This window comes from Adiantum capillus-veneris, chromosome 2 (genome assembly GCF_014529385.1).
Source record: "Adiantum capillus-veneris isolate H3 chromosome 2, ASM1452938v2, whole genome shotgun sequence".
NCBI classification, from domain to species: domain Eukaryota; kingdom Viridiplantae; phylum Streptophyta; class Polypodiopsida; order Polypodiales; family Pteridaceae; genus Adiantum; species Adiantum capillus-veneris.
Window position 1 is genome coordinate 39,710,701 of NC_140932.1, and position 72,089 is coordinate 39,782,789.

Consider the following 72,089-nt stretch of genomic DNA (forward strand, 5'->3'; position numbering starts at 1 on the left):
CAGAGCAATAGATTGGTAGTGTGTGTGTGTGTGTGTGTGTGTGTGAGAGAGAGAGAGAGAGAGAGAGAGAGAGAGAGAGAGAGCCTAGCTTTGTTCTCATATATGGAACAGTTAAGTACAAAACTCATATGCTAAGCCAGTGGGCTCATGTAATTGATTAATGCAATACAATCTTTACCATCTTATTGTGTCATCTCTTTACTTGCTGTGAACTTTGTCATTGTTTTGAAGTTACTTTATGTTGTCATTCAGGCTAATTATGTGCACTTGTCCTGAAATACTATTGTTTCCCTCGTTTTTTAGGCCCCAAAAAAATTTGTGTTAAGAACCAGGTTAACCAGGAATGTTTGTAGTTGACACATTCTTGTACATAATTGGATATCAATAGTGGTTGGTGAAAGGATGATCACAAGGCACCATAAAACAAAGGAAAGCTCATTATTTGTATTTCTAAATAAAGGGCATCTAAATCTAAAATGTAAACATGAAACATATAGTTGCTAATAGTACATCGGCCTTTATAAAAATTAGGAAGAGAATGGGATATAGGAGGGCCTCTTATTTGGAGGTACTTAAAAACTTAATGAATCTTCGACCAAATGCTAGAATGGTGGGGTAAGTGGTGGACACAACATATGCACAAAAGTTCCTTGGATCAAGTTAGTGGCTTAGACCACACAGGTCATGGTAGCTTTTGATAATATGGCCATAACTTATGTATACAATATGAAATATTCATGGAAGTATAGTTTTAATATGCTAAAAACATGATAAGACTTATATTTGATTTCAAAGGATCGAAAAAAAAGGATTTAAAACAAAATAAAAGGTTATGCAATAAGTTGCAATTTATTGTTGATTTTAAATCAGTATTGAATTTCATCGATCTTTATTGAGATATCGTAGAAGCTTCACAACTATACTACATACCTAAAATTCTTGCAATTTGATTAATTATTATGTGAATATGGACATGGAAATGCATTATGAAGCTTGATTTGCTTTGCGATATGGTATCTACATACCAAGTTTCACCAATAATAGAGCATTTGGTGTGGCATAAGCATGTTCATAGAAGAATCTACCTTGTGAGGGAAGCTCTCAAGATAAACACTCTACATATAAAAACTTGCCAAGGTCCACATGGATAGCTTCAAAGCCGCATGTAAAAGATTCCATTGACTCCCACTCTGCAAAGTTAGATGGAAAAATATATGAAAGAAAAACACACCAAATTATGCACATATTGAAGCAACCTTAGAGGCAAAAGCATAAATGGTACAATCCAAAATGTTTAAATAGAAGCAGAACATGTACAATTTGCAAGAAACCTAGGTTGAGGCAAAGACATATCAAGCACTAACATAGAAGTTATATACACATATTGTACCTTTCTTAGACAATGCCATCTTGAGTTTTCTTGAAACCCATGATCTTCCTCTTCCAATGATATGTCTGAGAAGCCATATGTTTGCTTGGTACCTTCTGTAAACTGCATGAACTTAGCTGCATTTTCACCCACATAAATAATTTGTAATCATGATAGCAAGCAAATAAAAACTATTGTCTTGCACATTGCTGCAACTTATTGAATCAATAAAACTCCCATGTTGACAACCACCTAAAGAAGACATGAAAGCAATGCAACACATGATGTGACAAAAATGAAGATTAGTTCATATACACGGTTTTTATTAGTGTGGCATAACAAGAAATGCTAAGATAGACAATGACACTGCTACAAGTCTCTCATGCAAGATGAAAACAAAAACCAATATGGTGAGTGAGCAAAGATACAAGAACATTGGAAATAGGAATGAAGCTCATTATCCTTACCAACATATATGTTGAAGAAGCCTAATAATCTTACCCAACAATGCTCCTATGCCAAATCTCCAAAATGATGTGAAAGAGTGAGGGGAGATCATTTTGGATCTAGATAAGGAAGAAGGACTGAGGAAGGTGTTGATGAAGATACGCAACAAGCAAATAGTGCTTCAGATTTATCCTTTCTGTAGAGGTTTGAAGGTGAGGTTGAGTGATTAACCTAACCTTCATACTTAGATGAGGAAGAATGAGAGATACCCCTCCTCGGGGATCTATGCACAAAATATACAATTTACACCTTTATACAATTTTCAATATACACCAAAGTTGCGGAATTGTTTGCATAGTGGGAGGAGTTCTCAGTGCTTGACCAAGCATGGAGTCTAGGCCATGAGCCGGACTGCATCCAGAGGTACCTATCGACTAGTGCTACCCCTGAATGTGTGTTATGAATAAAAGCGTACTCAAGAAAAATATAACATTGTGGAGGGTGAATATATGTGTACAACACATTGCGGGAAGAGAGAGAGAGAGAGAGAGAGAGAGAGAGAGAGAGAGAGAGAGAGAGAGAGAGAGAGAGAGAGAGAGAGAGAGAGAGAATATAGTAGAGGGTGAAATAGAGTGCACAGAGACATGAGAAAATGACAACAGAGAATCTTTAAATGCCCCATCTAAATGAAACAGGCAACCATGTATTAATGCAATGAAAAAATCTAGGTATACCATAACATCAAAAAGTTTATGACAAAATGACTAGCAGAGCTCCGAACCCTGCATAGGGATCAACTGGTCCACCCTCCACATGCGCTCTACTATGGACAAAGATAATTTCACTTCGTTGAGAGAGAACACCTCCAACCTACCTGAGCCAGACATAAGATGATTTCGCTTTGCGTCCCTCCATGAATCCGAGCTCTGAAAGGATCCCAAGTACCAGTAGGTGATAGGGTATTAACACCAACCATACCAGTTTAGGCGCAATGCCTCTTTGATGCCCAACACCGAGTGTTTAGGCAAAGCCAAGGCAAAATCCCCGATGCATTAGCCGTGTAGGTCATTCAACCCCCGACGCACTAATTGTGTAGATGAGCCTAACAAAAAGAAGAAGACCTAGGCAACACACCCGATCTAGCAAAGCCCCAGGTCAATGACCCTTTAGTTTAAGGCTAAGCAATATAGGTGATTCTAGTCTTGTAGCGATGCTACCATGAGAAACATAACACATGAGTCCAATCACAATAGCAGTTCTCATATGCACAAACAATCTTTTCCAAGCAGTTAGATTGTACATGGTCTCTATCCTTACACATCTACCATTAACCATCTAAATCACTTCATGATCCAAGCCCAAAACCATAAACCATAATCCAATCACATCACACGAGTGAGCACTCTACCCAACTTGGATGAGACACGACGAATCTTGCATAACCACTTTAGAACAAAACATGGCTGTAAAAATTTTGGCAGCATAACCATATCCAAAAAAACCCATGAGCCACACCGGCTTCCACCATAAAAATCATAACCATAACCCATGAGGGAATCTCAGCTCTTAACCATAAATCATAATTACACTGAACCAGCTCCCACACTTGGAGTTTGAAATATCCTCTGCAATCAATCGAAGACCACACACATATGAGCCTTAAGATATGATTCTTTTATGCATAAAAAGAGTCCAACCAGCAACTAATCATAAAAGTATAATTTTGACAACATCCAACCATGCAACGTTGATGCATCACGTCTGCACTTCACTTCCCTAGCACATAGAGCTAGTTTTGACTTAGGAAGGTGGAAAGCAATCATAACCATGCATGTGAGGCATCCACACCAATCCTTGAGTTTCCATACATCATATGATAACATTCCATCACCATAAACATGATGCAAAACAGCTCCGACCTTTAAGTCAACCATAAACCATAACTTCACACATCTGCAAAAAACAACTTTTGACATTTTCGGAGAGTGCATAACATACAAATGAAAGTTTCTTACCTCAAACCAATTCATCAAGCTCAGATCCATAATATAGATTAGCACTCTATCACATCACTTCACCCATATGGTACTCACACAACAAACGGTAACCCAAAACGAAAGCCACTTTAATCATATCTGCCTATGCGGTTCGGGATGTCTAACCATACACTCTCACATAAGTTTATGGCCATCTAATAGCCAAAATAAACTCACCAAAACAAACCATAAATCATACATAAACGGTTCAGTCAAGTCACGACGTCATATGGTACTCCCCCTACACGTGTAGGTAAAATCGATTATGGAACGATTAATAACTCGCATTCGGCGAGGTGATAACAGAGACCTGCATTCATTTATCATCAAGATTCATCAAGTTTTTCAATTGGTTAAGTGGGTTTGCCCATCCGGTGAATCTATATAGTGGATCTCCAAGGAGCCTGGAGTCAAAACATTTGGTTGTGCAGTGGGTAGCAAGTTGTTTTTTGACCATATCTCTTAGCTCATGCATGATTTTCACATGACACTCAAGAGAGAAAATGTTTAAATGATGTGTTTTATCTCTGGTATAAAGGGTTCGGACTGATTCATAACGATTTGTGAGTTATGATCAAAACAGTGTTTCTATCGTCTCTATGATGTGAAACGAAAAGCGCTTTTTATGCACGCACGTGATCATAAACACATCATGTTCATAAATCAACGTGTTAAACATGATGAAATAATCATGGGACAACTTCATACGTACTTGGTTAATCCATACATGCACTCGTATACGAAAAAACATTCACCAAGAGGGTGACTACTCAAAAAAATGACATAGACAGAGAGATGATGATGGCTATGGAGTTTGGAGCTTCTCATCGTGCTTTAGAATCAATTAGGGGTTGTCGAAAAGATTCTTTCTTTGCCGAAAGAGAGCGGTGATAAGAGCTATGTAGAGGTATCCACCACGAGAGCTTCCGGAGAGCACGTACACAGTGAAACGAGAGAGAAGATAGTAAGCAAGTAGAGATAGAATATCCTGAGCGAGAGCGAGAGAGAGAGAGAGAGAGAGAGAGAGAGAGAGAGAGAGAGAGAGAGAGAGAGAAGAGCTTATGGAGATGGTGATGATGAGCTTGCACTCCATATAATAGATACGTATAGCCTTACGGTAGTAGACGCAACAGACGGCACTGAAAATTGAGCACTAACTAGCAATTTATAGGCACTATAGTCGGCTAGAGTGAGTCCCAAGGCAAAAACTAGCGCTAGATTTTGGGCTAGGAATAGCTCTAGCTTTTTGTGCACTTTGCTAAAAACATGCCTTTACTTTTGGTGGTCAACTTTTCCACTTACCATTCAATTTTTACAGCAAAATTGGCCAATTAAACAGTATTCGGCCAACTAATGGAACCTTAGCTAGACTATGCCACACCGTAATGTCCCGACATAATTATGACTTTCTCGTACTGCCCCGACATATTTACGGTCCAGCTTTTTATAAAAATAATTCTCGTAAAAATCCCATTTGGTCCCGTTTTTGCTCCCGGTGATCATTTTTAAATCCGACGGAGACTAAAATTAATATTTATATGTTTAGGTTATCATAAAAAGCACATTGCTTTTCAAAAACGTCGAAAAGCACAAAAAGCTAAAAATAGCGTAAAAAGAAAAGAAAAAAACAAATTTTTTAAAATATGAACCACGGGTTCTTCTCGTCCACTGGAATAAGAAAGCGGACTCGCTTTTTACTAAAAAGCACTAAAAATCATGAAAAGCAAAAAATAGCGTGAAAAACACTCAAAAAGAAGATTTTTACAAAATTGAACCATAGCTTTCTGGAACACGTAGATTAAGGATCCGACGTTGCTTTTTGCAAAAAAGCACTTAAAAGCATAAAAAACATGAAAAAGCTAAAAATAGCGGTTTTTCCAAAACTGAAGCAAACGTCAGTCTAACCTACTGAAACATGGAAACGGCCTTGCTTTTTACTTTAGAACCTTTCAATACTGTCAATCAAGCATCTTAAGTCAAAATTTGGCAAAGCATATATTGAAAGCTATTTTTCTTATTTTCAAAAGAGACCCAAAAATTGGGGATCTTACAAAGAAAGACCAAAGAAGGAATTGATGAAGATACTCCAGAAGCAATCGTGTCGCAGATCTCCAGTTTTCCATATGTGAAGGTGAGATTGAGTGATCAATGGAGAAGGGAGGTGTTGATAAAGATATCGTAGAAGTATCCAATGTTATAGATCTACAGCTTTCTGTAGAGTGACGGTTAGGTTGAGTGATCAATGGAAAAGGGAGGTTTCAAACCTTTGTTGCAAGAGGTATTTGGAGGGAAAGTGGGCTTGAAGAAGGAGATGTAGGTATTATATCAAGAGGGGAGAGAGAGTAGATGTAGTAGCCTTAGAGATAGTAAAGAGGAGAGAGAGAGAGAGAGAGAGAGAGAGAGAGAGAGAGAGAATGTCATCAAGTTTTTTGAAAGACCCCTTTTTAGGGAGGGAGGAGGGGGGAGTCAATAGCCTCTAGAAAGAGAAAAAGTGAATTTTTACCCCAACTTTATGGAAAAAGGTTCAATTTTTTTTATTTTCTCATTTCATTTAATAAAGAAAAGACCCCTCTACCTCTAGGCCTATAAGTTTGACCACTCACTTTTGGAGCCTGCCACACCCACCATTTAAGTCCACATGACTGTCCCCCATTTGCTCATTCCTTAACCTCATTTTTAATCCATGGCAAATAAAGAGGCCACGACCCTAGGAGCAAAAACTATTAGTTTCATATCAACCAGTACATTAGAGTGTCAGAGGCATCAAAAGATTATGGAAATACTATAAAATCAAATAAATAGCAAGATTTGGTACCTTCAAAATATCAAAGGGCCAAAAGTTAGGGTTTTTTGGGTAAAAAGGGCCTTAAAGTGAAACTTGAAAATGTTTGTGTGCATAAAAGTCTAATTGTAATAAAAAAGTACTTAGGAGAAGTACGATATTTGACGTCAAGGGTAGAAGGATCATTCAAAGAAAGATTGAAGTGAAACTTGAGGGACAAGTGGATATTGAGGTTTTATTCAACATCAAAGCATCAGATCAAGAAAAACTAACACATATTCACCACAAGATTGCAACAAAGAGGGCTCCAAAAACAGTTGTGGTCAAAGTCGGAAAAAAGGAGCCATAAATTGAGAAATTGGGTTAACTTGGTATATTTAGATCTAAATTTGAACACATTCCACCAGTGTGCCAGGATTAGCTATAGGAAAATACGCCCAAAGTCTTGACCCAATCTATGACCCAACATGGATTGTGATCCATGTACCTATCTCAGAATTTTGAACCAAACCCTAGCCTAATGGACACACATACCACTTGTAGTATAGCCCCAATTTTTTTAAGTCATTTGAAAACCAAAATCCTTGTGAGAATGCCAAAATTCTCTAAGTCTGCCAAAAATTTGCAAAATTTGACTTGATGGGAAAATTAAAGATCCAAATCACAAAAAATTTCTACCACAACATCCCTTGATCATGCTAAATCAGATGGTAATAAGATCACTCAAAAGTATGTTCCAATATGGATCGTGATCCATGTATCTCTAGCTCAATATTGACCTGAACCAATTTTTCTTAGTGACTATAGTTGTCTTAGACATATTGGTGAAGTTTGGTCAAATTTGGATCTCTTTTGCTTAAGTTATGCCCATTTTTCAATTTATGGTCAAGTTTGTGCTAAAGTGGATTTTTTGGCATTTTTTAAACCAACTTCGTGGCACTAAAAGGCTACATTTTGTTAGCAATATGCCTCATCAACATGCACAGAAGGAATGGGGAGCTGCTCCATATGCAACATTGGATATCTTGTCAAATGAGAAGGCCCACATCACATATGAATAATTAGAGAAAATTCCAGCAAATATTTTCATCAAAAAGTTCCAAGCAGCAGACGAAACTAAAGTGAAGACAACCATCTTTCCTAGAGAGCTGTGGACACTCCATCAGAAGTCACAGGTGATGGATTGTGAAGATGCTTATAGTTAGATAGCTTCTTTCACTTACCACCTTGTGGCACTGATTTCTAGAGAGCGCATGAGATTATGGCAAGCATTCAGTATAATGGAGATGCAACTCTCATTGACAAGGATGGGGCTATGGTGCAAGTCAAGATCACAAGCGAGATAATATGTCAAGCACTTCACCTACTAGCTGGCAGTCACAATCTATTATTGAAGACCAAATTAATTGACAATGATATGGTTTTCATCAAGCAACAGGGCCACAAGTTGACATACAAGGACCTAATCTACTCAAAGGCAGCTTCAAAAATCAACAACAAAAAATGTGGTGGAAGGAACATGGGAGACAACCTCTCCAAAGCCATCTTCTCCACCTCCTGCCAATGTACCTGAAGCAAGACAAGGATCTACATTCTCTCTCTATCTCTCTCTCTCTCTCTCTCTCTCTCTCTGTGAAGTTCTAGCCAAACAAAACAATCAAGAATCTCAAAAATGAGCAAGAGGCTCAAGGATGACTTGATGTAGAAAAATTACATCTAGAAGAGTAGCATCAATCACAAGATGAAGTTGTCAACATGTAGAGGTCTCCTCGATAAATTGAAGGATGTGCGCGAAGACATAAAAAAGACAAGAGGACCAAATAAGAAAAGATGTTCCCTTGCTATAACCAGCAGATGAGACAATGGCTACGTGGATTATATAAAATTTTGATCCCATAGAAACCTTGTAAATAATAGAGCTCCAGTTGAACTATCACAAGTGGGTGACTAGCATTTGGATCAAAGCAGTGAAAGAAGCTAAAGCTGCCAACAGAAAGAGAAAACCAAGAGAGAACATCTTAAAGAGCAAGTGAAAAATCTGAAAAAGGATAAAGAAAGCCTAAAAACAGCTCTGGAGAAGGAGAACAAACATGTTGAGAGCATTTACAAAGAGCTAGAGAGGGAGATCAAGCCAAACAGTGAATTACAAGTGGAGCAGCAAGCACTAGAAGAGGTTTGGAAATAGAGAAGAAGAGGTACTCAAAGCTTTGTGATTCCTATGATGTGGTCAAGCACACTCTCTAGATCCTCTTGGCCAACCAAGATGTTGCACCACCCAGTCTCTACCTCACAACCCTCAATAGCAACTTCAAATGAAGTAAAAGCACTCAAGGCTTGACTAGGAGCAAGAAAACTTGCAAAGGGAACTCTTGATGGCAAGTATGCTCACAACCAATGCACCAAAATATTAGCAAATCAAAGAACTACAAGAACAACTTGCCAAGTCCAAATCAAAATGCATGAAAAAGAGCTCCAAGACAAAGTTGTGGACTTGGGTGGCACTACACAAGAACATGCACATGTACCAGTCACCCAAACACAATACATTGAGTTCAAAAGTGATGTCAAACCACACTTAATATACCTACCTGGAACTCAACCACGGCAGGCTTTCATGATTCAAAAGAGGACCGACAAGAGGTGGATTCTTGAGACGACGAGCTCAAGCAATGCTAGCAGACATGCCAAAGGAGGTAACTAAAGAATATATGGCATATGAACTCAAAGTCTTGGAGTTTACAACACTGTTCATGATCAAACTAGATGAGCAAATAAATAAATTCAGCCACAAAATATTGGCATTACCTCTAATGAAGCAAGCGCCTTCTTATGGAAAAAGAAGTTGCTTCCATCTCTAGAGATCAATGCACATGGAGACTATGAAAGGGTTGTAGTTACTAAAGAGAAAGTGCTACTTATCCTAGAGATCCAACATTTATGGAAAAAGAAATGGTTCTACAAGCACTTGGGGGGTTCACAATTAAGTACGAGAGCCTATATAACGTGCATTCGTGGGGTATATAAAAAATACTCTTTTAACATGTTTGAATGAATAAAATAACCCCTTATTTTAGGAAAATTTTCCAAAATTGAATATAAAAATCCCTTATTTCATGTATCTCTGTTAAATTGCCTAAATTTTTTGCATTTTAAAACCCCTTCTTTCAAACTCACACTATATATTAACATGATTACATAGTGCACCCCCTGAGAACAAGCAGCCTCAGGATGAGACTACTTACAAAAATACTCCCCAACACCTAGGATCAACCCAATCTATTATCCTATCCCAAGAATGCAATCTTGGGACATATGCATTGTGGAAGAGCAGGACACTAGTGGTGCTAAATTACCACATTCATTCCAAACTTGCACATAACCACAAACCCACTGACGCATATATGCTACATACCCTCAAGGCTACAATAACCCTGCTGAGAGATGTGCTTGATTTGACATGCCAGATGACCTTCAAGATAGCCAAAATGATTCTAACATACATTGTAGCCTTTGATGATATTGATAGAGCATAGCACCCATGGAAAGTCTTCCTACAAGGCACAAGTGTCGCAGATAATGGGTTTGCGAGGTGAGCTGGGTCGGAATCAGGGTGCTCGCTGTGGAAAAAACAAGAGGCCCGATGCATGACACCAAGAAAACAACTAGATTAACACTTAAATTACTTAAAATTGACACCCTGAAAGCCTCAAGATGCTAATGTTTAACCGAAGTGGAATTTGATTACAATTGATTGTTAACGTCACTGCTAGTGAAGTTCTTGAGCTTGTGAGCGCTTAATCCTCCCAAAAACCTTCCTGAGAGAGCAAAAATTAACACTTAAATTACTTAAAATTGACACCCTGAAAGCCTCAAGATGCTAATGTTTAACCGAAGTGGAATTTGATTACAATTGATTGTTAACGTCACTGCTAGTGAAGTTCTTGAGCTTGTGAGCGCTTAATCCTCCCAAAAACCTTCCTGAGAGAGCAAAAATTAACCCTAATTATACCATGAAAGCTTATCCACTTTAGTATGCCAGCTATTAGAGCATAAAATTGGCACCCCTTTCGCCTTGGTCGAGAGGAAGAGAGTAAGATTCAAGCTCTGATTTTTCTCCGGCTTCACATCTCCCACTTCACATCCCCTTGGTATCTCCTCTTTCAATGCAAGGCCAAGCCATCACACCAAGGTAGATCCGAGCTCCCTTGCTGTACCTTCCTCACTATACACTTATCTCCTCCTTCATGCATCCTTGAATCTCCCATTAATGCGAAAGACAGTAGTTAAGCTTCCCTCATCGTATCCCTGCTCTGTATCCTTTACCTTTGTATCCTCCTCACGAACTTTTTTTCTCTCCTCCCCTTTGCTTGCCGAGAGAGACAGAGGGTGAGATCCTACTCTATGGGTTGCTTCCTAAAATTGAGAGAGAGAGAGAGAGAGAGAGAGAGAGAGAGAGAGAGAGAGAGAGAGAGAGAGAGAGAGAGAGAGAGAGAGAGAGAGAGAGAGAGAGAGAGAGAGAGAGAGATAATAAATGATCTTGAAGCCAAGCTCCCCCCCCCCCCTTTGCTTGCTGAGAGAGAGAGCAAGACCCTTATCCCTTTCCGAGGTTGAGAAAGAGAGAGAGTGTTTTTTCAAGCTTAGTCGAGAGAGGGAGATAGAGCGAGCTTTGCCTTCTTGTTGATTTCCCTTTGTATCCTTGCTTCTTCCTCTCCTCCCTTCTTATCTCCTCTATGTTATATCCTCCATGCTTTGAATCCCACCCTCTTTCTTTTTTCCATGCTAGCTCCCTATTCCCCTTTTTTATTGTCACTACACCATGACAAGGAGTGGGAAGCCCTATGATGCCGAATGGGAGTACCATGGCGAGCTAAGAAAACTTGCCTTTATTGACAACTGCAATTGAGCTTCATATGGCCCAGTGCGAGCTACTCTCCTCTCTCCACGCTTCTACTTTTATTGCATGTCCCATTTCCCCCCTATTAACCCCCTCATTTACACTATTAATGTCCCCCCTCCCCCCATTGGGCAGCCATACCCCCATGCTTGGGCGGCCAGCCCTTATCTCATATGGGTGGCCATTGGGATTCAACATGCAAGCACATATGATCTCTTTTGGCGATAAGCCTTCCCTTTGCATTAGTTTAAAATTTCCCGTAGCTTCCTTGCCACATCCATAATGGGCATATCCTACAATCAACAATTTAAAATTGACAACATTTTGAAGTGAAATCTTATCAAGAACTTTATGTGCTTTTGAATGGGCACCACATTTGGCATACATCTTGGCCAAAGCATTGTTGATCATCACATTAGGCTTACATATCAACCACCATAGGGCGGAGCACAACTCTACCAGCATACCCGCTATGAATGCACTGTAAGAGATGACTTTCCAGACAAGATGCTCCTCAAGTACTTATTTCCCTCTAAATTACACCAAATTTGGCATGAATACCAACTAAGGCATTGCCAAGCATAACATTTGGGGTACATATCGATCAAAGCATTTCCAAAGCACAATATTTGGCATACATATCAACTAAGGTATTGCGAGGCATAACATTTGGCTTGCATATTGATCGAATCATTGCCAAGTACCACATCTTCTTCAATGCCATGAAGCTAGTCAATGATTAGTATACATATTGATCAAGATTTTCCATTCACAACATCGACATGCATATCAACCAAAGCATCAACAATGAGGACATTTTTACTCAATAGCCTACACCCAAGTCGATAACAAATGCCATTAATTTTCCCAAGTGGTGATAATAGAAAAAACCTTGTATCCTACATGAGTTCCCCCTTTTGGATGTGGAGTTTCATGACATCCACCCCCTCTAAGCCTACACATCCTCCGACATGTGCCAATCGTCTTCTCCATTAATTTGCATCATCAAAAGCTTTATCAGACACATCATCTAATGTATACATATCATCATAATCCCTTGGTAGCGGATCTAAGATTTGATCCTCAAAATTGAACTCGCCTTCCTATTTCTTGTGCAATTTAATCCTTTTTCGTGCAATAGGCACTCTAAGCTCAGTGCCGTCAAGCTCACATAATTTATGTGCTACATTGTCATAAGTATGAAGTACAACATACAGTCCAAACCAACATTTGAACATCTTTTGTAGAGCATAGTATTGGTTTTCCAAACTACACTTTTAAGCAAGTACCCAATCACCATCTTTGATAGCATAAGGTTGTAGCCTAAGCTTCTCATCAAATGCTGCTTTAGTCTTCAATCATTCCTCCTTGAGATTTGTTGTGGTTTGCTTGATATCTTATTGATGCCTCTCAACTTGACGAATATGTGAAGCAAGCAAACCTTTTGTAGACATACCTACTTCCCATGGCACAATAGTCCAAGACATAACTGCCGCCTCTATAGGCATACTAGGTTTCTATCCATGCATCACCTCAAATGGCATAAAACCTGTACCAGAACTATGTGTAGTGCAATCAGCCCATAAAGAAAAAGGTAGCATGTCATAAAATCTAATATCTAGCTTACCCAAATGATTTTCTCATATTAAACTGATCATTTAATGTGGGAGAATAAACGAGAACAAGAGTTAGAATAGAGACATGTTCTTCTAGACCTATCTCAGCAGCAGCAGGGAACCAAACGGAGAGATGGGTGCATCTGAGTATGGATCCAAACGGAGATGGTCTACCAAAGAGAAATGTGCAATAAGTGCTTCTAGACTTATCTCAGCAGGGGACCAAGAGAAGAGATGGTTACATCTCAATACGGGTCCAAAACAAGGTAGTCTATCAAAGAGCAACGTGCATCTAATGGAGCTTAAAAGACCTTAGGGTTAGCTTCATGAAATACCTCAATACTTAGTGTTAAAAGTCCTTTTGACCTTAGGCAAGCTAGAGCTTGAGGTGAGAACCCGACCTAAGCTTGAGGTGCTTGTCGTGCTTGATGACTAAGGTGCTTGAGGTGCTTGTCGTGCTTGATGACTAAGGTGCTTGAGGTGCTTGTCATGCTTAATGAGAAAGGTTCCTGAGAAGCTTCCCATGCATGTGGGGTAAGGTGCTTGAATAAAAAAGAGACCCTACAAAGGAGGGGGAAAGCCGCAAAGTTAGGGGAATCTTTAACTTAACCTCCCACTCACCCAAAGGGCACCCCTTTTCTAAAGGAACACATGGGACACATGTCAGACTCTCCCTATGCTTAGCCACATGGTGTGCTTGAATGCTATTGGTTGGGCTAAAGAAGGGTCCAATGAGCTTCTAGTTCCATCCAATAAATATCTAGATATTTTCAAGCTCTCTCTCTCTAAGGGGTAAGGAGGACACTTGTCCAAAACTACCTATGTACTTGAAATGCATGTTGCATGTGATTGGCTAGGGGGAAAGAGGTCCAATGAGCTTGAGGCATGAGAAAAAGGTACAACTCACCCCAAGCAAGCAAGGGGTGTGTGTGTGTGTGTGTGGGGGGGGGGGGGGGGGGGGGGGGGGGGGGGGGGGGGGGGGTATACACCACACACACACTCATTTTTGTGGATTCATTCTCACTTGGTGAAAGTAGAGGAACTCCACCTCCTTCTCCAAGCTTGTGAGAAGTGACAGCCTACACTAACACTCTTGGCTATGGAATGCAAATCCAACCAAGAGCCATGCTTCAATGCTTAAGCTTGCCATTGATGGGTGCAAAGCGTGACACAGACCCCAATGACCTCAACGCCAGGAGCCGAGCCGGCCACAATGAAGCAAACAGGGGGCATCACCTAGCTTTGAGTGGCTAGGACGCGGACAATAGTGATTGGAAATAACACAAACTCTACACACACACACACACACACACACACACACACACACACACACACACACACACACACACACACACACACACACACACACACACACACAGAGAGAGAGAGAGAGAGAGAGAGAGAGAGAGAGAGAGAGAGAGAGAGAGAGAGAATGATGCAGGTGATGCAAACCCTCGGGGTGTGAACTATTTTCATGCAATATTTACAGCAACCTTATTTCCAACGAGGTGGAAACCATGGTGATAGAGCGATAGAGGGAGAGATAGTGAGACTAATAGTGCGTTCTCTAGAGGTGACTCATAGACACAGAGATTTCTACTAGCATGAGTATGTGTGTGGCGACCATTGGAGTCAAGGTGTAGACATGACTTCTTCACATAGTGCTTATTCCCAAAATGCTACACTAAATCCCCTCTCTCTTGATGCAAGTGTTGCCAATCTCTCCCACCAAAATGCTACCAAGTGCTGACCCCCGGATATTGACCTCTCAGTGCCTTTTTATAGGTGCTAGCTACTTTAGGTTAGGGTAATCTGATTAGGTTTAGGGCCCTAATCCGAGGAGACAAAGCAAGGTGGTGGCTCCTAGATGGTTGACCCTTGCTTTGTCTTGGGGAAGTTTAAAAATGAAAACTCCTAGGTGGGCCTTTGTGGCCATCACCTAGAGAGAGGTGATAATTTACAAACTGGGATTTTTACAAGATTTGGTTTGAAACTGGGAAAAAATGATGACAATCTACGGATTTCACTGAAGAGGGCATCGTGGATGCGATGCCGGTGAGAACGGTGGGCCTAGCTGGTGCGTCGATGTAGCGTGTTTGCCAATTCCGGGCCGGCCGGGGCATGCCTTCGACGCCTTTTCTTGTTTTGGTGTCGGCGACGCGCGACTTGATCTTCCTTTATTCTTTTTGTCATTGGCGTTGATTCCTTCGTTTTCCTATTTTTTGGTGTGTGCTTTATGCGTGCATGTGTTGTGAGTGTATGTAGGTGAGTGTGTATAGGCGTGTGTGTATATATGTGAGTGCATTTTATGCGTGTCAAATGTGTGTATGTGTATGGATTGGGTTGTGTGTGCCGTGTGGGTGAGTGTGTGTGAACGAGAATGTGTGTGTGGGAAAGAAAATGAATAAGATTATATATTACTATAATTTTTTATTGGAAAAATCCTTTTCCTGGGCTGGCCGGCTCGCCGACTGTACAGAATGAGGGAGAGGGTGAGAGAACGTGAGTGCGCAGGGGGGATAGTGAGATGCTGAGGGGATTGAGATGTGTGTGTGTGTTTTTTTACCCCGCTACGCCTTCGTGCTTGCTCATACAGAGAGAGAGAGAGAGAGAGAGAGAGAGAGAGAGAGAGAGAGAGAGAGAGAGAGAGAGAGAGAGAGAGAGAGAGAGAGAGAGAGAGAGAGAGAGAGAGACTGCACCCGAGCGGGGGAGGACGGGGTGAGGGGGAATGAGGGTTGGGTGGGGTGTGTGTGTGTGTGTGTGTGTGTGTGAGAGAGAGAGAGAGAGAGAGAGAGAGAGAGAGAGAGAGAGAGAGAGAGAGAGAGAGAGAGAGAGAGAGAGAGAGAGAGAGAGAGAGAGAGAGAGAGAGAGAGAGAGAGAGAGAGAGAGAGAGATAGAGAGAGAGAGATGAAACGTATTGCGCCTGAGTGGGCTACCTGTCCGACAGGGAACGCGAGAGAGGGGATTAGAGTCAAGAGGGTGGGGAATAGGGTGAGGGAGTAGCGGGCCAGGGGAGGGAGAAGGTGATGCCGAGGGAAGGAATGAGGGGTGTGTGGGTGCGAGAGAGATTATCCTTTGCGCCCTATGGGCTTGCTTGGCGTCTCAAGAAACGAGAGGAAGGGAGAGAGTTAATGAGTGGGGGAGAGGGGCCAGGGGAGGGAGAAGGTGAGGCTGAGTGTGTGTGTGTGTGTGTATAGAGTGAGTGTAGGTGGGTGTATGTAGGCAACAAGGGAGAGAGAGAAAGAGAACGGCTGAGGCCTGCACCATGTGGGCTGCCGACAAGAGCTAGAGAGAGAGAGAGAGAGAGAGAGAGAGAGAGTTGTCAATGAGAGATGAGAGAGAGAGAAGGAGTGGATGAGGGAGAGAGACTGCGTGCTGAGAATGAGAGAGGGAGAAGGTGGGGCTGGGGCTGAACGACGGAGAGACAGAGGTTTTGGACTAGAGAGAGAGAGAGAAAGAGAAAGAGAGATGAAAGTGTGTGTGCTTAGAGAGAGAGAGAGATATACTCCCTTGCGCCCTATGGGCTCGATCGAAAAGAGAGCGAGAGGGGGGGGGAGTGAGACTGAGTGGGAGAGGGATGCTGAGAGAGCGGGTGATGGGATATAGGGCAAGAGTGAGTTGGCGGGGTGTATGTGTGTGAAGCTTTTGCAGAATGGGGTTGACGAGCCAAGCCATGAGGATGATAAGGCAGGCCAAGTGAGGGGGCCATGTGACGAGGCCATGCCAGTAAAAGCTAGGGCCGTGAGGTCGATCAGGGCATTGCCGAGCATTTCGACGGTGTCGCCGAGGATTCGGGCAGAGGAAAGATAATATTTTTTTCTTTTTTTCTCGATTTCCGAAAATCGGCTATCATTAGCCCTCCCCTTTTGGCTAGAGGCAAACATGTCTCTAGACCTGACTTTGATTCTTCTTCAGTTGATTCGTAGGAGCCGATATCGAGTTGCCTTCTGAACTAGCCATTCCATTTGGCCATTGGTGAGATTTCTGGGATATTCATGAATCTGCGATAGGTCTAGGTAATAGCATGTTCCTTGGAATAGTGTGGGTTGATTAAATGGGAAGCCCATGGATTCCAGAACTTTTTGCCAGTGTCCTCCTGGATACCAAGTGAAGAATAGGATCATTATTTTGCACTGTCTCAACAATAGAATTTGCATGCCAAATGGGACCAAATTTGTAACCACTAGTAGCGAGAGGAAAAATGAGCATCTTGGCTCTTGCAAAGGCAGAACTGAAAATTATGATTCCCAAGAGTGCGCCAAGAATCCACCATATATGGACGCCTTGTTGGTGTGGTGAGCTCCAGTTGTCTTCAAAATATTTCTTATTGCCGCGACTGGAAAAGCCAGCAAGTATATCATGCTCCTCTTGGGTGTGCTCAAACATGTCAGCTGTCTTTTCTGATGTTGATGGTAAGACACATACCTTGCGGCTTAAATACAAGCGTAATCCACTTATCTCTCTCCATAGAGAGGATGCATATTTAAAAAAACATTGCACCAAATTGGGAATGAGGCCTTCATTCTTGCATTCTATCAGCCTTTTGTCTATCCATGGCTCCCTAACTTTTATCTCCATGCTGACCTTACCTCTATATGTTCTAGTGGTTAACCATAACCATAGGTCTGATGCATCCCATGCAAACACAATGCTGCATGGTGGAGGAGTTTGGAACATCCTTAAAAGGTTGGCAACATGTTGATCATCAAACTTACTCTGAACACCCTCACATAAACTGGAGGCATTACCCATCTCCAAGTTTATAACACCTTTCAGTAGACTAGAGCCATTACCCATCTCTAAGTCTATGCCACTACACAATAAAGTCTTGCTCGGTTCCCAAGCCTCTGGAACAATATCCAGCTCCAAAACTTCATTCATACTTACCTCTTTGTTATGGTGCTTTGGTGAAACTTCCTTGATCCAGGATGCCTTTAGCTTGCTACACTATTAGTGGTCCATGCTGGTGCATAGGATTTTGTTTACAAAGCCCTCCCCTTTGCTTGATATGTTGTCCATCTTCTTCAAAACCTTGCTAGCAGGCTGGTCTTCCTCTTCTCTTGTATCTTCCATGCTCTTTGCATTCCTCTTACTCTGACAAGGCTTGATAAACACTTTACACCTTCTTACCCTTACTGCCCGATGCTGTTGATTGATTGCTTTGGTGTCCATTTCATCCAAGGTTAGAGATGTATTGACATTTGTAACATGATTTTCTCCACTTACCTCCCTTGCTCGGGTAGCATCTTTTGATTCTTAACTTCTTGTTCCACTGCTTCAATCCTTTGAACAAACTTCTCGCTTGATCCATCTTATGTTATCTTCATCTTGACCTCTTTTGCAAGACCAATGACACTTGGGGTGCGAGTACCAAATGGTTGTGGCCGTAGGATGAGTGTAAGTGGTGATTGTGGCGGTGGTTGCATCAGTGGCTGTAGGACTTGAACTGGTGGGACTGGCTGTGGTAGCACGACTGGTGGTGGGATTTGAATAGGTGGGATTGGTTGCTTGGGTGGTGGTGGTCTCGCTCTTGGTGGAGAAATCTGATTCTACCTTCCTCCTCTATTGAAGTTCTGCCTTCTCGGATGTGGGCAGTAATACATGCCATGGTCGTCTTCCCCGCAATTGTAGCAGTGGTAGTCTTGGTTTTTCCTTCATTGTCCTCTCCCTTGCTCTGGATTTTTGACAAGTGCATGCGCTTGTTGCACTAGATGGACGGATAAACTTTCAAGCTGAGTAGTGATGCGACTCAACAGGTCTTGCTGCTCTTCTGATGCCTCCTGTGGTTGGGTTCTATGAACGGCTGTTGCAGTCACTGGGGTTGATTCTTCTGACTCGTTGACTCTTGCTTGCATGCACAACTTCTTGTGTTTAAGGTGGGCTACTTCCACTGCCAACTCATACATTGCAGGGAACCTCCCCTTCACCTTCTCTTTAAGCGACGACCACAAGCCAGCAATGAAACGGTCCTTCTTTAGGACATTAGGTGCTCCTTCACCTTCCTCCAGTGAGGCAACCCATCGCTCCCACAGATCCACAAACTTGGATTTGTAAGTGGCATACTCTTGCTAACCTCCCTCCTTTAACTCCATCAGAAGCTGCCATAACTTTTTTGAGGTTGTGCCTCCACCAAACCTCTTCACAAAGGCAACACGTAGTACATCCCATGCATTTTTGGTAGCTTGGGGAAAAGCATTGTACCAAGACTTGGCCTCTACTTTCATCAGTAAAGGAAAAATTCATAGCCGTGAGGCGTCGTCATCCTTGTTGGAAACCACACAAGCAATGTCGAAGTCATCCAGAAAATTGGTGGTGATGTCTTGTCCCTTCTTTCCACTGAATGTGGGAAAAGAGACACTTGCCATGGTAGTAACTGAGGAGATAACAAACCCTTTTTTTTAAATAAGATTAATGACATTAGCGACTCATAGCGGCTGTTTACAGGGTTGGGTGGATGGATTTAAAACGTGATAAAAATGGATCACAAAGCTAGAACAGAATAAAGATGCTTACCTCAAGAGAGTGGTAGTAATCAAGAAGGGGTAAGATGATGGGACGTAGAGATCTCAGGATTTCATCAAGCATTTCTGCTCCAAATAGGAAAATAATCTTTTGTTGGTAAAATATCTTCCTATCAATATACACGTTTACATGCATGTGTTGCAAGAAACGGAAAGGAAATACTTCTAGCCTATTGTTATTATCCATGTTGGGTGTAGGGAATTGATTACTAGAGTTGCATACCTTAAGTATTGACAAGGTGACACCTTCACCACATGCCTCTACCTCTTGTTGAAGTTCGTACAATCCTCCACATTTGGTTCAAAACAGACTGGGCAAGAAGAGTCTACCTCAATCGGCTTTCCATTCTGCATGCGGCGACGATGCTTGGATAGTTGCACTTCACTTGAACTCTCTAGGCCTAGAGAGAGTGTAGGCCCACTTGCATCCACCAAATGCTCTAGGCTTTGTGGCTTGGACTTTGTGGTTGATGTAGTTGACGACTCTTCTCGGACCATTAGAGAGAAAACACTTGGTGCTACACAAAATCTGATTGTTGTGAGAGTGCTGCGATTCTCAAAAGCAAAACTCATCGTTCTTTCTTCACCTCCTCTGTTGGCACTCATTGATAGAATGAATGCTTTGGTTGACAGCAGTGATAACATTTTGTAGCCCTCCCACTGGATGCTCTTAATTTGTGGTTAGTACGAGAAACACAACATGGGGAGCTTACCTCTTGAATACTGACGACACTACAACTGGCAATAGTACTTCAATGAAGGCGGTCAGTGCCTCTTCAGTCTCCTTTTCCTCCGTTCTCCAATTAGAGAATTCTTTCAGCCATTCGTCCATGGTTGATGATGTGTGTTATCTTCAGCATTGTAAACTGAAGGTTTTTCGAGAAGCCCTCCTCCGTGGGGGCACCAAATGACGGGTGCAATGGGCGACACGGACCCCGGCGGCCTCAACTCCAGGAACCGATGCACGCCGAGCTCGCCACAATGAAACGAACAGGGGGCACCACCTAACTTTGAGAGGCTAGGATGCGGACAATGGTGATTGGAAAAAACACAAAGTTTGCGCACACACACACACACACACACATAGAGAGAGAGAGAGAGAGAGAGAGAGAGAGAGAGAGAGAGAGAGAGAGAGAGAGAGAGAGAGAGAGAATGATGCAGGTGATGCAAAACCTCGGGGTGTGAACTATTTTCATGCAATATTTACAGCAACCTTATTTCCAACGAGGTGGCAACCATGGTGATAGAGCGATAGAGGGAGAGATAGTGAGACTAATAGTGCGTTCTCTAGAGGTGACTCATAGACACAGAGATTTCTGCTAGCATGAGTATGTGTGTGGCGACCATTGGAGTCAAGGTGTAGACATGACTTCTTCACATAGTGCTTATTCCCAAAATGCTACACTAAATCCCCTCTCTCTTCATGCAAGTGTTGCCAATCCCTCCCACCAAAATGCTACCAAGTGCTGACCCCCCGGATAGTGACCTCTTAGTGCCTTTTTATAGGTGCTGGCTGCTTTAGGTTAGGGTAATCTGATTAGGTTTAGGGCCCTAATCCGAGGAGACAAAGCAAGGCGGTGGCTCCTAGATGGTTGACCCTTGCTTTGTCTTGGGAAATTTTAGAAATGAAAACTCCTAGGTGGGTCTTTGTGGCCATCACCTAGAGAGAGGTGATAATTTACAAATTGGGATTTTACAAGATTTAGTTTGAAACTGGGGAAAAATGATGACAATCTACGCATTTCACTGAAGAGGGCATCGTGGATGCGATGCCGGTGAACGGCAGGCCTAGCTGGTGAGTCGATGTAGCATGTTTGCCAATTTTGCGGCCGGCCGGGGCATGCCTTCGACGCCTTTTCTTGTTTTGGTGTCGACGACGCGCGACGTGATCTTCCTTTATTCTTTTTGTCATTGGCGTTGATTCCTTTGTTTTTTCTATTTTCCAGTGTGTGCGTATATGCGGTCATGTGTTGTGAGTGTATGTAGGTGAGTGTGTGTATATATGTGAGTGAGTTTTATGCGTGTCGAATGTGTGTGTGTGTATGGCTTGGGTTGTGTGTGCCGTGTGGGTGAGTGTGTGTGAACGAGAATGTGTGTGTGGGAACGAGACTGTAATAAGATTATATATTACTATATTTTTTTGTAAAGAAATACTTTTCTTGGCTCGCCGACCATACAGAACGAGGTAGAGGGTGAGAGAACGTGAGTGCGAGGGGGGGATAGCGAGATGCTGAGGGGATTGAGGTGTGTGTGTGTGTGTGTTTTTAACCGTGCTACGCCTTCGAGCCTGCTCACACACACACACACACACACACACACACACACACACACACACACACACACACACACACAGAGAGAGAGAGAGAGAGAGAGAGAGAGAGAGAGAGAGAGAGAGAGAGAGAGAGAGAGAGAGAGAGAGAGAGAGAGAGAGATGAAACGTACTGTGCCCGATCGTGCTGCCTGTCCGACAGGGAACAAGAGAGAGGGGATTAGAGTCAACGGGGTGGGGAATAGGGCGAGGGTGTAGCGGGCCTGGGGAGGGAGAAGGTGAGGCTGAGGGAAGGGATGAGGGGTGTGTGGGTGCGAGAGAGATTATCCTCTGTGCCCTATGGGCTTGCTTGGCATGTCAAGAAACAAGAGGAGGGGAGAGAGTCATTGGGTGGGGGAGAGGGAGAGGGAGTAGCAGGCCAGGGGAGGGAGAAGGTGAGGCTGAGTGTGTGTGTGTGTGTAGATTGAGTGTAGGTGGGTGTATGTAGGCAACGAGGGAGAGAGAGAAAGAGAATGGCTGAGCCTTGCGCCCTGTGGGCCGCCGACAAGAGCTAGAGAGAGAAGAGAGTGAGTTGTCGAGAGATGAGAGAGAATGAGTGGATGAGGGAGAGAGAGTGTGTGCTGGGAAATAGAGAGAGGAGAAGTTGGGGCTGGGGCTGAATGAGGGAGAGAGAGAGGTTTTGGACTAGAGAGAGAGAGAGAGAGAGAGAGAGAGAGAGAGAGAGAGAGAGAGAGAGAGAGAGAGAGAGAGAGAGAGAGAGAGAGAGAGAGAGAGAGAGAGAGAGAGAGAGAGATACTCCCTTGCACCCTATGGGCTCGGCCAAAAAGGGAGCGAGAGAGGGGGGGAGTGAGACCAAGTAAGTGGGAGAGGGTTGCTGAGAGAGCGGGTGATGGGAGATAGGGTGAGAGTGAATTGACGGGGTGTATGTGTTTGAAGCTTTTGCAGAATGGGGTTGACGAGCCAAGCCATGAGGATGATAAGGCAGGCCAAGTGAGGGGGCCATGTGACGAGTGTTAAGTATGGAGCCTGATTTACCTTGTAATCTTCTGTGGTAAAAGCGCACATTTATAAGGCCCCCATTATGAGGAGAAGCCATCGTGCGTGAAGGAAAATCACTCGCCGGAAACCAAAATTTTCACGGAAAAAAATCAAAGACCTTTTTTTTTTCCTTTGCTGGAATATCCCTTTTTGCCGGAATATTATGGCCGGACGGCGGCCGAAAAGTGGTCAGAAAACAACCGGTCGGTTGGCCGGTGGTCGGTAGTCAATGGCCGGTGGCCGATGGCCGAATTCAAAAGCGGACTTGTCTTCTCAAGGGCAGCCACACATGGGCGGATTGAAGGGTCCGATTTGGACTTATCTACACAAGGGCGTCTACACATGGCTGCCTCTCATGAGAGAGGGTAGCCCTTTTGGCCTATAAAAGGAGGCCATTTCTACACACATTTCATAGTGTGAAGTTGATGCAACAAGGTGAGTGTGAGTGAAGCAAGGTGGGAGCTCCATTAAGGGTATAATCCCTTTGTAAACTACTTCTTGTTTTGAAGTACTAAAGCCATTGAGTGGCTGCTTTCCCGTGGACGTAGCCCACATTGGGTGAACCACGTATATCGTGTGTACTCTCTCTCTCTCTCTCTACTCTATAATCTCTTGTGTGTGAAATATATCTCTCTCCATTAAGTAATCTACTCAAATATCTATTTAGCTATGTCATATTTGATAACAACGAGGCCATGCCACTAAAAGCTAGGGCCGAGAGGTCGACGAGGGCATTGCCGAGCCCTCCGACGGTGTCGCCGAGGCTTCGGGTAGAGGAAAGATATATATATATATATATATATATATATATTCCAAAAAGTGGCTATCACCATCTTCTCCATCTTCATTACTATGCTATTATGTATGCTAGCAAGAAGAGTGATGATAAGTGAGGAACTATTTCTTTCTCCTATGGAATGTTTCTTCTTCCTCTTCCCTACCCTCATTCCCCGCTAGCTCTCTCCACCTTCGAAGGTGTTTGAGGTCTTGGGACTAAGGCTTGGGATAATTAATGCTTTCTAAAAAGTTTATGTTATGTTTGTGATGCATGAAGCTTTCCATCTTCATTGCATCACCTAGGTCACAAGGAACACAAAGATTGTATTGTACCAAGTCTCTCTTGATGGGAGAAACTATAATACAAATGCCTATTGGAGGGGGGACCGGCTCCGTATGAATCCAGTCCTCAACTACTGTCATGTTCTCTAAACTCTCTCTCTTCCAAAAGTATTGTTCATGCGAGGTTAACTAAGTACCATGTTTATGTTGCTACCATCAATTAAGTTCACCCGCTATGCTTAGAAAGTAATCTCACAAAAGTGCTTTATCTAGTTTCCTAATTCTGCTACTCTCAAAGTTCATAGGCCATTTCCATTACATTGGTATCATAGCATTTGGTTTCCCTTTTCTTGCTTAAGAAGCGAGGTCGTTAAGTAGCCTATTAATTGTTGATTTGGTTAATTTTATTAGGGTAAGTGGGACTGGGATCTATTTTCGGTTTTGTTGAGCCCACTATGTGGGATATGGTGCACATCTCGAGAGATTTGGTCTTAATAATGGAGTCTTCTTAGACTTGCCTACGGCTTTACCATTATTGAGCCATAAGAAGTTTGAAAGGAGCTATCCTTCGACAACTTTGCTATGTTAGACCCACTCCACTACTCTCTAAAACTAACCAATTTGAGCCGTGGGTGTAGATACTTAAGTGCTGATTTTCAAAGGCTAAGAGGAGTAGTAACTAAGGTTTTGAATTGCCAAAGCATACACTAAGTAAACACATAAGTTTAATTAACATGGCTGATAATAACCAAGAGAGTAGAATGAACATTGATAACTTTGATTTTGCACATAAAGGTGCTAATGATGATGCCCCCATGTTTGTTAATTATCTTGTTACTAGGTTGCAACAAGCTATGGGCAACCCCGCTTTGCAAGCCGAAGTTACTCAACAACTTTGTGCTTATGGGATTTCCTTTCCTCTCCAAGGAGAGAGAGCTTAGGAGACCTCTTGATGAGACCCCCAAAAGAAGACTCTCTCCCATACAAGAGGAGGAATCCAAAGAACAAGAAAGTAATGAATCCCTAAGTTCCTCCGAAGATGTGGCTCCACAAAGACGGTGGACTAAACGATCGCCAACTCCTCCCAAGAGGAAACGGTCAACCCACAATCCTTCTCCTCATCACTCTAAAAGGGAATATAGGAAACAAAGGAAGAAATAAAGAAAAGGGTAAGAAATAGGTCACCCTCTTTTCCCTCTTCTTCACCTTTCTCCTCTTTCGATGAAAGCAATAGCTATTCTCCTAGAGAATACAAGAGGGGAGGACATCACAAATCTTACCCTACATGGCAAAGGTCCCAAAAGCTCAAGAAGGTCAAAGAGGGAGGAAAGAGTATCTCTTTCCTTACCTATGATGACACCTTTGGTGCTACCAACAAAGTATTAGCTTTCATCCAACAATTTGATGCGGCCTTTGGAGACGAGGGCTTCACGGAGTTCTCTAAGCTGCACCATGTAGCTATGCACTTCCAAAAATTGGTTCGTCAATGGTGGGCTAGCCTTCATGGCAACGGCGAACCCCAAAGACATGGAAAACTCTCCCAGTTTCCATCATGAAGCAATTCCTTGCGATGCAAAGGACAAAGTGCTCACCAAATGGTGGAGTTTGAAGCTTCTCCCTCATGAGTCTATCCACAAACATGTGGACAAGTATGGGATTTATATCTCAAGGCTATTGTCTTTCAAAAGATACACTTCACCGAGCAAAAATAACAATTCTGTGTGGGATTACTCAAAGAGATGGCCGAGTATGTCAAATCTCAATGGCCTGGTTCTATCACCGAAGTAATCCACCACACCATGGTTGCTTTGTGCATCAATTTCCAACAAGGGGCTAGATGGAATGTCAAGCCCATCGAAAATAAAGACAAAAGTGATTTCAAGATTAAAAACAATGGCCAAAATTCTTACCAAGGCTATTCCAACAAGAATGCCAATCAGTCCAAGGATTAGGGAGTTTACAAAGGTAAATATAAGCTCTCTCCTAAAGAGCTAGAATATTTTTGTAAGGACCACAAATGTTTTAAGTGTGGGGAGAAAGGCCATGGGTATCATCCTTGTCCCAAGAGAATTGCCCGCAATGAGACTCCTAGAGCCTCTATGTTTGAAGCTCCAAAAGAAGATGCTCATTGCCAAGGATTTCTCCTTTACTATGCTTGGGGAAAGATGGAAGAGCATAATGCCTTTCTTTTCTTTGACCCTGGTTCAACTCACAACTTCATATCCACGGAGTTGACCACTAAGCTAGGCATAGAAGCCCACGAGATGGGAGATGCATTAGCCAATGGAGCTATCAAGGGACAAGACATCTCAGTTACTTCCTTAATTGGAAAATTAAGGCTTCATGTCCAAAGCTATGTGGACAAAAATGATTTCTTATCTCCCCTCTCAAACATGAGAATGTTATCGTTGGGGCACCATGGTTTAACCGCATGGCTTCCAACATGAAGTTCCCTGAAAGGAGAATCTACTTCATCTACAGGGAAGAGAGCATGTACATAGAAGCTAATGAGTTGGGGAACACCATATCCTTGCAATAAAGGGAATCGAGAGGAATTAGAGTTGTCTAATTTCCTAAATGGAACCCAAGATGTTTTCATTGATGACATCCCTAGTGAGCTACCTCTAAAATGAGGGATGATGACCATGCAATTGAGCTCCTACCAAGAAGCTCACTGCCTAACAATCCTCCTTATTGAGTTTCACAAGCTCAACAAGAGGAGATCATGAGGCAAGTGCGTGAATTGGTGGAAAAAGGGATGGTGAGGTCTAGGTCCTCTCCATTTTGTTCACCATTGCTTTTAGTGCAAAAGAAAGACAACACATATCACATGTGTGTCGACTATAGAGCACTAAATAAGATTACTATAAAAAATAGATGTCTCGTGCGGCGGGTAGAAGATTTATTTGTTGATAATTTACAAGTTTTGGCCTGACAAATGCTTCAGACTCATTTAAACTCATGATGGACAAAAATCTTCAGGCCATTCAAATTCTCTTGAAGAGTACAAGCGACACCTCCAAGTAATCTTTCAAGTTGTGAGAGAGAATAAGCTTTTCATTAATCAAAGGAAAAGTGAATTTTTCCTACAAGAGATTCGATATTTAGGTCACATTATCTCTAAAGATGGCACCCGTATAAATCCAACAAAGTTAGAGATAATAAAAGGATGGCCTAATCCAAGGAATCTACAGGAGGTACGAAGCTTCATAGGTATGTGTGCATACTATAGATGCTTCATTAAAAAGTTTATCGCTAATAGCAAGCCCATTACATGACTAAACAAAAAAGAACATTAAATATTCATGGACTGCAAAAGTGCAAGAAGCTTTTGAAGAAGCTTAAGGAGAATATTATCTCTCAACATGTGCTCACACTACTAGATCTCTCAAAGCCATTGGAGGCCCAATGTGATGCTTGTGGTAATTGCTTTGGAGCTATTTTGCTTCAAGAAGGGCATGCCATAGCATATGAGAGTCAAAGACTCAACTTTGATAAGTGAGTATTGGGAAAATACAAAAAAGAGCTACTAGCTATTCTATATGCCCTAAACACGTGAAAACACTATCTCCTGGGGACTCCATTCATCCTACGAATGGATCACAAAGCCTCAAGAACTTCATGATGCAAACCAAGCTCTCCAACAAACAAATGAGGTGAAAAATTTTCTTTTGCAATTTAAATTTCATATTTCTCACATTGTTGGCAAGAACAATGAAGTGGTCGATGCACTTTCACAACAACCAAGGGTAAATGTGGTGTCTATAGCAACTCACAATGATCTATCTTTTATGATAGATGAGTATGCTACTGACCCAAACTTTAAGTATGTAATTACAACCTTTTCATTAGAGAAGAAAAAGTAACCATTCACCTTGAAGGATGGTTATCTTCCAAATGGTAATAGGCTATGTGTTACTCACCCATATAATAAGAAAGTCTTGTATAAATCCCATACTTCTCCTTATCCATACTTCTCCTTATGCGAGGAAAAAAGGGAATCCATAATCTACTCTTCAAGGAGTAGAAATGTATTTCTATTTGTCTACCATGAACAGTAAACATACAAGAGTATGTTTCAAAATGCGTGGTATACCAAAAGTTAGAAATTTGATCGAGGGAAGTAACTTGGATTGTTTCAGTCGACGGGCTTAACAAAAGGAAACACACTCTATGCCTGTCAAAAATACTATTAAGGAAACTTGGATTGTTTCAGTCTCGACAGGCTTAACAAGAAAACACACTCTATGCCTTTTAAAAAGATTATTGACGCACATCAAATGGCAACCCTCTTCTGATCTCAAATTTTCAAGCATCATGGCTTTACAACATCCATAGTGTCAGACAAAGATCCTAGAATGACCAATAACTTCTAGAAGGGTCTCTTTGAGAATCTAGGAAGTACATTTAATTTCTCTTTTGGCTTATCATCCACAAATGGATGACCAAAGTGAAATAACTAAATTAACAATTCTTGATCTACTGAAAGCCTATGTCATGGAATTAGATCAATGTTATCAATGAGAGAAAACCTACCTCTTATAGAGTATGCGTACAATGACATTGTACATACTTCTATGGGAAAAGCACGTTTTGAAGTTGAAGAGGGAGGATCCAAAAGTCCTTTACTACTTAAAGTACATGGGAAGATCTTCTCTACTAATGAATATAGCCGAGACTCACAAGAATCTTTTCCAAAGATTAAAGAGGTTATATCCATCTCAAAGCAAAGGCAAAAAGGGCTGCTGCTAATAAGCACAGAAGAGCCTTAGCCTTTATGTAAAATGATTGGGTCTTGCTAAAGTTTCTCAAGGCTCGTCTAAGGCATACTACGGGCAAGAATCCTATGGACCACCAAGAGTATTATGCTAAACTAGCAAAAAGATACTATGTTCTTTTTTAAATTCTTAAGCCAATCAATGAGATGGCCTATCAATTAAAGTTGATCCAACCATTGGCTCATGCACCATGTTTTCCATGAGAGCCTACATAAGCCTTACAAAGGAGCGCCATCAAAAGAAGCAATAGTTGCAGACCCTCCAAAAATCGGAGATCAAGTACTTCAATCTGATTCCATCCTATGACATGAAGACAAGGTATTAAGAAACGCTAAGATTATCTGATGATATCTTATTAAGTTTAAGAATTATTCTTTTAAAGATGCTCGATGGATGCAACAAACCTAGCTCAAGAATAATATGAACCTTGTTAATGCTTACAATGATGTCTTAAAGTAAGCATATGAAATTGCATTTTAAATGAACAATGTTCTTGTCTTATAAGACTAGTTCTCTTTTTATTGTGCACAAATTTAAATAGTATGCATGCTTAGGATCATGCTTGTTGTGAAGAAATCTCACAAACACCAAGTAGAACTTGTCACTCTACTTGGAAGTACAATATGGACTAAAGAGCAGACATGCTTGTGGCAGCTACGTCTCCTAAGCACCAAATGGATTAGTCATCCATCTTGGAATGATGTCGAAGGGTAAAAAGGGATCCTCTACCCGCTAAGAAACATGGACTAATGACTAGGCTTTACCTTCTTTACCTCATAGTCCAGGACGACTATGATTTCAAGAGAGAGGTAATGTCATAAAATCTAATATCTAGCTTACCTAAATGATTTTATCATATTAAATTGATCATTTAATGTGGGAGAATAAATGGGAACAAGAGTTAGAATAGAGACATGTGCTTCTAGAGCTATCTCAACAGGGGACCAAACAGAGACATGGGTGCATCTGAGTACGTAGTTAAAAGGAGATGGTCTACCAAAGAGAAATGTGCGATAAGTGCCTCTAGACTTATCTCAACACAGTAGGCGGATGTCCTCTTTCACTTTTCATTGCCTTTTGGATTTCACACTGTATTAAGAGCCAATTTGGTGCCAAGAAAATAAAGAATTCACGAGCTTCATCTTCATCTAGCTCTCCTCTATCAATAGTGATCTTACAAACACAACCATACCTCAAAATTACATCTTCAAGAAAAAAATTCACATAGGACTTGTATCTTTTGTACGCAAATCTCTCCCTTCAACTTGGATAGTGAGATCCTATCTAGCAAGAACAATATACCTCATCTATCAAACCCCCATTGGCATTGTAATCAAACCTACTACCCACTTTTTAAGCATAGCTACTGGATAAGTAGGATGTAACCCATGTCAATGCCGTACATTAGAATATTTCTAGCATATTAAACAATTCTCCACAAACTAAGCAACATCTTTGTACATTCCCTTCCACCAGTAGCGGTCCTTAATTTTGAAAAAAAAATCCCATACCCCTTTGTGTCCATCCCATAGAATTTCATGAAACCCTTTAATCACCTATTGTTGAGTTGCCTTATCACAATAACCCGTTACGGTACCCATCTTGAATGCTTTGGCTACTTCCATGAATGGACATCTCTTAAAAAGTAGCCATAAGTCTTTTTCCTGATCCTCTTATAAACTTGAACACTCCATCCCTCTTGTCTGGTAAGAGTGTTGAGGTAGCGGCCTATCAGGATACATTCTCCATTGTACATCTCTTCATAAAAGACTTCAAAAACACAAACAAGAATACCACAACTTGCATGTAAGTGAGAAGAGGTGTAGAACTTTAAGCCCACATCATCACTGGTGGTAAGCATCTCCTCTTCATCTTTGTACATGGCCCTTGACAACATATCTGCAACATGCTTATCTCTGCCTACAATATGAAAAAACTCGGGGTTAAGGAACTTAATAAATGTTATCCATCACAACATTGCAATGTTCAAAATAGAGCAATTTTCTATCATCCCTATCAATGGAAAACAATATGTCGTCTCTACCACAACTGAGGCACCTATGAAATATTCTTTGTCAAACCTTAGGGCAATAGCAACACCCAAAGTTCTCTCTTAACCTGTGGGTAACCCCTTTGACAAGCATTAAGCACCTTTGCCCCATATTGAACTGCATAGATGTGGACTTCTTCATCATCTTGAACTATAGCCCACACAATACGTGTCGGGCTAGCGTCAACAGTTAAGATCACTAGCCTTCCACACTTATAGTCAACCTTTCTCAAGGTAGGAGCCGCAAGAAGCATCATATTCAATTTTTTGATGGACTTCATATGGAATTCTTCCCCTACAAACCTTTTTTCCTTCCTTAGAAATTGATAAATCACCTCTGCAACATGAGTAAAGTGCGGCAACCAACAAATAAGATAACATAAACATGCACCCAAAAACCTTCGAACCTCAACAATTGATGTTGGGCCAAATGTATGCCCCACAATTAAAACCTCTTTAGCACCAAAAATTGTTTTTTTCCCTGAAAGTGTCAAGTTAACTTCTTCAAGCCTGAATAAGATGGCATCACATTTAGCAATATGTTGTGCAACAAATTGTTGGCACCCCCTCTTAACTTTTACCTCATCTTTGAACTCTTCTTCACATCCCTTGATCGGAAGATCACCAATGAAAGGCATAGTAACATGAGGAAAAAAATCCCTCAATACCGTATTCATGACATTCATCATGTGAGCTACAACGTTTGTAGCACCCTGTGGTAGAGTGCACATCTTTACCAAATTGAGAGGTGCACGCATTGTAGTAAGATCCCTGCTCTCCAAAGCAAGTTGAAACCAATCATATCGTGAGTAAAGATCACCCATAGACTAGATGGATCTACTTGCAAAGGCTTCATCAAACCCATCCACAATCAGACATGTGCCTACATCGTGGATCGTTACCTTATTGACCAGTTTCATGTCGTGTGAATGAACGTTAGGGTACCATTCTTCTTTGAAACACTGAACCGGCGATTGGAGTATGGTGTGCATGATGGTTCCAAAATACCCATTTGTATCTTCTCATTGAGAAAATCAATGAGATTTGGCAAGTGAGCTTTAGGTACCGGGATAGGACATAAACTCCATGGCATGTGAGGAACAATAAATATAACCATAGGAGAAACAACATTTGGATCTACACACACAATCTCACCTAGCTCAAAAGCAAGGCTCTACCATGATTTTCAAGCATCTCTTGAAAGCACTTGATCTCCTCTTAGTAAGGAAATCCTCCTCCCCAATCTTCAACTGCTTCAATGTCTCGTCAATGACTTTATGCCCAATGTAATATGGATAAGCTATTGAAAAGCTTTATCGATCACTCCATCACTTTCTTCTGTAAAAGGTGTAGCCATCGGCCTCACCTTCTTTGCAATAGATTTATATTTTGTATCTACCTAGACTTCAAATGTTTCACCTAAATCCTCCTTTATATGAGTAAGTGTCTCATATATTTCCAGCTCTTCATACACGCCCATTGAGTGCACTTTAACAATTTGAGTTCCACTTTGTAACCTGTATTGCTTGATCTCCTCTAGCTCTCACATAGCATCCACATAAGAAACCTCTTCAAAGATTCTTGAATACCATCATTTGGCTCAAGCACATCACATCCCTGCAATTCACTTTGAATACTTGACACATATTGCTTTTCCCATTTAGGTAGCTCATTAAACTTCCCGTATGACATTGAACCCTCAGATGTTAGTCCCAAAACCCCCAAAGAGAAAGTCTCTCTTTGCAAGAACCTCCCCTCCTCCATACCACCATAGTCATGCTCTAGAGTGGCACCTCGAGGAAATCATGTGATTTTTTTTTTCATTTGTTTGGCAATGGATAATCACGTGGGCTATCTTTGTTTTTGGCATAATAAACACACACAATCAAAAGTTGAACAACCCTTTTACTATCCTTGCTCTGGATCCTTGCACAGGTTAAGACATCATCTAAATCTTTGTTTCCATGTGCACAATCATAATGTATGGTTGTCCCAATATGAGTGGGTAGGAGTAATACTCTTACACTCACTAAAAAGTTTTTTGCATCACAAACATACCCAATAGTTACTTTAACGTTTGCACATGCACCATATAGATCACCTAGATGCATGTTGGCAACTCAAATCTGCCAATCGTGGTCCACATCAATAGGCCATTTCCCCTTCTAATGTTAGATATTCTCCATAAAATTAATTTCTAGCCCATGTTCCACAAGTGCTAAGACCGGTTCTTCAATGTCCCAAGCTTCAGAATGGTTTTTGTCATTGCTCTAGCCCAATGAGTCCTCGAAAGCGACTCTTAAGCACAATTTCCTCATCTCCATCTTCATTAAAATGAGCATGCCTTACCTCAGGAATAATTGGATTTCAAACCAGCACATTCTTTGACTTCTCATTTTCAAATGCCTTTTTATAAGCATCCAAAATTGACTCAATGTGATGAATCAAGGGATTTTGTGCTAACCCCTTCAAATTTAATTGATTTTAAATTCAAGTTTAATTCTTGTATACCTTTTATCAGCTCATCAAGGACTGGTTCCTCTAATTTTTTTTCCTAGAGGCTCACTTTTCCTTAATTTCTTTATTTGTTGTCTCCACAGGATCAACCACAATCAGCTTATCCACCCACATTCGCTACTTAAGAATCATGTTGACTACTTTAGAAACCAGCTTCCAATCGGATGTTAAGCCCAATTCATCTGTTGAATCTTCAAGTAGCTACATCCATTGATTAGTAGCTTGGACAAATAGCTCTACCCCTTTTGGTTTCAATGACCGCTACTCTCCTATAGATAACTACTCAAATTTCTTTTTAAATTCTCGTAATAGTTCTTGTGCAAATAAGTCCTTATTTTTTTGCTAGTTCCATTTCATAAATCTTTGTATATTTACCCTCTGAGAATCTTTAAGGAAATACTCTTCCTATAATGCCTCTCTAAAACCCTGCCAATTTTCTCCTTGTGCATTCTGTATCTCCCAACCAATTTGATCCCTAATCTCAAGCACAACAATCAAATGTAACCCTTCAACTACTTCAATATCATCAATCCCATCATTTGGAAAATTTTTGAAACACCTCAACCTTCAAACCGCTGCAATTTTTTTGTAACTTCCTCTCTAGATTTTTGAATCTGCACATTTTTGAATTTGTTGCACTGTTGCCTCTTGCGGTGTAGTCATCTTTCTCTTCAAAATTTTTCCACCCGCGCTTAGTTTCAACTCGAGTTCACCAAATATGTCAGAGATAATGAGTTTGTGAGGTAAGTCGGGTCAGCAACAAACGGGTTGCTCGCTATGGGAAAAATAAGAGACCAGATGCATGACACCAAACAAACAACTCAAATATCACTTAGATTACTTCAAATTGACACCCTAAAAGCCTCAACATGCTAATGGTTAACCAAAGTGGAATTGGATTACAATTGGTTGTTAACGGCACTGCTAAAGCAATTCTCAAGCTTGTGAGAGCTTAATCCCTCCAAAAACCTACCCAAGAGAGCAAAAGATTAACCCTGGTTACAGCCTGAAAGCTCATCTAATTTAGTATGCCAGTTATTAGAGCCTAGAACTCGTGCCCCTTTGCTTTGGTCAAGAGGAAAAGAGTGAGATTCAAGTTGTGCTTTTTCTCATGCTTTGCATCTCCCACTTTGCATCCCTTTCTTGGTATGTCCTCTTTCAATGCAAGGACAAGACGTCAGGCCAAGATCGATCCAAGCTCCCTTGCTCTGTACCTTCCTCACCACACACTTATATCCTCCTTCATGCCATACTTGAAGCTCCCATTAATGCAAAAGAGAGTAGCCAAGCTTCCCTCATCGTATCCCTGCCTCGTACCCTTCACCTTCGTATCCTCCTCACACACTTCGTTTCTCTCCTCCACTTTGCTTTCCGAGAGAGAGGGTGAGACCCAATTCTATCGTTTGCTTCCCAAAATAGAGAGAGAGAGAGAGAGAGAGAGAGAGAGAGAGTCTTTTTGAGCTTAGTCAAAAGAGGGAGAGAGATAAGTTTTGTATTCTTGTTGATTTCCCTTCATATCCTTGATTCTTCCTCTCCTCCCTTCTTATCTCCTCTACACTATAACCTCCATTCTTTGAATCCCACCTCTTTCTTTTTTCCATGCTAACTCCCTATTCCCCTTTTTGATTGTCACAATGTTGTGATAAGGGGTGGGAAGTCCTATGATGATGTGGTAGACCTCTTGATAGACCTCCACCAAATTTATTTCTACTAACATTGAATGGGAGCGACATGACGAGCTGAGAAAACTTGCCTTCATTGGTGAGTGCAGTCGAGCTTCATACAATGTCGCACTATCACACGTACATAGTGGGAACAAATGCTACAAGATCTATCTTGAAAATTTTTAGTTACATAATTATATTTCATATAATGTACATATTCATATTTAAGTATAATAATAAGCTTCTATCTCATCCTATTATTTATCTCAAGGGTAACATATTCTTATGTTATTGTTAGAAAGTACTATGGGGAAAAAGCGTCAATAGCTCCGCCTCTTTAACTTGGCGCAAAAAGCATTGGTTCTTTCTTTCTATTATCTCATTATCATCTCACACCCTAGCTAGATCCTATATCTAGGAGGGTAACTTCCAATATATATATATTCTATGGATTTTTTATATAATTCTTATATTTCTTTTTAATAGCTACTAGGAAAGAATCAAATCCTAGTGGAACACTAGCTTGCATGATTTTCAAAGATGCACTCAATTTAATGCATTAGTAACAGGATGCTTAAAAACCTTTGTCAAGGAGCAATGTCATGCTTTCATATTGCATGAGATGTCCATTGGAATCAAGTGGAAGTCTAAGCTAAGGGGACCACAAGAAGACTTTTGTTGCCAGAAAGATACCCTAATTTGGTGAATTTTTTACATAAGGTTCCAATCCAAATTGGAAAAAGTATATAAAATGGGATCATAGCTCATGAGCTGAGTTTGTTGTTCCTATTTTAATTTCTTTATTTGAATCTAGGGTTGAGAAGATATGATCAAAATAGTGGACCTCAATCAGCCCGCATCATGCAGGGACAACTCATTTCAAACTTTGCCGATTCCTGTTCACACTTGCTCTTCTCTTTCTTGTGTAACCCTTGGGGGTTCCCTTCACCTATAAAAGGGGATCTCTTCTTCCTTGAAAAACATTCAAGAGGGAGTGAGAGAATTCATGCCATATTAGCTTTTAGCCCTACACTTGCCTTTGAGGAAGGCTAGCTAAACTTGAAAGCATCCTTATAAACATCAACTCTAGTCAATCAAGGCCGAAGTCTTCTATCTCTTTCCATCTTCATCAAATTGGAAACTTTCTTGAAGGGGTTGATAAGTAAGGTGTTTCTTGCATTTTTACTTTTCTAATTTTTGTTTTTCATCTCCAAACCCAACCTATAGCTCCATGTCTTCTTCTATTTCTACCTCTACTCCTATATCCATTTCTCTTGTGTCCTAATTGTTTCTCTTAAAGGCATTCAAGCAACAACGCTCCATCAACAAACTTCTTGTGAATAAATACTAGTGCACAAGGTACAACCCTCCCCTCTACAGGTACATCTCTCCCCGAAGTATCCTTATTGCCTATAGGCAAGAATAGGGCCTAGGAGGGAAACTTCTCTTCTCTTAACTTCTGTCATATCTTGATTTTTCACATACTAGAGTTATCCTAGATCAATAATCCATATGATGTGAATTTATATTGCTTCCACTCTATGAGATTTATTGAAATTAATGTATGGATTTGTTGTAAAATACACTTTCAACAATGTATAGTGTTTCTCTTTGGCCTAGAAAGGCTCAATGAAATACATTACATTGGATCCCATCATACTACCCCTTATAGACTATAACTTTTTTTTGACATGAGTGTAGTTATCTTGCTATGAACCAAGAGTATTTGTTCATACAATTAATCCCAATCACTAGAAAAAACATATGTATTATGGTAAGCACAAAATTACAATTCCAATTGGTCGGTAAATATTGAACTCCATTAACTCATCTATTAACCCTTTCATATTACCCATGATACAATACGACCATAGCCTTGATGTTTTCATCTTTGTGTTGTTTTGATATGCTCTTTTGTGTTCTTTCTTTGTGTGTGTGCGTGCAAGAGAGAAAGAGTGGGGCTTCTTTGATTACACTTTCTTCCAAACCCTAGAATTCATGGCATCTATGGTATAACTCCTCCATATAGTTTTTGGAGTTCTCTCACAAAATCTCACAGCAAAAAGCCGAGTGCTTTCTTGGCAAGACTGCAAATTTCTTGACATATTTTTAGTGAATCCCACGCAAAACTGCAAGGGTGAGAGTTTTTGGGAGTAGTGGGTGATCACACAGGGCAACATGGTGTGCAATTTGATCTAGTTACAATGCAAATGTTTCAAGCATTTGCCTCATTCATGCAACATCTACCGAAAGATGAGAGGTTTTAACAACCAAAGCTATTCAAGCCATTGTCAACAAAATGGATCAATTTGATGGGAAAGATGTGACAAAGTACCTTCACGGATATGTGAAGAAAATGGAACTGCATTGAGTACCAGAAGGTGAGATTATTCAAAGCTTTGATTTGGTTGTGACTCCTGAATTTAGGGGGCATGTAAGAGCAATGAGGAAAGGGCATGGGGCAAGTTGGAAAACATTAGATTCGCCTTAAAGGGGGAGTATTTCATGGAAATTTCAAAGGGAGACACAAAAAGAACATTTGGGGAATGGATAGTCAAGCCAAAGGAGGGACTCTCTCCAACAGAGTTACTCAGGGAATTTGAGCGATGCTATTCTCAACTAACAAGAACAGAAAAGGACACACTAGAATCAGAGAGGACAGAGCAACAAGAAAAGAACTTCAAGAAAACTTGGAGCTTCTTCTTGAAGACAAAGATGCTGAGCAAGGGCTAAAGACTAATTGGAATGATGTTGAAGATGCAATCTCACTACTTGCAAAGAGACAAAGAACAAGAGACAAGATGGTAATCAATACTTCTACATCAACCTACCTGGCTCTTGAAAAGATGGTAAAACCTTCTACTGTAGCTCCAAAGTTTGATGAGTCTATGATAGAGATAAGATTGTAAAAGGCATACGTGAACTAAATCTAAAACTTGCAAAGCTTGAAGAAATGGGACAACCATCAGAACCACCTTCAAGGCAAAGACAAAAAACCAAAGAAGGGTTTGTCAATAGATGTATATGGTGTGATAGCATAGATCATGCAAGAAGAGATTGTGATAGTTTTAATGATGCTTTACGAAATAATGTTGTGTTCTTTAAGGAAGGTAAGATCCACTCAAGGGAGACAGGTCTACCCTTGAGAAATAACTTTGGGAAGGGAGGACTGCAGAATATAGTAAAGGATATGGCTTCTAACCATGCTTTATCTGTAGTTGAGGCTGCTACTTATGGAGCAAAGATTGAGAAATGCAAGGGTTATATGAATAACGAAGATGGTAAGTTGTGGCCAAATGTTGTGGAACTTTGTAGGAAAGGAAATCTTACAAAGGAGATCCTACATGAGGCAGGGGATTGCATATGCCTAGAAACAGGATGGAATGATTAAGTGGACTCATTGTTTGTGCATGCCTACATTACAAAATGCCAACAAAATGAATCTATTTTAGAAGAGAAGAGCAAACGCAAGAATGTTGATGAAGACCATCAAAAGGAGCTTCTAGAAGTGGGGGAAGAAGCAACTCAATGCCTTCTCAAACACCCTCTGAAATACTCATGGAGGAATCTACAACATGAAAGAAGAGAGAGACAACAAAAGGTAAGACCAAGGTAGAAGAGGTAGACACCATGTGATTTAATCACTCTAAACATGAGGAAGCTTTAGAAAGGGAAGACAAGATGAAGACCAAAAGGGATTCAATCACGAGGAACTCTAAGCCACAACTAAAAACTAGCATTTTAGATTTCACAATTGGTGAATCTGTAGAAACTTGTGATCTTGTGAGTGATGTTTCTATGGAGGGCTCAAATATCCCTAAGGGGGAGGGCTACCCAATTATCTTAGGGAGACCATGGCTCAAGACCATGAGAGCCAAGCAAGATATGGACACAGGAATTCTCAAGATGCAAGGTAGAAAGGGCAAGGACATTCCGTACAACACAAAGACTGGTAAGCAGCAAGGGATGGACCTAGAGATAATTGCATATGAGCTCTTTAACATTTCTACTACATCATTGGAGGAAGAATCTACAACAATGAATGACAGTCACAACTCTCTTGAAATCATGGGTTTCATTCTCGTTGATCACAACAAGGTGGATCCACCAGATATATAGGTGCAAGAAGGAAGATGAATACTTTGGTACTACACCAATCAGAGGAAGCAATTGCATGCCAAATTGGGATGGTTGTTACTAAGGAATGGGACTGTGAAGTTTACCCTAAGGAGATTCATAAGAAAGTGGATGTAGTGGCAACTTATTGGAGATCTAGGTTTGGAAACCTAGAGATATTGTGTTTGATCGTATTTAAGAAAATCTTTAAAGAACCCTTAGCACAAGGGATGTTCATAAGAGTCACGGAGAATGAATCCCAGCGTGAGAAAGATTGGAGTACAATCTTGCATGCATATAGTCGAGATGAAGTGTTTTTCAACCAGTGGATTGCAGCCTATCTTTTGTATATGCTATGTGCTTTGCTACAACATTATCAAGCTTGTCTTTGAGCTATAGAGATTGTGGATTATTACCAACATTAGAAATGCAATGTTCGGTTTTGATAGCATTCAAAAGGATAGTGACTCTTTTGCTCGCTTCAATAAAGCGGTAATCTAGGTTCTAAAGAAAACTAGGACTTCCCACATCAACAATGAAGCCGTAGATGGAGAACTCTTGGTACAATCTTGGGGATAATGATTCTAAGTATTTTCTTGGAAGGAGCTAAAGTAATCGATTATCCTTTCACTTATGGTGATTACAAATCCTATACTTTTTGGCATGAAGCAAGAAGTCTTATTGTTAAGAGATTGCAGGTGACTATCCTATTCTTTACACCTAGGATCCTGGAGGATATTGGCACAAAAGTTTGAAAGTTGTAAGCTTCCCATTTACTCAAAGGCAGGTTGATTTTTTAATCATTGATGCTCTAGCTAGGGACCCTTGTCAAGACGCATTGCTTTCTTTGAAAATAGGTGAATGTCCCAGAGATCTCACAAATGGCCAAATGAATTGGCTAGTTCAAAATACCACCTTATCAATGACGACCTCTACTGCAAGGGTAAGGATCAAGTTCTTAGGCGTGTAATTCTCTCTAGAGAGATCACCGAAATCATTTCAAGTTGCCATGATAGTGTTTGTGGAGGGCACTTTGCACTTGAAATCACCAGTAAGAACGTTCTACAATCCAGGTTTGTGTGGCCTAGTTTACAAAGAGATGTGCATCACTGGTGTAAAACATGCAAGGAATGTCAGAAGGTAGGGGATAGGAAGCTCACATATAAGCCACAGACTCCTAATCTCTTATGGACCATTTGAGGAAGGGGAAGAGCAAGACACAAGTGAAGATGAAGCATTGGAACCTATCAATGAAGATGAGATCCTGGAAGATCTACAAGGGGATTGAACCTGCAAAAGATCAAATGTGGCACATACCAGAGGATATGCAGGTTTAGAGGGGGTAAATGTCGTGCTATGACACGTACATAGCGAAAACAAATGCTACAAGATCTATCTTGAAACTTTTTAGATACATAAGTATATTTCATATAATATACATATGCATATTTAAGTATAATAATAAGCTTTCTATCTCATCCTATTATTTATCTCAAGGGTAACATATTCTTACTTTACCGTTAGAAAGTACTATGGAAAAAAGCGTCAATAGCTCCGTCTCTTTAACTTGGGGCAAAAAGCATTGGTTCTTTCTTTCTACTATCTCATTATCATCTCACACCCTAGCTAGATCCTATATCTAGGGTAATTTCAATATACATATATTCTATGGATTTTTCATATGTTTCTTATATTTGTTTTTAATAGCTACTAAGAAGGAATCAAATCCTAGTGGAACTCTGGCTTGCATAATTTTGAAAGATGGACTCAATTTAATGTATTATTATGAGGATGCTTACAAAACTTTGTCAAGAAGCAATGTCATGCTTTCATATTGCATAATGTATTATTAAGAGGATGCTTACAAAACTTTGTTAAGAAGCAATGTCAGCGGCTTTCATATTGCATGAGATGTCCATTGAAATCAAGTGGAAGTCTAAGCTAAGGGGACCACAAGAAGACTTTTGCTGCCAAAAAGATACCCTATTTTGGTGATTTTTTAACACAAAGTTTCAATCCAAATTGGAAAAAGTATATAACATGGGATCACAGCTCATGAGCTGAATTTGTTGTCCTTATATTAATTTATTTATTTGAAGCTAGGGTTGAGAAGATATGATCAAAATGGTGGACCTCAATCAGCCCGCATCATGCAGGGACAACTCATTTCAAACTTTGCAGGTTCCTGTTCACACTTGCTCTTCTCTTTCTTGTGTAACCCTTGGGGGTTCCCTTCACCTATAAAAGGGAATCTCTTCTTCCTTGAAAACCACTCAAGAGGGAGTGAGAGAATTCATGCCATATTAGCTTTTAGCCCTACACTTGCCTTTGAGGAAGGCTAGCTAGACTTGAAAGAATCCTTGTAAACATCAACTCTAGTCAATCAAGGCCGAAGTCTTCTATCTCTTTCCATCTTCATCAAATTGGCAATTTTTTTTGAAGGGGTTGATAAGTAAGATGTTTCTTGCCTTGTTATTTTTTTAATTTTTATTTTTCGTCTCCAAACCCAACCTATAGCTCCATGTCTTCTTCTATTTCTACCTCTACTCCTATCTCCATCTCTCTTGTGTCCTAATTGTTTCACTTGAAGAAATTCAAGCAACAATGCTCCATCAACAACCTTCTCATGAAGAAATACTAGTGCACAAGGTACATCTCTCCCTGTTAAGGTACATCTCTCCCCGACTTGTATCCTTATTGCCTACATGCAAGAATAGGGTTTGGGAGGGAAACTTCTCTTCTCTTCACTTCTCTCATATCTACATTTTGCACATACTAGAGTTATCCTAGATAAATAATCCACATGATGTGAACTTCTATCGCTTCCACTCTGTGAGATCTATTAAAATTACCATATGGACTAGCCATAAAATACAATTTCAACAACGTATAGTATTTCTATTTGGACCGGAAAGGCTCACTAAAATACTCTTTTCACCGGATCCCATCATACTACCCCTTATAGACTATAATTTTTTTTTGACATAAGTGTAGTTATCTTGTTATGAACCAAGAGGATTTGTACACACAATTAATCCCAATCACTGGACAAAACATATATATTATGGTAGGCACAATATTACAATTCCAAAGAACAATTTGTAGCTTGTTTGGTTGGCAGAGATTGAATGCCATTAACTCATCTATTAAACCTTTCATATTACCCATGATATGATACGACCATAGCCTTGATGTTTTCATCTTTGTGTTGTTTTGATATGCTCTTTTGTGTTCTTTCTTTGTTTGTGTGATGCAAGAGAGAAAGAATGGGGCTTCTTTGATTACACTTCCTTCCAAACCCTAGACTCATGGCATCTATGGTATAACTCCTTCATATAATTTTTGGGGTTGTCTTACAAACTCTCATAGCAAAAATCCCGGTGATTTCCTGGCCAGACCACAAATTTCTCAACAACGGCCTAGGGCGAGCTACTCTTCCCTCTCCAGGTTGGTGCTTTTTCTACTTGCACCATTTTTTTTCCTATTGACCCCCTCATTCACACTATTAAACCCCCCCATTGGGAGGCCATAGTCCCTTGGTTGGGTGGCCACCCCTTGACTCATATAGGCAGCCATTGGGCTTCAAGGTGCAAGCACTGGTGTTTGCTTTTGGTGGTAGGCCTTCCCTTCACATTCTGTTAAAATTGCATGTTGTAGCTTCCTTGCCACATCCATAATGGGCATATCCTACAATCAACATTGGAGAGGGGGAATGCGAACACACTCAAAAACAAATTAGAATGCCTCTCTAGAGTCCTGGGTACTCACAACACCCCCACCCACTAGAATTCACCTTCATAACTTCACACTTTTGCTAGCAAGCCACGGCTTGCATACATACCAATGCATGCACACTTTGCACAAATAGTAGACAACAATCATCCCAATTTTTCCCACTTCCAACACTTCCACAACACAACACCTCTCTCTCTCTCTCTCTCTCTCTCTCTCTCTCTCTCTCTCTCTCTCACCCACACAAAGATGATTTGGGGGGTGCACATCGCTCGGAGTACGTCAATCATGCGAGCATAATTTCATGAGCAACACGAGCAAGGGAATTACTCAAGCAACATATAAAAGTGAACAATTTATGTATATTTCTATATGAAAATATATATCTATGTGTGAGTGTAAGTGTGTTTGTGTGTGTGTGTGCACGCATATATGTGGATGTGTGCATGCGTATGTCTTAACTTGTAATGAGCTTAAACAATGTTTTTTTTAAAAAGTTCTACATAATTTAGAGTTCTATATCTTGCAAGGATCACTAGCATCAAATGCTCAAATGATCAAATCATCAAGGGATCACCGCTCCACCTTGATGTGGATAATTATTTAGATACGCATAATTAGACATCTTTAGAAGTGGACTGACTAACTCATGGAGGGAATTGTAGAGTGAAATGATGAAAAATCAACAATTTCTAGCAAACCTCATAGACATCACATGTACAACTAATCGAATATATATGCATGTGTATATGTCAGAACAAACTTTCAGGCGTTCATATACTTACTAATCACTCGGATCAAGGGGTCACCACTCCACCTTGCATATGTGTGTGTAACCCTATCTAAGCACTATTTCAAGTTCATGTATTTTCCTTTAAAAAATCGGCAAGATTCTTGTTTGTATAACGGACTATTTCACAAAAAACATTCTCTCCTTATGAGAGATCTCACATGAAAAGTTTCCAACTGTCACGAAAATTTAACTAGATATGTCTTTTCAAATTGACATCTAGTGTTACAAGCCCATGAGTTCACGAAGCCCATGCTATACCCACACATTACGAATGAATTTTACACGACTATCAAGCATGATATTATAAAAAGAGGCCGAGAATGGAAGGGGGCATTTTTGAGGGGAAATATGCACCCGTGCACACACAGACAATACTTCTAATTTATTTGAAGTAGACCCTAATGTCATCCCAATTTTGAGCACTCAATAATGAGTGACAGGAAAAAGTACATTTTACAATAAACAATTATAGTGTCATCTTAATATTGAGCAATCATCAATGAATGACAAGAAGATTGACAATAACGATATTGTCCACTAGTCTCGGCATTGTTATGTCCATATATGTAACATGTTTATGAGGCTTCAAAGAAAACATCACTCTACACCAAATGACAATAGCATATTGCAAGCCCATAATCAAGTGTTTGCATAGACAAAACAAGCTTAATCTAGTCCAAAATTTTAGGAAATGTTTTGCCCAAATACATATTTCTCAAAGTTTAGAAGTCAATAAAACGAAAAGACAATAGTAGTTGCATGGCTAGAATCAAGTTTTTACACACCCAAAAAGAAGCTAAGTGATCATGCAAAATAAGATCCACTCTAAAGAAGACTACAAATCTGCGTGGTCATCAATGAAGATACAGCTTCGCCTTCGCCTCTCGCGCACGAGTGATTGGTCATATGAATAGGTGGTCGCCATGTGCCTTGCCATTGCCTCTACATAGCAAGGTAGCTAACTATCAATCACAATGAGATAATAATGCCATAAAAAATAAAAATTAGGTGCTATAAAATAATGAATAAAGAAAACTCACTAGTCTGAAGGTGTTAGAAAATAAGACGTAGCCAAATAGATTTTTGAGTAGATTACTTAATGGAGAGAGATAGATTTCACACACAAGAGATTATAGAGTAGAGAGAGAGAGAGAGAGAGAGAGAGTACACACGATATACGTGGTTCACCCAATGTGGGCTACGTCCATGGGAAAGTAGCCACTCAATGGCTTTAGCACTTCAAAAGAAGAAGTAGTTTACAAAGGGATTAAACCCTTGATAGAGCTCCCGCCTTGCTTCACTCTCACCACCTCACACTCACCTTGTTGCATCAACTTCACACTATCAAATGTGTATAGAAATGGCCTCCTTTTATAGGCCAAAAGAGCTACCCTCTCTTATGAGAGACAGCCATGTGTAGCCGCCCTTGTGCGAATAAGTCCAAATCGGACCCTCCAATCCGCCCATGTGTGGCCGCCCTTGAGAAGACAAGTCCGCTTTTGAATTCAGCCACCGGCCATTGAATTCGGCCACCGGCCACCGGCCATTGACTTCCGACCACCGGCCATCGGCCATTGACTACCGGCCACCGGCCAACCGACCGATTGTTTTCCGACCACTTTCCGGCCGCCGACCGCCATCCGACCATAATATTCCGGCGAAAAAAAAGTCTGAGGCCTCTAAAGTTGCCCCTGATTCTTGTCCGTGAAAATTTTGGTTTCCGGTGAGTGATTTTCCTTCACGCATGATGGCTTCTCCTCATAATGGGGGCCTTACGAATGTGCGCTTTTACCACAGAAAATTACAAGGGTAAATCAGGATCCATACTTAACAATCTCCCACTTGGAGACTGATCTCCAAACCAAACCTGTGACTGCTTTCCATTCTGGCTTCTTATCCTTGAATGCCGATTGAAGATGAGCAAAAGCTCAACTTCTCCTTGTTGACCACCTTTGTAAACATGTCTGCAGGATTTTCATTTGTATGCACCTTTCCTAGCTTTAGCTGTCCCTCTTCCAAAAGAGTGCGTATGAAGTGATATCTCACCTCAATGTGCTTTGTCCTTGAATGAAAGGCTGAGTTCTTCGCAAGATGGATAGCGCTTTGGCTATCACTGTACAAGACACAATTGTCTTGTTTGAATCCAAGCTCTTCTAAGAATCTGTGAAGGCACATAATTTCTTTGCTTGCCTCCGTCATTGCTACATACTCTGTTTCCGTGGTAGAAAGTGAAACCACTTTCTGCATCTTTGAAGCCCAGCTTACTGCTGTGCCTCCAGCCGTGAACACATAGCCAGTAGTGCTCCTTCGAGTATCTTTGTCATATGCCATATCTGCATCAGCATACCCTTCTAGAAAAATACCAGTTCCTCCAAAATACAAAGCATTTGTTGTTGTCCCTTTTAGATACCTAAGTATCCACTTCACAGCTTGCCAATGCTCTTTACCTGGGTTGTCCATGAACCTACTCACAACTCCCACTGCATGTGCAATGTCTGGCCTTGTCCAGACCATAGCATACATTAGAGAACCTACCGCTGCAGCATATGGAACTTTAGACATATAGGATATCTCCTCTTGTGTCTTTGGACACATATCCTTTGTTAGTTTAAAATGACCAGCCAAAGGTGTAGAAACTGGTTTTGCATTTTGCATTACAAACCTTTCTAGTACCTTCTTGATGTAATCTTCTTGAGATAGCTTTATTGTCTTCTTCGTCCTGTCCCTTGATATTTTCATACCAAGTATCCTCTTTGCAGCACCTAAATCTTTCATTGAAAAAGATTTGGACAGCTCCTCTTTTAGGTCTTTGATGTCTTGCATGTTAGCACTTGCAATCAACATGTCATCAACATACAACATTAGGATGATGAATTTTCCATCTCCCAAATTCTTCGTGTAGACGCAGTGATCCGAGTTGCATCTTGTGAATCCATGATCCAACATCCATCGATCAAACTTCAAGTACCATTGTCTTGATGCTTGCTTTAAACCATGCAAGCTCTTCTTTAATCTGCAAACCATTTTCTCCTTACCTTTTACTTTATACCCCTTTGGTTGCAGCATGTAGATTTCCTCCTCTAAGTCACCGTGAGGGAATGCCGTATTTACACCCATTTGCTCGAGATTTAGATCATGAGCAGCCACAAGGCTTAAGACAAGCCTAATTGAGTTCGTTTTTATTCCGGCTCTCTAGAATCTGAGATCAAGAGATGGTTGAAGGAAGGAACAAACCTTTCTGGAGGTCTACTTGCTCTTGTAGATCTTCGGAGAATAGGTTGAGGCTCCTCATTTGGTTGCCGTTGTTGCACATTGTCACCGTTTGCAGTCCTTGAGTCTTCACCATCCTCAAGCTCCATGTACTCATCACCTGTTTCTTTTGTTTGTTTTCTTTCCAAGTAATCTTTGTACATATTTTGTTCGTTAAAAATTACATCCCTACTCCTTAAGATTTTACCATCTTCAGGATTCCATAGGCGATACCCAAAGTCTCCTTCTCCATAGCCAATGAAGAAACACTTTTTGGACTTTGCATCTAGCTTTGATCTTAGGCTTCTATCTATGTGCATGAAAGCCTCACACCCAAACACTTTGAGAAATGTATAATTCACCGGTTTACCTGTCCATGCCTCTTCTGGAACTCCCCCATCCAATGCCGTTGAGGGTGACCGATTGATTAAGTACACAGACGTACTTACAGCTTCCGCCCAAAGCTCAAGCGGTAGGCCTGCATGTAGCCGCATGCTTCGTGCTCGTTCCATGATTGTCCTGTTCATCCTTTTCCGAAATCCCATTTTGTTGAGGTGTCCTTGGGGTTGTCCTTTGCCTCCAAATGCCATTGCTAGCACAAAAGCTTTCAAAAGCTTGGCTGCAATATTCGCCTCCATTGTCGGATCTGGGGCATTTAACCTTGGTACCTGTTTCATTCTCCACAAAGGCTTTCCACCTTTGAAATATGGAAAATACATCGGATTTATTCTTCATGACATAAACCCATGTTTTTCTAGTCGCATCGTCTATGAATGTTACATAGTACAATGAGCCACCAAGTGATGGTGTACTTGCAGGACCCCAAACATCAGAATAAACCAACTCAAGTTTTTTATTTTTTCTTTCATTTCCTGATTTTTGAAATTTTACCCTCTTTTGTTTACCATAAACACAATCTTCACAGAACTCTAAGTCCACTTCTTTCAAACCTGGTAGAAGCTTCTTTGTTTGAAGGATTTGCATTCCTTTGGCACTCATATGCCCAAGTCGGTAGTGCCACACCGCACTGTCAACTTCTGTAGTTGCTGCACAAGCTGAAGGTTGCGTGCTAACAGTACACAAGTAAAGTGTACCGACTTTTTCTCCCTTGGAAACCACCAAAGATCCCTTTGAGATCTTCCACCGTTTGTTTCCGAATGCAATGTTGTGACCTTCATCGTCCAATTGTCCTGTAGAGATCAAATTTTTGCGAAGAGAAGGAACATGCCTAATATTTATAAGCTTCCATTCATTTCCGTTAGCAGTTTTGACAGAAACTGTACCTTTGCCGACAATCTCACAAGCTTCATCATCTCCCAAGTATACATACCCAAAATTACCTTTGGTGTAGTTTTGGAAATGTTGCTTGTGTGGTGTCGCATGGAATGAAGCCCCGAAATCTACTATCCAGGAATTAGACACATTGTCTAATGAGAGAATTAGAGCATCTTGCTCTACTTTACTTGCCACATTGGCCTCCGATGTTGGCTTGTTTTCTTGAGACTTCGTGTCATTCTTCTTCTTGGACCAGAAATCCTTCTTGACGTGGCCCTTCTTGCCGCAGTTCCAACATTCAAGAACTGACTTTGTGCGTGACTTGCTCCGCCTTGAGCGATCACGACCCTTTTGGTTTTTGAACCTCTCCTTAGGCCTTCCTCTTGTTTCCACTGATAGTGCAGCACTTGATGATTCTCCTGTGCTTCTCCTTCGCATTTACTCGCTTAGGAGAGCACCCACAACATCATCAAACTTAAGAGTATTTGTGCCAGAGATAGAATTACTTACAGCCATCACAAGGCTGTCCCAACTATCTGGTAGAGATGATAGTATAAGGAGAGCTTGCACTTCATCATTGAAATTGATTTTCACTGATCGAAGTTGACTTATGTTTGTGTTAAAGTCATTTAGGTGTTCTGCAACTGAACCATTCTCTGCCATTTTTAGATTGAACAAGCGCTTCATAAGAAATACCTTATTGGATGCCGATGGTTTCTCGTAGAAGTCGTCAAGTGACTTCATCAAGTCCTCCGTGGTCTTCATCTCCGAAACATTGAAGGCCACCGTTGACGCCAAGCTTAACCGGATTGTTCCCAGTGCCTTTCGATCAAGGACAATCCATGCTTCATCTGCCATTCTTGCGGGCTTCTTCGCAAGACCGCCTAGTGGCAAATAGAGGTCCTTCTGGTAGAGATAGTCTTCAATCTGCATCTTCCAATGTTGGTAGTTTTTGCCGTTGAACTTTTCAATCTTGAGCTTCCCTTCCTCCGCCATAACTCCCACTCAATTCAAGGAATCCTTTCCTTGAGATAATTTAGCTACGAGCAAACCTTGCTCTGATACCAGTTGTTAGAAAATAAGACGTAGCTAAATAGATTTTTGAGTAGATTACTTAATGGAGAGAGATAGATTTCACACACAAGAGATTATAGAGTAGAGAGAGAGAGAGAGTACGCACGATATATGTGGTTCACCCAATGTGGGCTACGTCCACGGGAAAGCAGCCACTCAATGGCTTTAGCAGTTCAAAAGAAGAAGCAGTTTACAAAGTGATTAAACCCTTGATAGAGCTCCCGCCTTGCTTCACTCTCACCACCTCACACTCACCTTGTTGCATCAACTTCACACTATCAAATGTGTGTAGAAATGGCCTCCTTTTATAGGCCAAAAGGGCTGCCCTCTCTTATGAGAGACAGCCATGTGTAGCCGCGCTTGTGCGAATAAGTCCAAATCGGACCCTCCAATTCGCCCATGTGTGGCCGCCCTTGAGAAGACAAGTCCGCTTTTGAATTCGGCCACTGGCCATTGACTTCCGACCACCGGCCATCGGCCATTGACTACCGATCACCGACCAACCGACCGATTGTTTTCCGACCACTTTCCGGCCACTGTCCGCCGGCCATAATATTTCGGCGAAAAGGAATATTCCGGCAAAAAAAAAGTATCGGGGGCCTCCGCCCCTGAGGCCTCTAAAGTTGCCCCTAATTATTGTCCGTGAAAATTTTGGTTTTCGGTGAGTGATTTTCCTTCACGCACGATGGCTTCTCCTCATAATGGGGGCCTTACAAATGTGCGCTTTTACCACAGAAAATTACAAGGGTAAATCAGGCTCCATACTTAACAGAAGGCACATCATTAACAACCAAATCATTCCCCACATCATCCATGCTATCATCACTATCTCCAAGCTCGGCAACCTGCGGAGCACCATAGTACCCTTGTACCAAAGGAGACAAGTATCCCTCACATATCTCTAGATCACTCTCCATGACCAAGCAACCACGAGAAGTGTGCATAGCCACCTTTAATAAAGGCCCTGTACCACCACCAAGCTCCAAACATGTACCTATTTTAGGACACAAGGCCTCTAAAAACAATAGCATATGGGCAACACTCCTCTCTAACATGCCTCTCCACCCACCACTCTTTCCATTACGTGTTGTGCGAGCAGACGTTGGCAAGTAGTGACTGATAATCTCCATTGAGAGATCTTGTTGCAAGACTCTCCCCACCTACCATACAAGAAAATGAGGCAGCTATGCATGAACATTTAAGAATTTTAGTGCAAAAACAATCACATTGAATAATAAACAATGACACACAAACCTTTTGAGCACTCTGATGATCAAATGAAGGATTACTTCCTGCCTTGTGAAATGCCAAAGCATAGAATACATTCATCTATCATAGCCATGGAAACAACACATAAAAAAGTCAATTTTGCATGTATCAAATTTCTTTTAAAGAATTGTTCATGTTTTTTGAAGGATGCTTTATTACCTTTTGTGTATGCCCATCCTTTGTTTGTGATGAAAATGGCTCAGAGCTCTCCATGATCCACCTAAAACTCAACTCTAGACCTGTGCGTGTGGCCAAGCGCTCCACAAGACTAAGAGCGGTGCTAGGACAAAGAACAAGCACCCAACCCATGTCATCCATCAATGAAAACTTGACATGGTCATCTGTTAGCTCATTCCATGCAGGAATGCCATCAAAACCTTGAACAAGCCCACCTACAAGCAAAATTATTGTATTTGAGTGTTAAGAATTTGAGCTAAGTATATGCATGGTGTATACAAGATAGCATTGAAAACTCTCTTACCAGTAGGAAGATCAATAAAAGTAAGATCAACACTCCATGCACTAGGTTTTCCATTTCATATCTTCTCACGTTCACCCAAGCCAACAAAAAACTCTCGCATCACCACAAAACCATCCTTGAAGTTTCTTGCAGTGAAATCCTTGCCAAGCTCAATGTAATCATAAATCCAAACCTTTGACTGTTTTATGTCTCCTTTCTTTTGAATTGAATGGAAACTAGCCAAAGGTGCATGAATCAAAGCTCCCTTTCCAACATTCTTTTGGGTATGAGAACTTCCTAAGTTTCTTGTATCTAATAATAGCCAAAAAAATAACACATTTTTCTTCAAATCAATCCATGCCATAATGATTAGCATAAGACATAACAAAAGAAAGAATAGCAAGAACATATTGTTCCCACCAACAATTTAACTTACTTACCCTTGATTGACATTCCACCCTTGCTTGATGGTGGACGGCCTCCACGATTCTTGCCTTGCTCTTGTCTTTCTTGATCTTATTTTTCTTTGAGAGCTTTCAACTCTTCCTCCATCTTCATCCTTTGCTCAACAATCATCTCTCCTGATGACCCTGAGTCGGACTTACATTCACCCTTTAAATGACGAAGATAATTCTCCTTCTCCTCTTCTAGACACTCACCTTTCTTCATATCAATCCACCAAGGGCAGTGCTTACGCTCCCAATCCGTGAGAAGAAAGGCTCCACCAGAATCATTGTTCTCTCTGAAGATAGTGGAGGTGTACATACTATATGTAGGAGGACACATAATTGTCCATGCTTTACATATGTCAGGCATGCAAGTGATCTTCTTACTTCTTATGAGATACATTAAGAACCTACAACAATATGATTACATAAACCTTAAATGAAACGAACTTATATAATACAACAATAGTCACTTAGCAAAATGCATAACATAGGAATTACCTATAGACCAATCGACGGGAATAATTTTTTAAGTCCACATGCTTTGATGGTGGAGTAGCCACATTCATCTCCTTTTGAAATTCGTGAAAAAGTACTCCTCTATATCTACTAGCAATGTCTTCAAAATATGACTCCATGTGAACATCTAAAGGGAAAACCACCTTGTGAACTCCATGTGTGGAATCTATAACCTGTTGTAAAAGCCTTCTTGCATCCTCCAAGACTTGATCCATCCATACTTCCTTGGCTAACCAAGGGATATAGAAATGATCTCCCAAAGGCATTCCAAAACTTTGGCGAAAGTTCTCATATGCTCCCAAAAGCTTTAGCATTTTTATCTTTAGCTCTTGAGAACATGTAGCACAAGATATAGAGTAGAGTTTCTCTATTGTAATCTTGATTTTTTCATCCTCAAAAGGAAGAATCCATAAAATTAGAAACCATTCTTCTCCATTAGCAGGATTCACCACGGATAGATTCTACAATAACCAAACAAAATAAACAAAAAATATTTTTATTATACTTTTAATAGAGTGTAGTACTCACCCGAGTCATGCGTCTATTGTAAACTTTAACAACATTCCTCTTTGCTTGAATCTCAGCCCTCACTCGTTCATCTTGTGACAAAGTAAGAGGTATCTTATTCAATGCTACCTGTAAATCAGACTTCCATTTATTCTGCATACACCATTTCAATAAAATGTATCAAGAACCAAAAAGATTATTAGAATCTTACCAAATATTAAAAAATTTAAGTACATACCCCATAAACCATGGGACCAAGGATAGACTGAGTAAGAGGATACCAAACCCTCTTTCCTGATTGTGCTTCTTGAGCCCTTGCTTTCTCCATTGACACTCGTTCAGCCTCAATAAAATTTTCAATGATTTGAGACCCATCTAAAGAACAAATGGTACTTGTATGATACAAGTAGTCTTTGAGGTTGGTCTTAATGATTTCTTCTTCATTCATTCTACATAAACAATAAACCATAAAAAATTTACCTCAAGACGTACATGTTCAATCTTTGAAGAGCAGCAATTAATCTCAACTCCTCTTGTTGGGTAGGAACAATAAATTGTGCCAAAACCCTCACATGTTTCTTCTTGTCATTACGTGAGACCTCGCTTATGCTCTCCATCCAAGAGGCCGCTCGATGATTCCCTTCCCAGACAAAGAACATCTTTCCCTTCAACATGGACCATTGATCGTTTTTTTCAAGCTCATCCTCAAACTCTTTGTTAACCATATGCCAATACTTGTCCCAAATTTTTGTAATGTTCTCATTAACATCTCTACTTGAACCATCAGGAAGATTTATGGATAAGATGAACGTACCTTTCATCTTAAGGTACCCTTCTTCTTCAAAAACCTTCTTAAGTAGAGAAAGGTACCTTCTAAGCTCTCGTACTCTCTCATTTATCAAACACCTACAAAGATAAATCATAGGGGGTATACATCCTTTATTCAGGGTTAAACTGTCTATAAACTCGGAGCCTTGAGGCCTGATAATAGCTTGTGGGATGACCTCCTCAACCTCCTTGTCATTTGTCACCTTCTCATTGTCCTTCATACCCCCATCTACATCCTTATCATTGGTGGCCTCTTGATCATCATGAATGTCTTCTACTTGTTGATTAGCCTGAGCATTTTCAGCTTTATCAACTAATTTTTCGCTATCCTCGCTACTAGCAACAGATTTCCTCTTCTTGCGTATGACTTTGGGTGAAACTTTTGTCCTGTTTACAAAGCTAGAAGCCTTTCATAAAGAACAAATAAACATATCAACAAAAATATAAACTTACATACATTTAAAATTTCTTCAAAACAAGATGCTTATTTATGGGCCAAATTTAAAATTCAAAACTTAAGAACATGCATTTCAGTCAAAATCCAACATCACATGCATTGTGTGTGTGTGTGTGTGTGTGTGTTTGCGGAGGTCTTAGCATTGGCCTTCTATGCTTAAAACCTGCCCCATTCCTATGTATATGCATCATACACATCTCAACCAATCACGAATCCATACTGGGTACCTCCTGCAATCAACGTATTGGCAAGAGATGCCAATTGAAGTACAATCAAACAATAGCCATCGGTTAAGGGAGATATCGATGTCCTTCTGAATCCGAGTTGTCCTCCCAAATAAAAAATCTTTATTCTAGCAAAGCCTAGGTCATAACCTAGTAATTATTTGAGCAGAACCTATAAAAAAACATTTTTTTGAAAAAAATCCGAAAATCTACTCGTGAGAAATTGTAGTAAATTGATTGTATTTAATAGTTTTTATATACCCATCATTTCCTCAGAATTTTCACGTTTGCTCACCATAGAATTTAAAATTTAGAGGTAATTCTCAGCATTTGTAGGGATTTGTAACCTTTTTTTAAAGAGCACTGATGCGTAAAGACCCGAGTAAGACCCGAGTTGGATAACAAGCAGCCTCTTCCAAATCTCAGCCGGATGAAAAAAGGGGGGAAGAGCCTCGGCCTTAATGCACTTACACAAACACTCGGAATACTACTGGTTTGAAATACTCCAGATAGTTTTTGACATTTTAAGTGCAATGGCATGTTAGAGGCAGTTTATAGCCAATGGGCTTCATGGCCAAAGCAAATGGGAAAAGAAGTCCAACCAAAAAATTTAACCTCCACCATTAACACATCCACAGTAAGATATGTGAAGGACGAACGGTCGGTATCTCCCTTAACCAATGGCTACTGTTTGATTGTACTTCAATTGGCATCGCATTTAGCCTACCACCATCTGTGGCTCCTGGCCACCAATCCCTGTCAAATAATTTCTGTTTACAACCGTATAATATCACAGAATGGTGTTTATTGTTGATGTTATGGTGGAGTTAGAGATGAAGTAATGACTTCGAGAACTCGCAAGAAATGCGGAGTGTAACACCATAGAGGAGTTATGCCCCAACTCTTGTGATGATGCCATATGTGGTATACTTTGAAAGAATTTCGATGGGGTCTCGACGCAGACCTTTGTGTCACGCATTGGGAAGCTCATAACACAATTGAAGGTCAAAGGGGTAATAAGTGTGGCATCTATAGCCCCTTTTGATGGTGTGGAAAGCCAATACACAGCTAGCTAGTCCCATACATATGATTACAAATCCTTCATGTTGGTCTAGAATCTACGTCTTCACAGGTATTTCACCGACGAAACCCAATCTTGCTCATTCAACATCCCAAGAGCCCCCAGCCACCTGCTCAGTCATTGCCATGGCATCATCCCAATAGCTCTCAGCCACCTGCTCATTTCAAGAGCGCAGGCAATTCATTCTCTCTTGAAATGAGCTTGATTGTTTCATTTTAAGCTTGAAGTTCTAATTGTTTATCTTGAAGCCTCGGCTGCAACAACTGAATGAAATTCCTAATTCGACTTCTTGAGCTGTGGAAAGCAAAGGGCACATGCACACTTACTGCCTGGTCATGCGTTTTTGCAACAGATTTGCAACAGACTTTGCAACAGATCACGCGTTCTTGGCTATCAACAGATTTGCAACAGAACCCAATTGCTCTTTTTCCCCTTTTGGGGGCTTGTATCCTTTCGCAAGGAAAAATCAACAAAGGTTGAATAAGCTGTGGAAAGCAAAGGGCACCTGCACACTTAAGAGTTTTGCTGCCGAAACTACCTGGTCATGCGTTGTTGGATACGCCGCGACGGACGTCGACACAACAAGAACTCACCTGACATATAATGTCATCTAAGGACGAAGCTCAACCCGTAGGCGCGTGGACGCAAGAATAAGGTGTCAACCTACACTCGACTGAATCCTAACTAATTCCTACAGAGGTCTCTACCAATTGTCTAAGTCACAGCCTTCAAGAGTGCATAAGAGGAAACTTCCTACAACGCTTTCTAGAGCCGAACACCCATCAAACAATCTCGAAACACCATAGAACTTGAAGGAGACCCTACTAATACCACTAGGTCGCTCTCCCTAAGGTCTATGAACCAAAACCCCAACCCAAAACACCCGGTGCAAAATCACGTAGGATGTTTGGCCGAAATTTGCCAGTCTTCGTTTCCGAAATCTAAAGTTCCTAATGTGTAGTTCTACTCAATGTGAACGCGTGGATATGCTGCAATGAAAAATCGGACAACGTATGCTCACCAAAAAACCAGATGAAGCTCGTAGAAGGAGCTCGCAAAATTGGACCGTACGCGCGCAATGTAGGTATCGGCGCGTAGCTCTCGTCGGGGGCAACACGCTGCACTTCTCCGCACTCGATTCCGACCACCGATGCACACGTAGCATCAAGATGAAGCTCACACTCTCTCTCGTACACAGTACGCTCACTCACAGACTTCAAAAATTGTTTTTAAAATGACAAAAGGTTTTTTCATTAAGGTCAAAAAGTGGTATATATACCTTACAATTCTCAAACCCTAAAGTTCCAAAATCAACCATCTACTCAATCTAGCTATCAAAACTGGGATACAATCTGGAAACTTCTGTAAGCCCCAATATTTACAAGGTGAAAACTCAGGTTTCCTCAATAAATGAATAATTACAAAAAATGATAATCTTTCGAGTAGTTAGTTTTTCGTGGGGTGTGTCCAGCTTCTAACACTCCCCCTCTCCTTGCTCATGTCGTCCCCGACATGGCCGCGCTGATTTGCTTCTTCATCGTATGGTTTCATGCATCTTGATCAGTGATTCATATCTTGCATGTAGATTCATCATTGTTGGGCCGAAAATATCAGTGTTTATTGTGAAGAAGCCAGTGTAGAACGCTTCTTCAAAGGCTTGGAGGTGATAGGATGGTAAAAACATTATCCTTTGATACAACGCATGTATCACCTCCTTGGAAGGCTGACCAGACAGATCATAAGCGCATCTGTAAGTATCTTGGAAGAAGAAGATACTGTCTGTCACCTGGCCTGGCTTGAATGTCTCAAATACTGCTAAAAGGGTTTTGCAGATTTTCTTCATCATGATGCACGTAAGGTCAGGTGAGTCAGTGAACAATTTGATGGCGCCCGTTAGGGTTTTCACCATGTATTGGACACTTATTCTCTCACCTGCCTTCAAGCCCGGCAGCTTAGGGTAATTCAGCCAAGTGGGTTGGCTCCTTTGTAAGATCTCTTGGGCTTTCCACGTCCTGATTCTTGGTAGAGGACAAAAGATGAGGTTGTCTTTGATGTTTTTCGGTTCCTTTACCAAGTGGATTAGGTATCGTGGGTACTTTGTGAGCCAAGCCTTCCTCCATTTGGGTTGAGAGTCAACTATTAGCCTGGCCCCTTCTGGTTGGGAGATGTCTGCGTTGTAGAGTGGCATGGTCGGCTCTTCTCTAATCCTCTTATTGATGGTGGCTGCTTCATATTTCAACAAAGGATATGGGAGAGAGGGTTGAAGCCATTCGCACCTGAGGTTGATGGTGTCGATCTTCTGGATAGTCATGGATTTGAAAACCCTCTGCTCCCACTCCAAGGCTTCCTTTGTTGTCTCTCTGATTTCCACCTCTATTGCCTTACACAGCTTCTCTTTCTCCTCCTGTGCTAGATGTTGTGGCTCTTGAGAGGATCCTTCTAGGATTTCCTCTTGCATAGGTGTGTCCACCGGATCTGCCACATTTTCTAAATCTATGCCTTCATTGGCTACTGGCCCTGTGCCCTCGTGTTCTCCGGTTTGTTGTCCTCTCAGCTCCTCAATCTCCTTTAGGAGTTTTTTTTTTCTGTTTCAGCTTCTTCGCCCATATTTACGAGGAGGTCATTCAATACGGCGTTTATCTTCTCCGCCTCCTCGAGCTTTCTTTTGATACTTTCTAATTCCTCTTGCAGGGTTTTTTTTTTTCTTCCATTCATGTTTGCATGACAATAGACCCTTCTACCATCATCAATATTTGCTTTTTCTCTAGAGTCAGCTCCTTCTGAAGTTCTTGCATTTGTTCTTCATAAAGTTGACTTTCTGTAGTGATGTGAGTCGAGCTAGTAGCTCTGATTCTGGCAGGAGATGCCCGCAGCCTCTGGATGGTCTGATCTTTCACTTTGAGCTGGTCCCTTAGCTCAAGGACCTCATCCTGGCTGGCTTCTTGATCTATCTCCACCTTTTCTTTGGCGTTTTGCATGGCTTCGACTTCTTTAGATTCCTCAGCCAGTTGTAGGGTCAGGTTATCCCTTTCCCTCTCGGCATCTATCAGTGATTTGCTGAGTTGCTGACATTCCTCTTCAACTCCTTGTATTCTTTGGGCTGCTGCCTGATTTTCCTTTTCCATTTCCTGGCATCTTTGCAATGCCCTTGCTAAACTGGCCTGTAGCTCCGCTTCTCTCTCTTTCTGCCTTTGACTTTGTCCTTGGAAAGAGTCTACTTCCATATTTATCTTCACTTCAGTGGTCTTGAGAGCTGCCATCTCACTTTCTGAAGCCATAGACTGCGCTCTTAACTCGGTAAGCTTTGTCATCACCACATCCCAGTCGTTGGAGGGCGGGTGCACATCCACTGTATCTGTGACCATTTCTTTTAGTTCTACTAGCCTGATGCTTTGCATTTGTTCCTTAGGCCCTGTGCTTGCCAAGTCGAATGTGACTGTGGTAGCTTCTTCTTTTGTGTATCCTGCCGCTAGCAGGTCCAAAAATGTGTTATATGAATCATTTGGCTCTTGTTGCCACTTCGAGGCCTAGCCTCTTCCTTTGGTTCCAGCCCCTGGCTCTGCTCTTGCTTGGCCTCTTCTCGTTATTCTGGTCTTTCTTCAGCCTCTGTATCTTCTTGTGGAGGGCTGCTAGGAGGTGCTGAGGGTGGTGGTGAGTGCTGTGGACTGGCCGATAGAGATGTAGGTGTAAGGTCTCTGACCCCGATCAAAAGAGCACCATTGTACCATGAAATGAACATAATGGAAAAAGTTACTATTTCATTAGGAAAAAAATGGACTCTCCATGGGCCTTGTAAGAATCCCTAATTTAAAGGAAGCCTGCCAAGATTAAGGGGGACAAAGGCTTTGAATGGGGCTATTTTGGTAGGGTCTCCTCCACCTTTGACCCCTAAAAATGTAGGGGGAAGGGGCGGGGGGGGGGGGGCACCATTTAAAAAGTAGGGAAGGGGGGGGTAAACCATTTGAAAAGTAGGGGGGTAGGGGGTCTTCTCTCTCTAACTTTTTGGCCAACTTGTAAGTGGCCTCTTAACTCTCCCATGCCACCTAAGCAAATCCATGGGTCAAAGAGATTAAAAAAATGACTTTTTTCAAAAACTTTCAAAAAAACTCTATTCCCCCCTAAAAAGTACCCCCAACATATACACATAATAAAAAAAAGATTTTTAAGTTAAATTACTCAAAATTCAACATTTTTTGACTCCCTCCAAACTTTTAGGAAATTCTCCCCAAAATTGAAAACTTTCCCTCCTAATCTAAGCTCCTCTCCTACACCCATCCCCCTTGCACCTGCACCTGCTGCTGCACCTACACACCCATCTCTCCATCCTTCAAGCTCCATCTCTCCATCCTACAAGCTCTATCTCTCCATCCTTCAAGCTCCATCTCTCCATCCTACAATGCCTCTTGACGACGTGACCAATGTCCCAGCAAGCTCTTCACGCGGTAGGTCTCCAGGGCTTTCCTACGCCTACCTCAAGAGTATGTTTCGACAAAGAAAACATGCTTGGGTACATTACCTTCAGCCAATGAATGCCGCGCTCAAGGGGAGAAGAATGTGGATCTCTGGACAGACGGATGCTTGTATCCAAAGGATCCTTCTCTCAATGTTCATCCGTCTTTTACAAACATTCCATCACTGTTGCAATACGTTGGAAATGGAGAGCAAGGTTTGTTGGGCTACTGCAAGAGACTCAACAAACACGAGATTACGCGGTCCGAGATCTACTTGCGTCATTGGCAGTTGCTCAATGGGAGTTTCCACAATCTTCAAGATCAGATGCAAACAGCTACTAGTGCGCTTGAGGAGGCAAAGAGCACCATCACAACCAAGGAAAATGTAATTAAAAAGCTTGAGGATACTCTTTCACACATGAAGAGTACTGCCATGGGAGGTAGGGTGAGGAAACGAGAGTTGTCCGAAATTCAGACTCTTGCACCACGTGGAGGTGCAAGAAAACGAAGGGTGATAGCTATGAGGTAACATGTTTTGTCCCTCATGTTGTTTAAGTCTAATACGGCTCATCATTGTTGTTTTGGGCAATAGGAACTTCGTCCAAGAAACGTGCGGCGGCGAGAATGCGGAAGCTAGGGCTACTTTACTTCGTTCTTAATTCAACAAAGAGGATTTTATTGGGATGCTTGATGCTCCAGAGGCAAAACACTTGAAAGATGCAATCACTAAGAGAGTTCTTAGTGATTTTTCTAATATTGTTAGTGATCTAGATGTTCAGGATATTTGTGATGCTGTTTGGGTTAGTACCAAGGGCTATCAAGCAATACATCAAGTGTTAAAAGATGCATTAAGAAGTCGAGGAGTCACGAAAAACCTATTCCCACTTCCTCACAGAGTGCAGATTGCCAAGAAGGTGTCAAATGAAGATGTTGTTCACCGATTAGGGGACTACTTGTATATTGAAGACACGATGCCTCTTCAGCCGCTCCGTAGCAAATCACAAGGAAGGAAGGGCCGCGGGAATGGAAGCGGTGCTGTTTCTAACAGTGTGTTGCGGACCGAAGGGTTTGTTTACACCAAATTCAACAATATCTTTATGGACTTGATACAATTGCAGCAGTCCATGGCTGTTTTCTACAATTTGAGTGATGCAGGTTAGTTTAGAGTTACATACATGCTCTATGATGTGTCATAACAAGCATTCTGAGGCTTTATGTTGTTGGCAGTTCTTGAAGGCAAGCTTGTGTTCGTGCTGAAGTTGGATGAGTGTGTAATTGTTAAAGGGAGAAAGTTGGAGAGAATGAGAATCACGCTTATGAATGAAGCCCTAGCTTATGCCAAGAAATCTTGCAGTTCAAGTGAAGCGAAAAAGCCCTCTTTTAGTGTGCAATCAGAGAAGGATATATGGTGGCTTGGTGCAATTGAAGTTCCGAAAGAGACACATGAAGTCCTTGCATGGATTTTCAGTAGAATCCCATGGGTCACAGAGGTCATTAAAGCTCAAATAAACGGTGAGAAGCTCATGGTTCCAGGGCGTGGGGAGTTTGATGTTGAATGGCATTTAGGTGGTGATCTAAAGACCATAAAGTGCATGCTTGGATGCAAACAAGGTGCAAATTCTTTACTTCCCTGTCCATTCTGTACGAAAGGGAACAAGACAAGTCGAGCAACTCAAGTGGAAGGTCAGGACGAAGATAATGATGACCATATAAATAGGGAGTGGCAAACTTTGGTTCTTTCATGTGATATGTTGCAGGTGCCCAATAGGGATAGCAAAGATCCTGGGTGGAACCCCATAATTCCGTTCTCCCTCAACAATGTTCACTTTTGTACATTGCATGCATTTTTGCGAATATTTGATAGGATCCTAAAGCATCACATTGATTATGCTTTCACAATGAAGCCCCTTCAACGGTCAAAAGACTCCTTGCAGGGGGTGGAGACGCTCCTTAATGAGATTGGATGTCATCGATCAAGGGTGAACATTGTAGCAGAGACTTGTAGGGAGAAGACATATGAGGTGGCACAAAAGGTTTCCATGAATGGAGCCAAGGCACGTCGATTTTTCAAGAAGATGTCAAAGTCTCCAATGCAGGTATCCAAGGCAAGTGTCGATCTAGCAAGTGAGAAACGGTGGGAGTTGTGGAAAGATTTGTGTTCATGCACGACGGACAAAGATCCCAATGTGGAGGTTGCTAACCAACGCAAGCTAGTATGGTCATCCTTTCAAAAGGTTGTGCAATTGATGAATCTTTCAAGCACCACCGTTGAGCAGCGAGAGGAGTTCAAGAAGGTGCTTTATGAATTCACAAAGGCCGCTAAGGAAGGATGGTCTGAAAGCAATATTACACACTACATGGTGTGTTTTAACGGACTTAATACATATGCAATGTTTGAAAATGAAACTTTTCTATTCGCTTATCTCCTTTTTGGTTGTTTTAGCACATTCTCTATGCGCATGGTGCATACTTCATGGACCGCTATGGTTCGCTTGATATATGGAGTACACAAGGCATCGAGAAGTCCCACTATCGAGCAAAAGGAGTCTACTTCAAGAATACTCGGCATGGTGGTGGTAGTTCACACTCCAACTACCTCCAAGAGATGTTTAACTGGTTTTTTAGGCACACCTTTGGGAGAACTGGTACTATTGAGAAAGCAAGAGAATCGATGTTAGCAAAGCAGTTACGCAACGCTTCCCGTACTGCAGCATCCGAGAAGTGGAAACGCTCGCGAGCGTCCCTGGGCCATGAAGCTTGGCGTGCAACTAAATATCAAAAAGGCAGCGTTTGGGCATCGCGTCAGCCGTCCGCATGATCCAGGTTTAGTTGTTATATTCAATTGCTTTATTTGAGTTTCACTCAATTGGCCGCATAGTGCGAAAGGGCCCAAATCTCAAAAAAACCTATTTAAAGGTTGAAGGGGCTCATTTTGTCATTTTCCCTACTAGGTGCTACCATGGCAAGAACAAAACAAACGGCTAGGACTGCATATCCAGAGGGGCCGGATGGCCAACGACTCAAAGGTACAGCAACAGAAGCTGGAACTTCACAAGCTCAAGGTGAAGTCCACACAGAAGAAGCTGGAGCTTCAAATCAGCATGGCCAGTCCTCTACAGCAGCAAAAGAGAGACAAAATCATCGCCTTGTTGTCTATTCATCGGACTCCAACGATTCTGATGGCAACAGGGAGGATGAGAGCGACCACTGCAAAGAAACAAACAACCAAAAGCAACCATCAGAAGGCTCGAAGAGACGCAAATGGATGAAGATGCCCCATGGGTTGGCGTCCAAATACAAACTTATCAGGCTCACATGTCTATTGGGGGTAAGACACTTCCTAAAGGGAGTGGACCTACACCATCACATCCGGTCAATAGTGAAGAGCACGAATCAGATGGAGAGTGGGTGGAATCAGATTATGAGGTGTTGGAAGTGCCTGTGCAGAAAAAAAAGAGAAAGAGCATTGTCTACAAGAAGTGGGAGCAAGCTGCCCCGACTCGTGCCAAAAATGCACCTCCACGTCGACCTCAGAAGGTACGAAAGCGCAGCCGTGCTTTTGCAGAGATTCGAAACTATCAAAAGAGCACCGAGCTCTTGATTCAGAGGGCCCCTTTTGCAAGGCTATGCAGGGAGGTTTTGCAATTGTACAACACTCAGTTTCGGATGGGCGCCGTGGCCATAGAGGCAGTCCAAGAGGCAGCAGAGCAATATTTAACTGGCATATTCGAGGATTCTAACCTCTGTGCCATCCATGCAAAGCGTGTAACCATTATGCCCAAGGATATGCAGCTTGCTCGTCGTTTGCGCCATGAGGAGTAGCTTGTAATTAGGCATCAACCTTTTTGTATTTACGGAACTCCAAGATTGGGAAGAATTTGAATACAAGCGTCTTTTGATTGTATATCCCACTTTGTGCATTGTATTGGGAAGAATTTGAATATAAGCGTCTTTTATTGTATACCCCACTGCACATTGTATTGTTTTAATTCTGTACCATGCAATGTAGCACTGGTTCAAGTTTTGTCTACCTTTTATTGTATGTATGTAGCCATTAGCTTGTTATTGTGAAAAATTGCCTACGTTTAGCACCTTGGCTAAGTGGGGCATGCACTTCCTGATGTATCCATGCTATGTGACTTACTATTGCATGGCAAAAACATCTACAAAGTGTTGAAAATGTCTTGGAATGCCCCCAAATTGGCTGCCACAAGGGCGCACATTTGGGGCTTCCAGAGGCCTATGGATGGACACAATGCGCGCCCTTGTGGCAGCCTTTCCTAGTGCTTTCCAAACACTTTCCAGTGGTTTCCAGACAATTTTGACAAGTAATAAGTATGTATTGTTTGCTTCAATGCTTCAATTAGCATAGATGCTGCTGACAATCATCCCCCCTTAGTCCATGTCAGTCCTATACTCCAAAAAGGGCTTAGATATTGCCACAAAGTTTACTCTTGTGGTTTGTTAATACAACTTTAGGTATCTGGGGCAAGATGGGCTTAAGGTTACCTGGTCACTCTGTTTTGTAACTGGGTATGCTCCTATACTCCAAAAAGGGCTTAGATATTGCCACAGTTTACTCTTGTGGTTTGTTGATACAACTGTAGGTATATGGGGCAAGATGGGCTTAAGGTTACCTGGGTATCCATGTCTTTCTCTTTTGCAACTGGGTATTAATGTCTTGTCACTCTGTTTTGTACCTGGGTATGCTCTTAGATGTGTCCAATTTCATCTGCCACAAGGGCGTACATTTGCACAGTTCATCAGCTGATAGAAAGCCCCAATGCGCGCCCTTGTGGCAGCATATTTTAGGGACTTTCAAGCTCTTTACTAGGCACATACATAACTTTGGAAGCCTAGATATATCAAAGTATGCATTTTTAAAATTTTAATGCCTGCCAGACCCTTTAGTAGTCATAGGAGAAATTATGGTACTTCTCATACACAATGGAAGCCCAACATATAAGAAATTCAAAACCTTGCAAGAAAGAGAGTCATAGACAACAAAAAGTAGTTTCATTAAAGAAATCAATGCTTTACATGATATCCGGCTTTTGCTTTAGGATCTTTCTAATTACAATTTTTTGGCGCTTGGCCTTTTGGGGTGGCTCCCTGTTAAGTAAAGTGGTTGTGATTTCTTGGGTGTCATTAACCCCTACAGCTTGGTTCATGTCGACATGGGCAATAAGGCGCCCGTGAAAGTTTACACCGAAAGTGGATATTGCAAAATCTTTCTTTACAAGCACTACAAGGTTGGCCGTTTGGGCAAGTGTTGTTAAACACAACGCCTTGGAGAGTGAACAGAGAGCAAAAATGTTGTAGCGACCATTGGGAGAGTAGTCGGCATGGACAAACACCACGACACCGGTGGGAAGTGTGCCGAGGTAGTGAGCAAGTGCCGCTTGAGGTCCGAACGGCGTCCTCCTCCCCCCTGACCGTTGCGCCCAGGCGTCAACCTCCAGAACATCCTGCAGAACATAGGTTTTCTGAGATATGGCACAGAATTATCATATAACATTAACAAAATCATTTGTAACAATCAAATGTAAGTGAGCATCTATACCTCTTGTCTACGATCCTCCTCATCGGCATCCGGGTGCAAGTAAAGATCCACGCTTGACTTTCCGTTTGGATCAAGCAAAACAGGTGTTGCAGCAGGTGGTGGTGAATCCACTCTTGCGCGTTTAGCCAAACACATGGCTTGCACGGCCACAAACTCCTCCTCAGAGACCTTGGCCTGCTCAGCCGCTGCCACCTCGGCTTGTGCGATCGCCACTGTGTCCGCCAAAGTATTCCCCATGGGCAGTAGGAGATCATCGTCATGGGAGGTGGTGGTATCAAGATCAAACTTGCCATGGGCATCGAGGATGGCGAAACACTCATCCATGCGAAGCTCAAAGGATTTCTCCAGATCGTGCATAAACACAAACTCCTCCCCACCCACCACAATGGAGGAGAAGCGGGTAATCTCTACCTCAGGGATGGCATCCCGAGTGGTGGTTCCTTCTGGCGGTCCGGAGGATGAACCGACTGATGGAGAGGCCTCCAAGAGGCCTTGAATCCCTACAAGGTAGGTCAAGGCAAGCGTCCTCTCCTCTGCGGATGAGTCAATGGCCGCGGGCTTGGGGTCCTTCACATCAGCCAATACCCCGCCGATCTGCAAGTGAGGTAGCACTACGTCAGGGCCTACTGGGTACTCGTGAAGGAGGAAGATCATTATGGCCTGAATAGAGAAAAAAGTGTTTCCGATCCTTCCCTTACGCATTGCTCGCACATCCACAGCTTCAAGTCGAACATATTGTCCGACGGGTTGTGCTATGGTGGCAAAGCGTGCAAGCCGTTGATGAAATGGCCTGTCCCCTTGGTAGATGTGGTGGAGAAGGCCTTCAGGGACCCATTGCCCTGGCCGGTTTGGTAACTCAACAATGAATCTCCCCATGCATGTGGAAATGTATGAAGTAATGTGCTCAAGAGATTGAGAGTGGAGGGTCAAGGTGGTTTCCAAATCGGGTTGGGTTGTGAAAAATGCTTGAAGCTCAGGGCGATTTGCATGCCCAACCTCAGTAAGGAATGCATCTAAAGCACTAGTAGCATCCATTTCTTCTCTTTGCGTGATTGGGTATGCTAGGTCTCTCTGCAATGCTGGGATGAAAATGGTGAAATGAGGAGGTGGTCCTCCTTATATAGACATATTCCATCTCGAAAAAAATAAAAAATATGCATTTAAAAAATAAATTTACACCACCTTAAAACTCAAGTACAAAATCAAGTACAACACCTTAAAACTTTTCAAAATCTTTAATAAAATATCCAATATATAAACGATTAAAGTTACAAGCCAATTCACTTAGACAAGATGATTTCGTCTGTAGCCCAATCTTTGTAAACAAGCATAGTGGCCTCCATCCGCCTTCCAATCTATACAACCAGAAATGGCCAATCAAAATACAAAAACCCACAAAAAATAAGAAAAGGTAGCTAAGCAAGCACAAAGCAGACCTTGAGTTGTTCTAGTTTGAAACTTGCATTACCGACATCCTCGAATCCCATTATGACAAAGTGTTCCCGAAGATTGGTAAGAGTCCAATGCAGATTCACTGCAACCACCTCCACCTCGTTATTGGGCATGCGGACACGAATTTCAAAGGATTGAATCTCTTCGGCTGTCAGCTGCAAGGGTATCCATTTTCCACGTTTGTGCATCCACCTCTCATAGCTAAACCGTGCATACAAGGTGCACCTTGCTTTCAAATACCGAAGGCAAAGTTGTGTGGGGGACACATTGCACTTATAACGGTCACCAGAATGGTGTCCATTGCATCTATGTCAACTTCTTTGCAAACAAACATTGTTGGTGTTTCTACAATCGGCAGAGAGCGGAATGCATGCACAAACAAATGAATGGGACAATGCCAACTGAGACCCACCGATCTGGTTGCCTTACCAAAATTTAGGGACCCTTGGAAATATTGCAGCACCTTGCGCTTGAAAGAAAGCAAAGCCCAATGGTCTGGAGTTGGCCATTCTGCACTCTGCAATGAGGGTGTCTCCACGACTTCTAACCTACCATAGCTTTGGCTTGACTTCGGCACCACGTACTTGTGGGAGTACATGAATATTCGCTGCTCGGTAAGTTTTTTCGATGAAACATTAGGAAACATAAGCTCCCCAATGTGAGCATGCACAACCATGAACGTGCCTGAGAGGCACTCAAGCGGCTGCTCCTCAACTAAGCTGGATGGAAAAACATCTTTACAAATGCCCTTAGTTAAACATAATGATCACATAAACGTAAACATGACATATGCATGGGATAGCTAAACCATGAAAACTTACAATGAGGTGTAAATTGAGTTGAAGCTCTCTTGAGGTGGAGCTCAGCTGCACTGTAGACGTGTTGCACGATGGCCACCATTCCGGACTTTGTTTCTTTGAATGCCAATAGCCGGCCCTTCCAATGACATTCCAATACGCCTCGACACCGTACGCGATGAGGTCCAACACGTGACGGTTGCATGTAGATCCATGCACCCTTCTTGAATACTTGTGGGATCCATACCCCCTCTGAGTATTTTGTGTTGTGCAACACAATCTCCTCTATCTCTGGTTTGGGCCGTCTATGCGTGGACATGCTTGGGAAGTTGGGCTTAGGAAGGGATTTGAAAGAGTTGAGTATTGAGGGGAGGGTGAGGTGAGCTGCCTATGGTGGCTATGGTGGCTTTGACAGTGGAGATAGAGAAAGAGGGGAGGAGTGAGAGGTAGAGAGGTAGAGAGGATAGTGGAGCTGTGGGCTATGGAGTGTGGGACTGTAGAGGGTTGATGGAGGTGTGAGAGAAGGGGGAGCTATGGAGAGAGAGGAAGAGAGTGGTGGAAAGATTTTGGCTATGGCTGCCTTGACTGTAGAGAGAGAATGGGAGGAGGGAGAAGAGGGAGAGTGTGGGAGAGAAAAGTAATGAGGGAGAGAGAGAAAAGTGGATTTTGGGGGAAAAAATTGACTTTTTTTAATTAGTTTATGTTTTGGGGCAGTTTTGGAGGCAAATGGGTCAACTTTGGAACTTTTAAAAAAATTTCAATTTTTAGGATTTTTAAGCATGCGCGTTTTTTTTTGGGGGGTCCCTCCCTCTTTTATGACACCTCTCTCCTCCTATTTACCCCCCCCCCCCCCCCCCCCAGCCTACCTCCCATCTCTCTCTAAGAACCAAGCATTGAAGAGGGAGACAATTAGGCTGCACCCCTACCATTCCTCCCCCTCTAGGTGATATCCCAAGAGCCTTCTCATTGGTTCTCCCTTAAGCCTTCACTAATCAAAAAGGCCCAAGGAGAGTCCATATTTTTCCTAATGTTTAGCATTTTTCCAAATTCTGTCAGTGCCATGATGTTTAGAATGTTTTAAAGCTTCGAAATGTGAATTAAAATAATTTTTGTAAAAAAATTTCAAATATAGCAAGTTTTTGGTCACCCGACCCGTCCAGTTTTGATCGTCTCGAAAACTGCACCCGTACCCCAAATATCAAAAAAATGTATTTTCGGACCTCAGGGGCTGCTAAATATGGCAGGTACTCGGTCCAGTGCGTCTTAGTTAGAGATCCGTATAGCAATTTACGACATCAAAATCCTACTCGTATGACCCGTTTCAGTCAAAAATCAATTTTTCCAAAAATTGAGCGGGGAGGCACTGGAGCCCGGGACTGTGTGGGAACAGGTTCCAGGACACTCCAGACCAGCTTTAGCAGCTAGGGGGCGCCCTCTTGCCTTGTGGGAGTCTTTGGAAAGTTTCCAAGCCAGTAACTAAGTTTCAGAGCCAGTTAACCAAGCCAACCTGACACTTGGTGGGTAGGGGAACTGGACTTGCCAATGCAGAGACTGAGTGCTTCTGCAGTTGCATTTAGCAAGGCTGGTCGATTTTCAGCCTGTAGGGGCCTATTTAAAGACCTGCACACACACACACACACACACACACACACACACACACACTTATGCTCATACACACACACACAGTGCATACACACACACCTACACACATTGGGAAGGTGCTGCCGGTTCACACACCTCTTGAAGGAGAAGCAAGGAGGGAGGTGTTGTCGAATTCTCGCCTCAAGAAGCTCGATTAGATTAGAAAATCGAGAATATTATCAGCCCTTAATCACGGTAACCATGGTTTAATTAATGCTATCTGTAAATTCCTTTCTCTACCATCTAAAGTTCTCGTCTATTATGCTTATCCCTAGTCGTAATTCTCTATAATTACTCTCTAAATTCTCCTTAACCATATTCTATTATGTAATCATCATCCCATAGCTGAATTATCAGCCATTCATCACTCTTAATTAATGATTACTGCACGATTATTAGAATTTTCTCTCTCTAGGTAGCATAGAAATTAATCGGTAAGCTGGTAATTGTGTAGATTGATGAGAATCACTCTTTCTATCACGCATTAATATTGTAGCTGATTTAGATTCATCTCTGTTATGCATTAAGATATAATTAAGGTAAGATTAATCTATCATTAAATCTCTAAGAGGTGGTTTTTCTCACACCTATGCATGCGGTGATTCTGCATCCTCTAATTGCTAGGAAAGAGATTAATCGTGCTTAATTCATCTCTCTGGTAATTCCATTAGTGAAATCCTATTATTCTTAATCATGTAAGTCGAGTAATTATCTTTAGAGCCGGTTCCCATAGGATTATGTGTCATCCATAATGATTGCTATATGGAAAAATCTAAACCTCTCATGTAGCAGGCATTGTTTGATGTTGCTAATCTATCATTTGGCTTGTTATGACGCTTATGGACAATTATTTAAAGTAGTGAGTTTAAAATGGCCCCGGTTAAGAGGACTCGCTTTGGTGGAGCCCACGACCACGAGGCAGGAACGAGCAAGGTGAACGGGAAGGGAAAAGCTCCCATGGAGGAACAAATACCGGCCATCTCACGGGCCATCGACAAAGAAATGGAAGAGGTAGATCATAATTTCATTCATGTTGTTTAATTTAACATTGCACACATTTAGTTAGGAATGAAAATATCCCCAAACATGTTGGAGAAATCTGATGAAAACCTCGGCATTGAATTCATTGTACATTAAGTTCTAAAGTAGGAAGGAAATGATTGATGGGTATGCTGGTTGCAATTAGGAAAGAATGTCTGCTAGGGAAAATTTAGTTCGACATGTTCATTTTATTTTCAATGTTGAATCAGTCCTGACCCCCCTACTGATCACAGGGGGCAGAGTTCCTCATAAAGGGCTCTTGAATCCACGACTTTCTTTTTATGCGGTGGATACCCACGACTTGCTTTCTATGCGGTGGGAACCCACGTCTTGCTTTCTATGCGGTGGGAGTGTCCATGACGTGCTTTCTATGCGGTGGACATACCTAGTTGTATGGGCAGCTAGGCGACAACGGGAGGAGTGAACTCTCGCTAGAAGGGGGATGTTGTACCTCCAGAACATTGGAGCTTTTATGAATAAGTTTGAGTAGAATTTTTACTAGAATTCTGTCTTGGTGTTGTTTGCAATACTGGTTGAAGGGCTGTCTTAACGAACAACATGCTTCGGAATTAAAACAAGGAAAGTTTATGTTGAACAACCTTTGTGGTAGTAATTAGGTCACACAAGAAGTGTGAGTGTGGGGGTGGAAAGTGGGGGCTTGGCTCAGGTTGCCAATGCCTACGAGATGGGTGGTCCCGATTGGTTGGGAACTCTCTGTCCCCATAGTGCTTACTTCGATATTAGTAATACTCATTGCACCTAGAGCGGTGAAATCTCGAGAGTACGTGCCTTTGAAACATGGGGAAAAAGGCACTCGAGGTTTCTCTCCTCTTGGAAGGTGGGTCTTAGGATCGCTGCATAGGTTAAATCACGCTTCCCCTGCGAGGTGGAGCTAGATCTCCTTGCTAGTAGGCTCGAACTCAATTCACTTTGTGATGAGAGATCGTCCGCTAGATGAACCCAGACCACTTTGTTTGCTTCCGCTATAGATCTAGTGGCCACTAGGTTTACCATCAGATCCGTTGTTGAGACGACGGGATGGGGACCTCACACCTGGTATCAGAGCCTAGGTTAGGCTGGGAAATAAAGTCATATTTAAATAAGGAACTGAAAGTATATAGGTAGTTGATCCGAATTCCTTGCATTGGTGTTGCAGGAAGACCCCGTGCTCGAATATCGGAAGTTCCAAGTGTTTGAGCTTATTTATGAGCAAGCTTGAAGATCCCCAGTTTACCAGTTCAGGCGAGATGTCATGGAGATACTGTTGAAGGCTTATACGCCACACTCCACTCGCATTGATAGAGGATGGGAACTTGATTGGACATTTGCAGGAGGGGTTTACTACATCAACGCTCGGAAGCTAGGATGCCTGGCTACCGACTTGAAGAAGATACGTTGGGGAGAAGAGTTGAGGGTAATAGAGATATTCTACTTGGTGCCTACACGATTGGACTAGACTGTTTTAGACAACTCCAATCAAACCATCAACGACTGGCTCTTGGAGAAGGTCACCAATGTGATCCCAGCGAACCGAGTCAAAACCTTTGGATTACTGAAAGCGGAGCTCCGGCTTGATATCTTAGTTTATTATCCACTCAAGAATGAGTATAGAAACTATTACACGAATGAAGTAGTGCATTATGTGAATACCATCTCCTAGGCGTATTTTATACGCAATCCATAAAGCCATGTAATAAGCTGATCATCAGTTATCCTAAACCTTGAGGGGTTTCAATTGTAATAAATTTTCATCAATAAAGTGCTTTTTGTCTCTGAATCTCTGTCTCTTGATAAAGTAGAATCTTGAATTTTATTTAAAGTCTCGTGTCTATTTTGAAATCCAAGTAATGTATCAAGAATTCGTATAATCCATGTAGGTACCGCCTGTTGCTCTGTACTCGGCAGCGCAAGAGAAGAAGCTTCCTTAAGCAAGCCCAACCTCCGATCTTTAAGGGTGAGGGGGCAAATGTGGAGAGAGATGTGGAAGTATGGATGGAAGCCATGGACGACTACTTTGAAGCTGCGGGGACCCAACCCGTAAATCAGACCATGCTTGCGATGTTCCGCTTGACTG

At 41.7% G+C, this 72,089-nt stretch overlaps 1 protein-coding gene and 1 pseudogene across 1 annotated transcript; both read right to left on the minus strand.

Annotated features, from left to right (window-relative positions):
* Positions 1–50,781: 50,781 nt before the first annotated feature.
* On the minus strand, positions 50,782–51,372 carry LOC147462656 (uncharacterized; annotated as a pseudogene).
* A 579-nt stretch (positions 51,373–51,951) lies between these two features.
* LOC147462657 (uncharacterized) lies at positions 51,952–53,747 on the minus strand. The gene is made up of 4 exons (XM_086526957.1): positions 52,973–53,747; positions 52,719–52,929; positions 52,502–52,633; positions 51,952–52,434 (listed from the first exon to the last, which is right to left on the minus strand). Exons 1-4 carry the CDS (start codon positions 53,527–53,529, stop codon positions 51,952–51,954), a joined length of 1,383 nt encoding a protein of 460 aa, XP_086383083.1. The 5' UTR covers positions 53,530–53,747.
* Between the last annotated feature and the right edge of the window lie 18,342 nt (positions 53,748–72,089).

Bases quoted from the DNA above. Each gene is read 5' to 3' on its own strand.
- LOC147462657 (XM_086526957.1), bottom strand. From the start codon at position 53,529: ATGAAGGACAATGAGAAGGTGACAAATGACAAGGAGGTTGAGGAGGTC. The intron at 52,634-52,718 runs GTATGTACTTAA...TGGTGTATGCAG, and splicing joins TTGGTCCCATGGTTTATGGG to AATAAATGGAAGTCTGATTT. The intron at 52,435-52,501 runs GTGAGTACTACA...TGGTTATTGTAG, and splicing joins ACAATAGACGCATGACTCGG to AATCTATCCGTGGTGAATCC.